At 36.2% G+C, this 72,089-nt stretch overlaps 1 protein-coding gene across 1 annotated transcript; it reads right to left on the bottom strand.

Annotated features, from left to right (window-relative positions):
- Positions 1-13,630: 13,630 nt before the first annotated feature.
- On the bottom strand, positions 13,631-41,515 carry LOC128224148 (RYamide receptor-like). The gene is made up of 2 exons (XM_052933858.1): positions 40,458-41,515; positions 13,631-15,084 (listed from the first exon to the last, which is right to left on the bottom strand). The coding sequence occupies exons 1-2, from the start codon at positions 41,187-41,189 to the stop codon at positions 14,665-14,667; spliced, it is 1,152 nt and encodes a 383-aa protein (XP_052789818.1). The 5' UTR covers positions 41,190-41,515; the 3' UTR covers positions 13,631-14,664.
- Between the last annotated feature and the right edge of the window lie 30,574 nt (positions 41,516-72,089).

Genomic DNA, 72,089 nt, shown 5'->3' with positions numbered 1-72,089 from the left:
CGACCAGTTACATGTATGTATAAATTATTATTTTATTACACAACACGCTCCTTTCGGTTTCTTCGGAAATATAAAAAAAAGAGTAAACTATTCGAACTATTAAAGGCATATGCTACAGACCAGCCACGGTTTTCCTAAAACAACATAGGTAAACGTTGTGCACCGCATCATAATGCTTTAACCTGACGAGGAAGGTAATAACGAGAACGGTTAGTCCGAGGTTTATTTGTCGTAAAGCTTAAAAAAGAAAGAAATGCACATTTACCAGAAAGCCCGATAACCTATTAAATATATTCTATAAGGGCGCATAATCCCCAATGCCCGAAGCTCAATATGCTGTAATAATCCAATTAAAATGGTGTTTAAGCATATCAAATGACTAAATAAGTCAAGTACATAGAGGTATTTATCTATTGATAGTATCAATAGTTTCATAGATCTATAAACAGGACTTAAGGAACCAAATTATACTCAGTTCACATGAAAAAGCATAGTACACTAGTACACCACTGTAATCCACCTAAATAAAAGGGTACTAACAACATCTAGGACGAAACAGCAAAATATGAATCGCGAACGAAAGGTCGAGGATACGAATATTGCATTCTGGTTACGAAACTGACGAGGACGAAACTATTTCCTTACAAGTAGCAGACTTATAACAAGTACTGAAAATTTAAGTGTAGACTCTTGAAGAAGCATATAAATTTACATCATATTCATATATAAGGGACTACAAAACATAGAAATTCTCACATCTATGGCCTTTTGAAAGCGAACAATCGGAAATTTACCTTCACAAAGAGCGAAAGACCTCGGACAAAAGATTAAACCGCCCCAATACTATTTCGAAACAATGCTAAACTGTTCCCCCTTTAGCTTTATTTCATTCCTCATCAACTTGATTAAGTGTGCATTGTCACACCCTATAGAGGTCCCATCGAAACGAGTTACACGGGATCTCGATGAACTTCAACGAATAGTGCTGTCTTTAAAAGGGAGCTCTATTCGTTAAAAACATTTGAAAGCCCACATACAGCTTATTTGATAGTTGTCACATATGGCTGGGACGTACATAATTTAGCAAGGACGTGTTTATACAGCATTAAGTGTGAAATAATGGCCGGAACCGTTGACAGTGTTCGTGTTATTATCATATATTTTTTGGATCAAAGGGCTTAGGGGACCAAACGCGGCCTTAGGAACCCAGTCCAAAAACAATTGAGTGCGCTATAATTAAATCTATCTAGTTCCTTATGTAGAGCTTTCTTTACAGGCGCTTCAGGTGAACATTTTTACCAGTTATTGAGCAGAACCCGATTTCAAAATCAGCTCACGATGACCTTTGACTCAGTGACCCATTTTCAATTAGGACCAAGTGTCATTGAAATCAATACATTATTTCCAGTGAATATACGACGATTTCAAAGGTAGGTCAATGTGACCTTGACCATTGACCTAGCAACGCTATTCTAGCAACTAATATGGTACTGTATGATGGTGGTCACGCTTCATTGAATTATACTCAGTAGTTTCTTGCGACTTGCGGGTTGCGATACCAATAATTTGTTAAAGAAAGGACTGAAGGACGGACGGACGGACGGATGAACCACGGATGAAATGCGATAGTTTAAATTACAAATTTGAAACTGCAAACGGCAACAAACAATGCTGATCTAAGTGGGTTTAAAACCCGATCCAATATTTAGGCTTTTCATTTATAGATATGTCAGATTGAGCTTACACATGTAGCAAAGATTCCCTGTTCCTGAAATGAATATGTTACAGAAAGGCCTACATTGTGCACTTTGTGACAGAAGAAAAACACGGGGAGCTCTATTCGAGGGAAGCTCTATATGGAGTGACAGTGCATACAAGTCAAAGTATTCAGTGAACTTTGAATTCTGCCCAAATAGCGTTGTGGACAAGGATCCCAAGTGTTCCTTTCTAGTACATTAGAAATAAAAACCAAACACCATTTGTGCCGGTGTTTTGCATGAACGGTGTCATGCAAACAAAGTGTTTTCGACTCTTCTTTCCGAATTAATTGCAAATTAATAACACACTGTTCGCGGACGTGTGTATATATGTTTTGTTTTCAATTATTTCGCAAATAATACAAGAAAAAACTAAGACAAATGAACTTACTTCTTCTGAATATTCCTTGTCCGCCATCATGAGATGAGGCATGCATCTCAAACGTAATAAGTCAAAAGTCATAAGTCATAAGTCGAAAGTCAAAAGTCAAAAGTCAAAAGTCAAAGTACCCGTAAGTCGAAACTCAAAAGTGGCCCTCCAAGGCTTCCATAGTGATTGGCTGTTTTTGTAGAGCAATAGCCTATATGACACAGCATTTTTCAAATCTCATACTCATGAGAGATACTGTTTAAAAACAACGATTCAGTTTGAATATTACCGTGTATAGAATGCTACTATTTTAACTAGGATTCTATTAAGCATCTCCAGCAAAACTATTAATTACCAATGCACTTTTTGTTCTCTCTGCTCTCTTGAAGGGAGTAAATTATGATTACGGCTAATGTTGCGTTCTAATCTTCCGACGCGTTTTCGATATTGCAAATGTTCTGAGGTGATAACCCGAATGAAATTTGTTTGCAATGAAAATTGAAAGAATAATGTCGGAGGAAAATAGGAAAAGATATTAACAATCTGTTTTGCCTGCAGTGGCGGACAGGATCGTTACGATTTTTTGGGGAATTTGACACCAGAATTTATGCAGTAGAGTTTTACGAAAGCTTTATTTTCCGCGGACTTACCAAAAAACGTGCTGCAGTTAGCAGACGACACAAGCTTGTCGACTTGCAAGTTGGACATCTTGTACTGTTGCTTATTGCTGCATATCTCATTATCACTCATTTTTAAATGGGCGTGCGTACTTTTGTTCCAGTTATTAAATTTTGTGGAATGTTCAATTAAGAAAAATCAAGAAAATTTGAGTTGCAAATTATTCTGAACGTACGAATGACACATCTGTGTGTTGTAACTCGTGTTTTAGTGACCGTTCCAATGCGTTTATCCAATCATTTATGAATTAAGTATTATAATGCTTGTGTGGTCAGTTTGTGATGTTTGTTCCCTCATTCCTTACTGGCGAGTTAAATTTGGCGATCTACAGAATGTGAAGCGGGCGAAGGGAGGCCGCAGGCCGAGGAAAATCACATGTTCTGCGATGGTAAATTGTCGCTGCTTTGTGAATATTTCATAATAGGAAATACAATCTATTCTTGGTTGTACAAAAAGAGAAAAACACCGAATGATGAACTTTGAGAGTACTTTTCTTTAAAATATTTGATTTCTCGACTGCTGGTTGTCCCTGCAGTTCACATTGTATAATTGTGTTAATGTTACCGCGTTGTAAAGACGGTCATAACGGCTTTTATAGCATTATTTACATAATGGGTAACTCTATCCCTAAAGACTGAATATTAAGCAGTCAATAAGTCCAACCTCTATATGCTTATTAGTATTTGAATAGGAAGCGTAATTACAGAGAAAATAACGCAGTAATTGGATACCTTAGGGGCGCTTTCCAGGTCCAAGATCTTGTTTCAGCAAAGCGGACTAATATAATTTATGTACGGAAACATTCTCGACAGTTGAGCGTGCTATATAAGTTTTGTTATAGAACGCAACCTTTAAGTTAAATCACTGTATTGCCATATATCTTCACGTGTGTAACGCCGCTTAGCGGCATCGCCGCATAAACGTGTTTTTTTTTCGTTTATGAGGTGATTTTCAACGCATAAACGTTTATGCGGCGACGCTCAACGCATACAGCAGAAATTGCTTATATGGGGTGCAACTGTGCCTTTTTGCCACATAAAGAGGATTAATCTAACCATTTATTATAAAGCTAAAAATATTTCAACAAAAACGATGGTGATGTCGGTGATGACGTTGATGATGATGATGATGATGATGATGATGATGATGATGATGATGATGATGATGATGATGATGATGACAATGATGATGATGATGATCAAGATGATGATGATGATGATAATAATTATGATAGTTATGATGATGCTGGCGTTGTGGAGATGATGGTGGTGGTTGTGATTGTGGAGATGATGATGGTGGTTGTGATGATGATGATGATGATGATGATGGTGGTGGTGGTTGTGATTGTGGAGATGATGGTGGTGGTTGTGATTGTGGAGATGATGATGGTGGTTGTGATGATGATGATGATGATGATGATGATGATGATGATGGTGATGATGATGGTGGTAGTGGTTGTGATTGTGGTGATGATGATAGTGGTTGTGATGATGTTGTTGATTATGGTGATGGTAAAGATTAGGGCGTTGCATATTACTGTCATTTTAAAGAAAATATGGGAAAAGTTGGCATGCCAAAATGGAAGTTGAAAATACACCCTTAGAGTGTTCAAATGACTAGTGCATTAAAACACAATCAATGAAAGAAAGAAGTCCATGATTATTAGTTTGAAATGACGTTGAAAGTATGTAGTTAGCGGCCTAGTGGCCTGGCGGCCTAAAATGATATCCTATTTTCTTATAAAACAAAGAAATATTAACTGAGTATTAAGCGCACACTATCACTCTGAGGCGATTATCAACATTTTTTTTTAAAAAGTCGCACAAGCAGTCAACTTTTCAAAGCATGTGAACATGCCTCTTCTTCTATTTTATCTTATATATTTTCTGTGTTTATGCCCAAATTATCACTCTTAAGCAATTATAAACCTTTTTAAAAAAAATGTCGATCGAGCACTTCAGCGGCCTAGCGGCGTGAAGTTAGCGGCCTGGCGGCCTAGCAGCCTAAAATGGTATGTATACATGCGTTTTCTTCCAAAACAATGATAAATCTATGGTTTAACAATTTTGCTAAATACAAAAATAAATGCTGATATTCGCTATAATGGATTTTTTAGGCAGCTTGGTCGAGTTTTGGGCGAAATGCAGACATTCGTTAAAGGATGGTGATTTGTGATAGAAACCATAACTTTGTCATTTTTTAGAGAAGGAAAGGCATGTATAAATGGTTTATATTAGAAACCAATTTTAGGCCGCTGGGCCGCTAGGCCGCTGAACTGCTTGATCGACTATTTTGAAAAAAAAGTTAGTTTCTTAAGAGTGATTATTTGTGCATAAAACAGTACATATATCATTGTTTTCGAAGAACAGGCATGTTTAATGCTTTAAAACAGCTGACTTCTTTATCGACATTTTTGAATTTATTTTTGATAATAGCTTCAATGTGTGAATTTGTGCATAAAACAGTTATTATGTCATTGTTTTAAGAGAGAAAGCATGTATACATTCTTTGAAATAGGATTCAATTTATGCCGCTAGGCTGCCAACTTCACGCCGCTAGGCCGTTAGGCCGCTAACTTCAAGTTGCTAGGCCGCTAACTTCACGCCGCTAGGCCGATAACTTCACGCCGCTAGGCCAATAACTTCACGTCGCTAGGCCGCTAGGACGCATGGCCGCTTACTTCACGTACATGTTGAAAGTGCGCATTGTCAAGGGTACAAGCCCGTCAGTCTGACAGAAGGCAAGAATATATGTTACGTCATAGGACGATTCAGTTTTCTGAATGTCCCTAATGACGGTGTTGTGCTTTGTCGTAACATTTATTCCATCCTTTAGTCGGGTTAAACGTCTTCGCAGAAAGATCAATTGGTTTGGTTCACATTTAAACCGATCTTACTAAATCTTTGTCAAAAATTACGTCTCTAAAAGTCTAGTTCAAAGCTTGGTTAAGTGGACATAAAAAACTAAGACCGATCTTGATGAAACTTTATCAACCACTATTGTACTAGTATATGTTTTAATTGCTTTTAATGCGGCGAAAGTGTGCCTTTTTGCTCCATAAAAAATGCCTTTTTATGCGTTGAAAATCACCGCATAAACGAAAAAAATCACGTTTATGCGGCGATGCCGCTATGCGGCGTTACACACGTGTCTGGTAGTTCACATATTCGTTTTACTTTACATTTTAAGAATAACGAACCTTTAAAACGGAACTGATAAAATTATTCCATTACTGGTTAAAAAGGTCTCGTTTTTATACAAATGTGATATCAATGTGAGGAAATGTTTTAGTTTTTTTTTTTGTTCTAAAGTAACCCTTTAATATTATCAAAAGTTGAAGAATATTTTGTTCCACTTATTTATTACTAATTTAAAAGTATATTTGTGTTTCGAGTATTTATGTGCATATTAATTATTGCTGCAATGATAGTACTGCTTCCCTGGATGGAGAAATTGGGGTTCACGTACATTCTGATTTTTCATAAACAGTGTGTGTATACCACGTGATAAATTACGTCATAAATGATGCGTCGCAACGCAATATCTTGCTTAAAATGAAGATTTTAAACAAAGATAACTATACTATTTATTCATCATATGAAATTAAATAAAGCGCAGCCTATGCCGTTTACATTGCCCCGCATTCGGTCTTCTACCAGAGTTTGAGTAAGAGTTTAGTTTCTTAAAACACCTTGACAAACCATTTCACAAGTTCCGCCTGACTGAGCACTGTCAAAACATTATTTTGGAAACAGGTTTGAGAAACTTATAACCTAGTCAAACTCCAGTAATAAAACGAAGGCGTGGCTCTTTAAGCGGCATAGTCTGCAATTTGTTTCGTTTAAAATGGTAAAAAAAGGAAAGTTATCTTTGTTTTAAGTCATCATTCGAAGCAGAATGTTGCCTTCCGACGTAGCATTTATCACGTGATATACACACACTGATAAAGCATAAAGTTTCGTGCAATTTCGAGCCAAATTTCTGTTTCTCCTTTATTATTTTTGAAGGTGAGGCATTTTGTGCTTGTCATGTGTATTTTCAATACTTATGATTTGCCGCTACTACACCTGTTACAACGACCGAATGGGGTATTTATTTATATATTGGAGAACGCTTTAATAGCAGCATATCTCACCTGGAAAAGATAAACAATCCATTTATATTCTACAAGTCGAAAACATATTACCATGTATTGTTTGGACGTACCTGTTTAAAATTAAAAAAAATCTCGCCATCTGCGTCTGTGTTCAATATCCTCACTACTCATTGGCCATGGTCTGTTTCTGTTGGTGTCACTGAACCTTGATACACGTCTTTTACTTATTCCATACACATTTTTTAAGAATCCAACTGTCATGACTGTTAATAATTTTATGTCAAGCCGGACATTTAGCATGTTATATTTACTCTGCATTAGACCGTAGAAAGGAATAATTATTATTGAAAATAATGCAAAAGCTGTTGAAACCTGTGTAAATATTGATAACTGTTATATGTTAAGTGCTCATACTTAAACTGTTTTTAAAAAAAAATATATTCACTTATATTCTTTTGTCAAAGCCCGGAGGCCTGTATCGCAATAAACTGTTGTCTTGTCTTGACTCGCCCATGTTCTGTAAATTGCACCTTTTAATGTATGACGAAATCGAGTGTGGTAAATCGTAAGGAGTGTTAAAACTAAGATAATGACGGCTAGAAGCCTTGAACAAATGTTAATATATGCTCAAATATTGTGGTGTTTTTTTTTGTAAATCACAAAGCATTCAGCTTCAAAACCTTTAAAGATCGAAATTAGACAAAAGTCTATGATGGTATCACCATGCTTTGATTCACTGTCATATGTTACACTGTTTAGTCACTTCCCCATTGGTTTGATTTAGTTTAAACTTATTTAATTTTACAACGATTGTGAAACAAGCTATTACAACTTATATTAATCACTCTCGTTGGCACGTTTGATTTGCCCTTACAGCTTCGCCCGCTACACTACTTGATAATTAGTTGGACCGGTAAATGCATGGGTACATCTACATATTATAAGCGCATCTTACATTAGGCCACAACAAATTGATAATTTGTTCGTCGGATTTGCCGCACCTAAAATTCGGAAAACGAAAAAAACAAAAAACTTTTTTTTGCGCCCGCACAAACTTTTTGGCCGCGCATATGAAAGCAAATACAATTAATTTTTCCACTTTTGAACACTATTTTAAAAGTATTAATAATCCAAGTGACCATTTTTTCAATCCAGATGAGGATATTTTGTATTTTAACGAAAGCTTTGAAAACAATGAATTTCAAGTTATGTTTTCAGAATTAGATTCAAACATTTCAAAAGAAGACATTTTAAAAGCCATCAAGCACTTGAAATCTGGCAAAAGCCCAGGTCCAGATAATATGCTAAATGAATTTCTGATATATGGGAAAAATGAAATGCTAAATAGTTAACATGCAATTTTTAACAAAGCATTAAATTTAGGCATTTTCCCGGATAATTGGTCGGAGTACTTCATTGTGCCATTGCATAAAAAAGGCAGTATTAATAATACTAACAATTATAGAGGTATAACCTTATTAAGTACTCTAGGTAAACTGTTTACACATATTCTAAGCAATAGACTAGATAAATGGGCAGAGCATTATTTTGTATATTTGAGGCTCAAGCTGGATTTAGAAAAAAGATGGGCACTATTGCCAATGTTTTTGTACTACATGAACTCATTTCCCATATGATTAATAATAATAAAAAGTTATATTGCGGTTTTATAGATTTTAGCAAAGCTTTTGATTATGTGGTTAGACCAAACTTTTGGCAGAAATTAATAAGGCTTGGCGTTAGAGGTAATTTTTTAAATGTTATAAGAAGTATGTATGATTGTATCAAATCAAGATTTAAAGTAAGCAATACTCTTAGCGATGATTTCTCTTGTATGTTAGGAATGCGGCAGGGTGAATGTTTATCGCCACTGCTTTTTTCATTACATCTAAATGACTTAGAAGAAATGCTTTTACTCAATGGTTATGAAGGGATTGAAATGTATATGTTCAAAATATGCTTGCTATTATATGCAGATGACATTGTTCTATTTTCTCAAACACCAGATGGCTTGCAAAAAGGATTTGATATTTACTGGAGTATTGCAATACATGGAAAATGAAAGTAAATGTAGGAAAACCAAAGGTTATGGTTTTTAGAAAATCAGGATTAATACCCAGGAACCTAAATTTTGAATATAATGGTGAAATCATAGAAATTGTTAATACATTCAACTATTTAGGTATCGTTTTCACAGCCGGTGGCTCATCTAATTAGACCCAGATAACACTTGCAGGTCAGTCAAGGAAGGCAATTTTTAAAATTAATAAATATTTGTACAATTTTACAAATATAAGTGTAAAACATAGATTAGAATTATTTGATAAGCTAGTATTACCTATTTTAAATTATGGATGTGAGGTTTGGGGTTTTCCACGGCAACTGATATTGAGCGTGTTCATACACAGTACTGTAAAAATATTTTAGGCGTCAAAAGATCAACCCAAAATAATTTTGTATACGGAGAGCTTGGTAGAGTTCCTCTAATTCTTGGTAGATGTTTTAGAATTATCAAGTATTGGTTTAAATTAATAGAATCTCAGGATCATAAGTATGTGAACATTGTATATAAAATATTAACAAATGACATAGAACTGTTTCCAAATAAGAAAAATTGGGCAAGCCTTTTACGTGACTTGTTATCATCTTTAGGATTTTATGATGTTTGGTTTTTTCAAGGTGTCGGAAATAAACAACTGTTTTTAAGCTTAGTTAAGCAAAGGCTAAATGATAACTTTATACAAAAATGGAGTTCTGACTTGATATTTTCCACAAGAGCGTTATTTTATCGTGAAATAAGCTTCAGTATTGATTTTAAAACTTATTTAAATATAGTTATCATTCCCAAGACGAGAATAGCATTAAGTAGATTACGCACATCTTCTCATCATCTTGCAATAGAAACAGGTAGATGGCATAGGCCAACTAGTATTCCATACAATGTCAAATTTTGCTTATAAAGCTTTTCTACGTAAAGTGTTATGTGCATAGTTTATACAAGCAGGGAATATATTTCATGTTTAAAAACAAGAACAAATTTCAATACCTAGTTGTACATTCAGAAGGTGTATTTTAAATCTTTTAATTTATTATATAAATACTCTTCATTTTGTTATTAGCCCCTTTTTATTTAATTTGACTGTGTTTGCAAAAATAGACATAATGACTAACTGTTATACTCACAATGCTTTTATTCACTTGGTGATGTTTTTTTTTCTTCTTTGGATTCAAGCCTTTTTTGTACACTTGCATCTAAAAAAATAGAAATTGACAGTTTTGGTAAATTAATTTATTGTCATGTTATATGCATTTTAATTGTTTAATTGATCAAAGTCTTAGTTTAAAATGTACTGTTAATACGTCACTTAGTACTGGTACAGCATTTATTCGGATTAAGGCTCTCAGCATTGGATTCGAACACTCTTTACAAATGATTAGGTTCTTTAATAAATAATTACATGCAAAGTTTATACTCACATTAGTGACTTATTTCCATAATATGTAATCGCAGCCACGCATAGACTACTGCAAAGGTGTAAAAATATAACTGTAGTTTGTCGTAAGCTGATAAACGTGACCGTGACTCATCGTTAGCTCTTCTTGTTTAACCCTTTGCAAACCTGTTAATCGATTATTTTTATCAAGCACCTTACATGGCAAACACACAAACTAATTGATATTGACAAATTTCTAACAGCGCACATCATATTTTCATTTTGTTGTTTTTTTACGGTATGTTAATATTGTGTGTAAATATTATGTATATGTATATATATTTTTGAATGTCACCATGTCAAAATTCCTAGACACACTTTCGTTTTCGACCAGTGGCGAGGTCAGCTCCTGCATGGTTAGATATGTAAACAGATTAACATATCAAATTTATAATCAGATGCAAACGATATTTTTTTTATAATAATTTAACTGTTATAGTTCTAAGCATGCACTCATCATAAAATCATGCCATACTGAAATCTCTTTTAAGTGATTTTGTTATAATTTCAAGTCTGACGCATATAGTACTATAATAATAAGATTGAATTGGCGATGTTAGACAACTTACTATTTATAAAGTAACATTGTTTTCTTTAGAGGATTGTTTAAATATTATTTTTTGTTGTTTTTCGTGTGCCTTCTCCAAAGCATGTATGTGTATATAACATTGTAAATATTTGTTAATATTGTGTTTGTCCTCATGGGCCGCATGGCTTTTTGGATATGAAATAAACCATCTTCTTCTTCTTCATATTATTATTTTTTGTTTACTGCTGAATTTCCTCTATTTTCTGAACTTCTTTTACATAGAATTTAAACCTGCAACGTCGACTTCGCCATTTTTTGAAGGTATTTCCAAGCTTTACATTCTTCGCGAGCAAAATTTCCTCGTGTCATGACAAAATCAGGTCCGGGTAACCGCAAAACAGCCTGACAGTCTTTTTTGTTGGGAATATTTTGCAAGACGGACCGTTGTTATTTATTTCGACCTTTATTTCCGGTATTAATTTTCAGGTTACTTTCAGTTTTAAAATACACGTTGAAATGAAAATCAGTGTCATAGTCAATGGATTATAGTCTTCAGTAAACAACAACAGTTTCACGGCGTCGAAGGCAATACTTATTTATGTGTGTTTTAAGTAATTCATTATTTTGTACTCAAAATTTAGTGTTAAATAATAACTAAATTGGATTTTGAGGGCAAAACTTATATCAAAATACACGGATACACGACTTACAACAATTGAACATAAATTAGTGAGTTATTTTTTAAATTCTATAATGCAGTTCCCAGTTTCCATATACTCATAATTGTTATAAACTGATAAAAATAGTAGGACTTGTAAATGTTTTAGAAATATTTATGTTTTTTTGTGATAGTAAGTTACGGAACGAATACATTAGTTTTCTTTTTGGTCTTCAAATAATTGCACGTTACTATGAGGAATGTTGTCTTTACAATGTATCCACGTTTAAATTGAAGTTCATAGTAAAGCACTGGATCTTATTGCCATTTGTTAAATATTGAGACAGATTTTCATGTGATACCATTTAAACATTTTCATTTATAACTGAGAACCTATGTTTGCAATTAAAAAGCATTTCTTGATATAATTCATGATAATTGTATGATAAATTTGGTAAGAAATAAACTTTTTTATTTATTTTTTAAAATTTTTCGCTTTTCACTCGCCTCTGAATTGCCTTAAATTAAAAAAAAAGTTTTTTTTTTTTCGCTCGCTCGCTCCTACTTTTTTTGAGCAAAATCCGTAGAACAAATGATCAATTTGTTGTGGCCTTATGGATTTTAGGACCGTTTCGCGGCAGAAGGCGGGGCTACGTAAGCGGCGTAGTCTGCGCTATGTTTCATTTAAAATGATGAAGAAATAGTGAAGTTATCTTTGTTTAAAGTCTTAATTCGAAACAAAATATTACTTTCCGACGTAGCATTTATGACGCAATTTATCACGTGGTATACACACACTGTTTATGTGACTTGTTGAATTTATATTTGTAAATGCGTTTGATATTATTTGACTATGTACTGTGATGTTACGTCTAATAAAATTATGTTCTGTTCTGTTCTGTTCTGTTAATGTTGCAATCAAACTGAAAGCTAATAATCCCGGAACTTGTTTATCCCCCCGTTCCAAAGAGTCTGGCAGTTAAAGGGTGGTTTAAAAATGAAGAATTTTCTTTTTTGAAGTTCTTCAATAAATGAAACACTGTACTGATCAAAGTATAAGCGCTTCCGGAATACTGATGCCAAATTCAATTAAGACTGCATTTGAAAACATGATGTCAAAATTGTCCCTTGTATAATGGTAAAAACGTGACAATTATACGAAATTTTATTCTTTGGTGAAAATTCTTTTACAAAGAATATTTTTATAGTACTGTAATATGTGTTACTGTAAGGTGGCTTATCTCAAACTCAGAAAGTCCTAAACAATGTCATGTGCAAAAATTCATTGTCCAAAATTGAACATTTTTTGACAAATGATTTTTTTAAAGGCGGTAAAAACAAACAGAAATAACACAACATTTTTCTCTAAAGCTTTTAATGCTGATATGAACAACTCATTTCTTGTTTAATTTTGCCTTTAAATAATGAACCAAAATTTATATTAGTGTCTTAAACCCATTCGTCCAACAGGACGATTTGACACTTAATAGTTTAGAAAGCCTCTGGAAAAAGCCGACAGATTTCAATTTAGCCATTAATTGTTTTATTAAGTCGGCCAATTAGATGTTCTCGCATGCGCACATGGTTAAATAAAGGCTTCATCGTCTAATTTCTGCTCTACCTAACAATAAACTAGGCATATGGACTGTGCCAAGCTCATCCCGAATTAATGGCTAACTAACTATTTCAAGTTGTGTTTTTTTCTGGCGCAAAATTATAGGGCTGAATTTAAAGTGTACATGCATCATTTAGAAGCCAGACATGTTGAAAATTATCGCTTTTAAAGTCTTAAAGTTGCAAAACTCCCAACCACTCTTTTGTTTCCATTTGTTTAAACCACCCATAATATTCTCGTCGTTTCCTTCTGCATGTTGACAATGTTATGGAGTGGAACTGGACTTTGTCCTGGAAATCGTGTTGTGCTTGTTGGATTGATAGTATAACTGATTCATTCATCTAAAATTAATTTAACACTCAGAGATAACACAACATGTTATTTGATACTTTTCTTTATTCTACTTGACCGTGTACCCTTGTGAGTCATTACAATCACATACTGTTTTATTAGAGCGTAGACGTTCTCTGTATACCTCTACCAATATGTTAGGAAATACAAACGAATGTAGAGAACATTAGATCAATGCTAGAACTCTATTTTATTATGCGTCGTTTTCCTTATATGTAAAAAAGGGTTAATTTACCTTTTATTGAGCACTTTGTATAGTTTTATGGACGCGTGTCATCAGCGGGCGACTTTAAATTAACTTGGTTCAGGCGGAATTTTGTTCGCGGGTATTAACATTATCAAACTGGTGGTATAGACAAGCATGGGGAAAATACATTTCCCACGAATACATACATATCATAACTATCTAATCGTAACAACAGTGTCTATAGATGTTAGCGGTAAATAACATCAACGTGTCCCGACTATTGGTTCGTAACCAATTCAGCTCGTTCGTCCTTAAAACCACTCAAAAGGCAGTAAAACCCACGCCTTACAATGTACAGTATATAACTGTTTACAATGGCGATATTCACATTCTATATTTTGTAACGCAAAACAAAATCAACATCAAATTGTACTTATCGTGTCGTCTTGTCACATGTTAACATCTTCACAATATTGAACAGAAGCACGTCGACAACACTGTTATTTTTGCTATTAACTACAGCGTATTCTTGACTTGATTATTTACTTGGAGGAAGTTATGACACACAACGACGATGTTATTTCTGAAAACACACACCTCAATGCTCACAAAGGATATGAAGAAGCGTCATCGTCACCTTTATTAATATTTACAAACACCATGTCTACTGTGATATAGTTTTCCATTTAAAACATAGAAAACGTTTCAAGTCGATCTCCCAAATTTGTCACTTTTACACTTAAATATAGTGCTTAGTCCCTCCGTTTACTGTACTAATTAAAATCTGTTTCTGAATAGTACCCGTGAAAAAAACAACACTCCTTAACATAATTGTCCCCTTTAAAAGTAAATTGAATGGTCAATGATATTAAGATATATGAAATGTCATCACGATCATTTACCGCACATAATTCGTGGTCAGCCAATATTCACATGTCATTAAAATCCCCATTGTCTCTTTGGAGGTATGAAAGTTTAACAATTTTCGTTTCATCAATACTAGCTCTTGGGCTATACCTGCTACTAGAAGCACTGTTTGTTCTGTGTGGCGCTCTGGTACGTCGGCCGTGACACACACTTCTGCCGTAACCTTTCTTACACCGTGTGCAAAAGAAAATCATCCCCTTGAATCCAGCCCTGAAACGCTTGTTCATCCAGAAGTAGACGATTGGGTTGTAGCAGGCGTAGGACATGGCAAGCCAGTGGAAGGAGGTCCAGATGAACTGGTAGTGCTCGAAGCTGTAGAGGGCGTCCGAATGGGAAAGGGCCTCCTCGACTAACTGGATGACATGTAGAGGAAGCCAACACACCGCGTATGTAATCACCATCACTATCATCATCTTCACCATCTGTAAATAAACAACAAACTCTGAAACCATCATCACCATGATCATCAAAATCATCATGCTCATCAAAATCATCATGTACCATATCCTGACAGCAGCGTAATTCAGACAATAGCTTCCTAAGTCCCATGCTCTAATAGCCCATTGACGATGGATACCTGTTAAAACATTTAAGAAAACCCGCCACTACAAACGTATGTCAAGTTTCATTTTCAATTAGTGGAAGTTAAGGTTGTGTGCAGTTTAAACGAATGTGTCTCTCGGTCAGCGTTGTTTTGGCCATAACCGTTTCCCTCTAAATAGGGTTTATGTTTGGAACGTAGATAGTTTGTCATATCAAAGCATATCGTAGGTAAAACAACAAACTCATATTTTAAATGAAAACAATACATTAAAACATCGGTATTATGAACACCGTTTTTCGGAAATGTATACATAAATTCAACAAACGCTACTCATGACCTGACAACCAGTAAAACTAGAGACATAGAGGCTACAAAATAACCAACATCGAATAACTATCAATATAATTGGCACTGGTAATTGTGGGAATAACCGCCAAACAATTACACGTTTTAAACTAAACATTATGAATAGACTTATAACAATTAGATAAAATAAACGTTTTGCTGCCAATTGAATTATTCCCTGTGTTTATTTTGGTAATTGCTTCATAGTTAAGAAATATATTTGAATGTTTGGACCAAGAAAACCGGAAGCACTATTTTGCACTAAACTTCGTATTTGAAAACGTACCATGAACGGTGAACAGTCCATTATTGTTTGGATGAAATCGTAGTCATAGTGTGCAGCACTTTGGTGTTAAATAATAATAATAATAATAATAATAATAATAATAATAATAATAATAAAACAAAAATATTAGACCCTTCTTATAAATAAATAGAAAATAGATATTTGACCAATAGCAAAATATAATCGCAGCTGTAAGCCATTATGCCATTTGTAAATTAGGTTCGTGATACGGATTGCTTTGGATCACAATTATGATGAACTCTAATCTGGCGAGTGAAAAGCTTTATAGTGGTAGCCGCTTTCTTTATCCTTGTGTTAATCCTGTAAATGATACAAGCAGAACCATTGCTTTAGTTTTCCGATTATAAATGAAACTCATCTCTTGTCGAGTGGATTATTGGCAATTAAACAAGTACGTAAATAAGTCCGTTCCGGAAACATTTCTTTAGAGTATTGGAACATAAAGGCAATTAGCCATGCTCACAATCGCCAAACATTGTACTTATAAAAACGATGTGGTAGATAATTTAAGTTGGTATTAATACTCATTTGTTGTTATGGCTCATTAAGTTCTTTGTAAAATTATAAAATGCAATTAAAAGTGTACGAGTATATTGCCTGTATTAAATGTTAACATAAACATTAATTGAAAGTTATTGATATAAGGATGAGGATATAAGCCTTCACAACCACTAGCAAACGCACTTGTTCAGTCCGACTATGTCAAATGAGGAACTAGTGACTAACGTCATGTATTCGCTGATAAAGGGAAGTCCTTGAAAATTTAAATAAATGTAGTTAAATAAAGAATAATATGGTTGAATCGCGTTTTATATTGAACCAAAACAATGGTTCAATGGTCAAGAACTAAACATAAATGCACTTCAAGTAGTTTGTTGAAAAAAAACCCACACACAAATGGAACACCATTTCATCTGTCTTTTCGAACTCTTGGGGCTTTTTAAACAGTTAATAGAACGAAACTCGATCGAACAAGTACAGTACGAACTAGACTTATTCGGAAAAGATACCTCATTTAGAAGCAGTTATACTTTTATTGTAAGGTTCCGACTTTTTATCACGGTTTAGGCAAAAACATGACCAGAAGATAGCTTTGAGCTTCTGAATGGCGAAAATAACGAGAAAACGGAACACAATATTCCCTGGCGCTATAAACCTTCAGTTTGCAACAAAAAGTATATCGCAGTAAACAACATGAAGAAATAGGAAAGCATGCCAGATTGTGACGAGGATTGATGTTCCTTAAGAGGCATTGGCATTTGGTCAACAGTAATGGATAACGTAGCTCTCGAAATAGTTTACTGCAATGCCCGTTACTCTGATTTATTTTTGGACAAATACGGATCTCAATGTAGTTAGGACGACTATTCCTAAAGGACTTCCAAGGAGCTGTAACATTTAAGGCAAATGCATTTGTTTGTCGTAAGACGTTTATCAATAAACCATTAAACCCTCAGCGAAAAGTCAACTGAAATATGCACAGAATATTCATTTATTTGGAGTTATACAGAATTCAAACATTCATCCTTGGGTTGTTATTCATTATTTTGAAAATATGTATGTAGGCAAAATAAAAGTCCATGCAATGATAGAGAAAATGTAGGGTACAGTGAAACTGTATATATTAAATTAGAGGACGAGCACTGTTTTGTTATTGAATGTACCCTATTAAATAATTTAAGAAAAGCATGCATTCATAAATTTTATTGGCAGATACCTTTTATGTGCAAATTTATTCATGAGTAGTAAATCAAATGATACCTACTGTTACTCTATTGCTACAGATTGCATCTATTTTTAATTATTGTGAAAGGTCTTCATGGGCCGTTTGACGTACTGGATTTGAAATAAATTTCTTTGTATATTGGCACAATACTTACGATGCAACCTTTTCCATTTTGCAAAAGAAATGTTCAAAATGTTTGTTTACCGACTTGTCAACAATTAATACTTTCACATATCAAGGTTATTTCATGTGTATAGTGCAACGTGGTGGCATTCTAATTAATAAACAATTGTTTTCAATGTGATACACTAGGATGATATGAAACATGATGGTTATTTCAAACGTTTTAATAAAACACATGAACGATTCAGCTGACAATAATTCCAATCTGACCATATCGCTTGACACAGGGTTTGATTTTTCATTTTAACATAAAATACTATTTTATTGGTTTTATCATTGAAACAACAGGAACATGTTCAGTAGCTAACATTTACTGTGAAGAGAAAAAATAGGTCAACGGCCAAAGCCAAATAAACAAGAGATACTCAAACAAACAAGCAGAGTCACTTAAAGTGACACTCTTATTAAAAATCAATACATACACAGGTTTGATAAAACAACATAAATTTTGAGTGATAAACCTTCAACTTCTTACTAAAAAGTTCATTTAGGGAAAATATTAATTACTAATAACAATATTATAACCGTGTAATTAATAGCTGAAAATGAAAAAAAATATTAAATGATTCGTAAATGCTAAAAGATTTAATGCGATCTACTATCTTTTCATAAGGTAGAAATACCGTGTTTTCTGCATATTTCTTTCAAATTAAACTCGGTATCCTTTTTCGGACTTTTTTTCATCTTTTTGGTATATTAAAACAATTGTATTTAATGTGTTAAATCTTATGAACACTTGTGGACTTCCGAGAACTGTGCATTTGTTATTTCATGGCCTACATAATTATGTAACATGAGTTGACTGTGCGTTATCAAAGTTGTAAATTTGTCGTCATGCTGATGAGATGTCGGCTAATTTATCAGAAATAAGTAATCAAGACCAGTGACTGTGATGGTTGTAACCTGACTGCGAACATTAAGTGAACGTTTTGTCGCCCATGAGGGAGCATCCCCTGCTTGATATCCCTGTGCGTTAACTTGTAAGTCAGGAAAACCATTATTACTTGTTAGACAAGAAGTAATTGCCGGTCTTACTTCCGGCGGAAAAAGAATGAATTGATTAATAGGTTCTGATGTTCTATTAAATTTTGGTCCAACTACATATATTAACAGAATGGAAATTAATCAAACCACTCCTATCGTGAAATATGTAAAAATATACCATAAATGGTTCGTGAAATATGGTATTATCCACCATGAAATGCTAGTGAAATATAAAATAATCTACCATAAATGGTTTGTGAAATAAAATATAATCTACCATAAATGGTTCGGATAAAGCAGCAGTATAAAACTATGAACGAATCAAAACCATGTCCAATCATAAAGAATCCTTATTTTTTAAATAATCATACACATGCATGGATGAATCCAAAGCAGAAATCTTATATCTATATAAATAGTTAAATTGCTAAGGTTTGTATTATATATGTTATGGTAAACGTTTTCTATGTGTGTATCAGACATACAAATGATATCTTTGCTATTAAATTAGACCACCATTGTCCCTGGAGGTTCTTTGTATTTAAAATCAGTTTTGTTTTTAAGTCGGTGAATGCTTAGATAAGCGGGGTTGGTATAAGTACATTATTTATTGGGTGTATGTGTGTGCGTGGGGGGTAGTGGAAAATCATTGTACAGATATAATAAGTATGGGTTCAGTATTTGTTTTAGTTATTGTCCTTTGTTAATTTTGTTAATTTTCATATGTATTTTTTGTCTGGATCTTACTTGAAAAGTCTTTGAAATAGACTCCACACTTTATATGAAAATAGATCAAATTGAGGAGCAGTGCACAGCATAGGAAACATAAATCTGGCTGCTGTAAATGTTTAGTTTTTGACCTTTGTTAATTAATGATAGGATACTTCATCCGCATGACAGAACCTTGTCCACAATAAAAATGTCCCAGGAATGAATTGATCTTTAAAGGTTTCAGTTGAAAACAACAAAAAATATATTTTAATCCATTTAAATAAAGCAAATAAATACTATAAGAAAATCATGCGAGTGTGAACATGTCATTTGACGTTAAAGTTTGAAAAGACCGTTACTCAGCTTCGCTTTAAGTAACGCAAATTTGCTTTGTAGCAGGTGGATTACAGCATGTTTTGGTGATTTTAAACGATGTGCACATATATATTACCTACCTGAATGTGCACATATATATTACCTACCTGAATGTGCACATATATATTACCTACCTGAATGTGCACATATATATTACCTACCTGAATGTGCACATATATATTACCTACCTGAATGTGCACATATATATTACCTACCTGAATGTGCACATATATATTACCTACCTGAATGTGCACATATATGTTACCTACCTGAATGTGCACATATATATTACCTACCTGAATGTGCACATATATATTACCTACCTGAATGTGCACATATATGTTACCTACCTGAATGTGCACATATATATTACCTACCTGAATGTGCACATATATATTACCTACCTGAATGTGCACATATATATTACCTACCTGAATGTGCACATATATGTTACCTACCTGAATGTGCACATATATGTTACCTACCTGAATGTGCACATATATATTACCTACCTGAATGTGCACATATATATTACCCACCTGAATGTGCACATATATATTACCCACCTGAATGTGCACATATATATTACCTACCTGAATGTGCACATATATATTACCTACCTGAATGTGCACATAAATATTACCTACCTGAATGTGCACATATATGTTACCTACCTGAATGTGCACATATATATTACCATCCTGAATGTGCACATAAATATTACCTACCTGAATGTGCACATATATATTACCTACCTGAATGTGCACATATATATTACCTACCTGAATGTGCACATATATATTACCATCCTGAATGTGCACATAAATATTACCTACCTGAATGTGCACATATATATTACCTACCTGAATGTGCACATATATATTACCTACCTGAATGTGCACATAAATATTACCTACCTGAATGTGCACATAAATATTACCCACCTGAATGTGCACATATATATTACCTACCTGAATGTGCACATATATATTACCATCCTGAATGTGCACATAAATATTACCTACCTGAATTGAAGCACCAAAATGTTGTCGAATTTCCCAGAAAAAAAGTGAGATTTTATGTGGAATCAGTGATATTTTGAACTTGTACTTTGCTGGCGAACTCATACACTGAGCATTTTGCATGAAAGAAGACTGGATATTTTCACTGGAGTACAGGATGTTAGATATTTTTTTCTGTTGATTTAGAATTATATGGCTTAGATTATTTATATACATGTATGTTCTTTTTCCCTATATTTGCATAATTCGTCTCGCACGAACGTTGTTGTCATTCAATTTGTGGACGAGGTATTTTCTGGCACTGTGATCTGGGAGTCGTTTGTGCCTTCTTCACCATTCGTTTTTTTCATCGTGGAACTGAGTTTGTTGAGGCCGCCATGATTTATTTTTGAAACATCGTTTCTGATGTTTGTTGACGTTTTTTGACAGCGCGTATGATAAAAATTCTGTTCTGTAAAGCAGTCATCTAATTTGCATAGTTATTACACTAGTTTTATATGAAAAATATTGCATGACAATATATAACTCCTGTGTTTTAAATAGTAAAATTGTGTTTTTCCTCTTCACTAAGTGTCGTCGTTATACATCTTATTTCGTTTTTATTCTATCTTTGACAAACTGATGACGCCGATCGTTTTTTGCTATAATGCCCAGTAATTTATTTAATGTTAGATTTTAGCAAGCAGCTTGGATTTTTTTTTATCTTAATGTAAGATTTATTCTGATATTTGTCTTAAATTTAATTCTTAGAAAGGCTTTGAACATAATAATAAATGAGGTTTAACCCGTTCAACAATTTAAATTAAATCTGCACTCTCACAGAGTGACAACTTTTTCCTTTTTCTTGTCTTGGAATGAGCCAATTTTTGCGTAAACGTCTGGAAACCCATTGTATTAGACTGCAGATGAGATCGTAGATTTCAATATTAACGTTCGAAAAAATTATGTTTTATAGTTAAAAGCGTTACTAACGCTTTTAAAAAAGAAGAAGTTTCGTTATGCAAGTTTCCCCAAAAAATTGAGATGTGTTAATAAATCAAAGAACAGTAATACATGTCAATTGGTTAGAATGCAGCGTTAAGGTTTTTACTCGTTAATGGAATGTTCACTTTACTTATGCTACATGTACAACACATGTGAGCAAACTGTTAATTCAGTTGTTTTTTTACTGATCAAAACCACAATTTCGCTCGATCCTGTCTTCAGTAGAATCGACAATCATTATTTACGAAAAGTTATTTCTTAAAAATCATCCCTCTGATTGATGGCTAAACTCGGACACTCTCGACAGCGTTCGATTACAGCTAATGACTAACATAATTTGGGCGGAAATGTTTTTCAAAAATATACTGGTGCTACACCGATGAAATTTGTCCTATTCTAGACACTTATTGTATACGTTCTGTGTCCTTGTCAAGTGTGTACGTTCAGTGTTCTTGTTTTGCCTTTGCGTGTATAACATTGTTCCATGCGTTTCCAGAAAATATGCAACGCTGAGCACATATAAATTAATGACAAACAATGATGTAAATACTACAATAAAAATACAGGGCCAACCCCAGTAGCCAATATTGGACAATTTCAAGGCTGAATGCGACCTCCTTGGAACCGTCATTCGACATACGTGTTTGCAGGATGTGTGTGGTGGTTCGGGGGCGGGCGGTGATACCCTCACTTTGAGATATCGGAGTCTCCTCCTCACACGCGTGCAAACATCCAAGAGACAGGAGTAACACTTATAGAGTAAATCTCATGGGAGCCAACTTAAACATATAAAGGGAAAAGATCATATCACCTCAAATATGCCTGCATCTAGCTATCAGTGCAAAGTCCTACCATGTAAAGCTACTTCATACCTCGTGTGCAAATCCTTGCAAATCAATATGTTGTTTTACACAGGTCAATATTTCAAACTATGAATGTCGAAAAGTATAAACTTAACGGTCAACCACAAACCAGTTGTTTTAACGACTCCTGCAATGTATTTATATCGCTAACGAATACGTTTTGTTTGTTTAAGAAAGCCAGACGCTGCTTGGTTTTTTGGTTTGCCTGATTGGGCAAATATCGTTTATTCATTTATAATATTTGCTTGATCGAAGTAAACGACATTCATTAACAGCAAACAACCCTATTAGCCTCGCTATATGTTTAAATAATCAGTCAACGAATTATCTTTCGTTTATTATTCGTATACAGCAAACAGCCCCGCTGTATGATTACATAATCAGTCGACGAATTATCTTAGGATCAAAGCGTTAATGTTCAATGAGAAGCCCTGATCCTGGGTAAATCTCGTTGGCTGATTTATATCATAATGAACTCATTTTCATCGAACTTAACTGTGTCAATGTGTAACTCCAGGGACCTATTAAATATGAAATAACGTTTCTCACGTATCTCAGCACAGTGGTTGCCCATGTTCTCTAACCGAAACTCACACCAACAATTAACACTGTATTCCCTCGATGTCAATATGCATCTCCTGAGATTATTTTTCAGGATTAAGTGTCTGACCATCATGATGGCATCAATCAAACTTGATACAGGCGGTATGGTGATACTTTCGAATTCAATTTTTTCGCACTAAGTGCAAGTGCTTCCAAAATCCCTTCTTAACGATGGGGAATATTAGGCTCCATTCAATTTGTATCGATATTCGCTGATAAAATATAACCCGTCTAATAATTTGCCAAAAATATGTAAGCGTTTTGTTAAAGATGAAAAATCCGACTTAACGCTAACAGAAAATAATATCCATCATTCCTTCCGGACTGAAATGCATTATAGCTGACAAAGGCTGGTAACATCCATCGTTCCTTCCGGACTGAAATGCATTATAGCTGACAAAGGCTGGTAAGTCTATAAATCATGTTTAAATTGACAGAAGAAAACGCGCATTAGGGGACAAGAATTTCAATAGAGAATAACAAGTAATTTGATAGGGTAAGTTTATCTTGCAAAGCAGATGATATACCTCACATGCACACCATTAGTCTGTTATTCTAAATATTATGTAGCATTCATACTTTCTCATATTATAGAAACATTTCCAAATGCTAGTTCTATGTGTGTTATGGAATTTGCATCACATTGATGAATATAGTTTTCATAGTTATTTCCTTAAAAGTAAACGCCTGCTAATGTCATTAGTAAAAAATCCATTCACTAAACGCTGTGACATTCTAGGGGCAATGTTAGCGGCGCACTCTTATAAGCGTGTAGCGGGTAAAAGGACACACACAATTTTGTGGTTGATAACTGCCATGTTCTTATTACTTTGCCTTTTTCTTAAAGTTCTATTAGTTCGTATCTGTACATTTTCTCTGTAATACACTTGAAGCTACATGGACAAGCCCAGAAACGGGAATGGTTAGCAGAGACACACTGATAAGTTCTTCCATACGTAACAAGAGACACACTGATAAGTTCTTCCATACGTAACAAGAGACACACTGATAAGTTCTTCCATACGTAACAAGAGACACACTGATAAGTTCTTCCATACGTAACAAGAGACACACTGATAAATTCTTCAATACGTAACAAGAGATACACTGATAAGTTCTTCCATACGTAACAAGAGACACACTGATGAGTTCTTCCATACGTAACAAGAGACACACTGATAAGTTCTTCCATACGTAACAAGAGACACACTGATAAGTTCTTCCATACGTAACAAGAGACACACTGATAAGTTCTTCCATACGTAACAAGAGACACACTGATAAGTTCTTCCATACGTAACAAGAGACACACTGATAAGTTCTTCCATACGTAACAAGAGACACGCTGATAAGTTCTTCCATACGTAACAAGAGACACACATCGTGTGTCATACGACTGTTATGAAAGTTGAAGACAAGTTTTACAAACGTTCATCATTTATGACAGAATGTTTTACAGAAGACAATAATTCAATATAATATACAGTGTGTCACTTTTGGGTGTCAGAACTACTTAATCAAAAGCTGAAACAATCAAAGAAGACATGTTCATTTTTTTGATTTTATCTATATTAAACGATTTAGTTTTAACAGTTTTGTCATAACGTCATTAGACTCGTATTTTAAACATGTGTATTATGTGTTTGGTTGTTTAAATTACAGCATGTTCAAACGAAAGAGTACATTGCAAATAAAATGTCCGTTTCCATAAACTGTAGCACACCAGTTGTAGCATCATTTAGGTATTCGCCATGGCTACTGTCCGTTCTTAAATCATTGCAGTTTGTAACAAACTATTCTTTGACTGACGGCTTAACGTGGACAATACAAATTCATTGCTGCTAATTGCAAACAGTAAGACAAAAATGTAAGTCAATGTCAGAGGGAAATCATAGAATGCCGGTTTGGATTGCGCGGTATTGTACACAGATGGACTTTGTGAATTATTATGAATTCATACACGAAACGTAAAGACATGAGTCTAACTTTATCTTCACGTATTTGCGAAAATATTCAATTATTATATTAAATGCGCACCATATACTGAAATCAGCGTCGTGTACCATATACTGAAAGCAGCGTCCGTCAGACTAAAGCTTACGAAGTGCTATGCTGTAATAACTTATCAAACGGCGGATACCTTTAAAATCAATTGCCTTTACTGAAACCATTGCAACTTTACATTTCAGACAAGTTAACACTAGAAACGTATGTCATGTTTCATTTACAATCAGTGGAAGTTATGGTTTTGTGCAATTTTAACGTTTGTTGAAAACAATATACACTGTATCATTGTATGACACGAATCAATGGGAACCATTGGCCAATGCAAGTAGTCTTCAACTGTTCCAAGATCTTGTTCAACAAACATTACTCCCAATAACAACCTGTAGAACTAAAGACATAGACAATACAAAATTACCGACATTATTAGATAAAATATACGTTTCGCTGCTCATTAAATGTTTACCCTGTTTCCTTGGGTAATTGCTTCTTATTTAAGAAAGATATTTGAATGTTTGGACCAAGAACACCGAAGGCACTACTTTGCACTAAATTTCGTATTTGAAAACGTTTATTATTGTTTGGATGGAACAAACGCGTAATCATAGTGTTTAGCGCTTTGGTGTTTGAATAATAATAATAATAATAATAATAATAATAATAATAATAATAAACCCAAAGCCAAATAAAATTTCAGCTGTAAGCCATAAGGCCACTTGTAAATTAGGTTCGTGGTACGGATTGCTTTACACCACAATTATATTATGATTCACTCTAATTTAGCTAGTAAATGGTAGCCGCTTTATTGACCATTGTGCTAATTCCTGTTAATGAAACAAGCAGAACCATTGTTTTATTCCGATAAGGGGATTGTTGTTCACAAATAGGCTTTGGCATTTGGTCGACACTTATGGATAGAGTAGCTCTAGAAATAGTTTACTGTAATGTCCGTTGCTCTGATTTATTTAAGACAAAAACGAATCTCAATGTAGTGAGTAAGACTATTCCTAAAGGACTTCAAAGAAGCTGTAACGTTTTAGGCAAATGCATCTGTTAATCGTAAGAAGTTTATCAATAAACTCTTTTAACATTCAGCACTTGAATTGCTGCAGATTGCATTTAAAATAGACTTTAGTCATTTCATTGTTTAAGATTTAGCTTAGTTGTGTCTTGATATAAAATAAAGATACCGTTCTCATGGTTTTATTGTAAATTGATACTTTATGTCGTATGTTTATTAAACTAAGTCTTATAAAACATTAATTCGGATAAAACAGTGTGCAATCTATATGTATGTTCCATTGTATGTAATTGCAATTTTTGTGTTATGTTCTCATGGGCCGTATGGCTAACCGGATTTGAAATAAATCTAAATGTTTGTTCTTTTTTAGGAACACTACTAATAAAATATAGTTCAAACTTGTTATTTTACCAGCTTGTCAACAATTAATCGTATAATTATATACGTTGTGTGGCCATGTTAATTGCGTCCATTCTGTGTCCACGTTCTGCCTTTTCGTGTATACCATTTTTTCTATTTGAAAATCTATGCAAATCAAAGTGTAGTTTTACACAAGTCATAACAGTAATTTATGAATGCCGAAAAGTATAAACATAACGGTTAAAGCCAGTTGCTTATGTTTTAACATTTCACAGAAGGGTAATTGATTGTTTCAATCTTATTTCTTATTGTGACTGTGTTATTATCTCATGCAGTATATATCTTATCTTCACCATTTTAACGATTCCTGAAATACATTTATATCACTTAAGAACACATTTGATTTGTTTAAGAAGGCCCGAATTGACTTGGTTGGCTTGATTGTGCAAATATCGTTTATTCATTTGTAATATTTAGGTTAACGGCATTTGTTAATAGCAAACAGCCCTAGTAGCCTTGCAGTATATTTAAATAATCAGTCAACGAATTATCTTTCGTTTATTATTCGTTTACAGCAAATATTCCTATCAGCCTAGCTGTATGTTTAACGTTATATGTTCACTGAGAGGCCCTAATCCTGGGTAAATCTCGTTGGCTGATTTATATCATAAAAAGAGACACAAACTCATTCTGATCGAGCTAAACTGTGTCATTGTGTAACTCCAGGGACCTATTAAATATGAAATAACTTTTCTCACGTATCTCAGCACAGTGGTTGCCCATGTTCTCTAACCGAAACTCACACCAACAATTAACACTGTATTCCTTCGATGCCAACATGCGTCTCCTGTGATTCTATTTCAGGATTAAGTGTCTGACCATCATGATGGCATCACTCCAAACGTGATACAGGCGGTATGGGGATAGTTTAACGAATTCAGACTTTTCGCACTAAGTGCAAGTGCTTCCAAAAAACCCTTCTTGATGGAGTGGAATAAAAGGCTCCAATCAATTTGTATCGATATTGGCTGATATGAAAATTATCCGTCTCATTTTTTGCCAACAAGTATGTAAACGTTTTGCTCTAGAAAAGAAATCGGACAAAACACTAACAAAACATTACTTACATCATTCCTTCCGGACTAAAATGCATTAAAGATGACAAAGGCTGGAGAGTCTATAAATCATGTTTAAATTGACAGAAGAAAACGTGCATTAGTGGACAAAAATTGCATTAGAGAATAAAAGTTATTTGTTTGGGAAAGTTTATCTTGCAATGCAAATGATACGCCTCCCATCCACATCATTAGTCTGTTATTCAATACATAATGTAGCATTCATTCTTTCCCTTAATACAGAAACATTTCCCAGTGCCATTTTTGTGTAAATGAAATTTGCATCACATCCATGCATAATTCGAGAATTGTTCATTTTTTTATTAAAAGTGAACGCTTAATAATGTCATTAGTAGTCCATCAATCCATAAACGCAGAGACATTTTGAGTGTAATGTTTGCTGCGCAGATCCTTATAAGCGTGTAGCTTGTAAACGATCACACACAGTATTTGGTTGATAATTGACATGTTCTTATTACTTTGCCTTTTACTAAAAGTTCTGTGCGTGCAGTTTTTTACCTTTTCTCGGTAATAAACTTGAAACTACAGGGACAGGCTCGGAAACGGAAGTTTAACAGAGACACATTGACGAGGTCTTCCATACTTAACAAGAGACACGCAACGTGTGACAAAGGACTGGTATGAGAAGCGAAGATAATTTTTACAAACGTTCATCACTAATGACAGGATGTTTTACAGAACACAGTTATTCAATTCCATAGAAAGCGTGTCACTTTCTGATATCAAAAATTACATAAACAAAAGCAATAACAATCGAAGTAGACATTTTGCAATTAAGTTTTTATATTTTTTTATATTTAACGAATTAGTTTAAACAATATTGACATATCGCTTGTGACTCGTATCTTAAATGTGTAGATGGTTGTTTTAAAGTATGTTCTAACACAATGCAAATAAAATGGTTTGACGTGACACACCAGTTGTAGCACCAAATAGGCATAAACCATAGATACTGTTCTTAAATCATTGCACTGTGTTGCCAACCATTCTCCGACTGACGGCTTAACGTGACTCGTTTGCTGCTAATGACAAACAGTTAGGACGTCACACAATATCAGATGGAAATCTTAGGATACAGTTCGGATGGCAGAGTATTGGACACAGATGGACTGCGTTCTTTACGTGTTATTAAAGTTATTAAACTTTTTAAAACCTCATTTGCGTAGATTATGCCATGTCAACTGAAGATTCTAAATCATGCATCGTTGTTAAAGTTTTAAAACTAGAATTATTCTGAAAACGTTTCATTAAGATGCAGTTTTATTCAATAAGGGATTGTTTTACAAATTCATTTTTGTATTTTATTTCTAGCCAAAACACTGCTTTAATCTTGTTTTTCACTATTCTACGTTTACCTACAGACAATCTATTCAAGCATAGCTATTGCAGGCGCTTGTAAAAGTACGCCCTGTTTTGGCAAAATGTCACTTAACAGTCAGCTATATATTGATATATTTTTATGTATAGTTGTCCATTTAGTTTCCATGGTTATACTTTTATTGAGATTCAAAAAAGATGCATTTACATTCCAAGGGCGAGCATTCAAACACATTTTGAAAAAAGTCTGCAGTAAGCAAGACCAGGTTTACTATTTGTCTCTGAGAATTATATGTTTAGCTCGCCTATCAAACCTGGTTCCATATTGTATGCTCTAATTCAAAATAATATTATTTTTATCTGTTACACCGACAGGATTGATCGATAAACTTTTGAAACAAAACCATGCGTTTGTTAAAAAGCAGTGCGCACAATACAAGGTTTGATCAACTGCCAAATATGTGTGCACACTGCGATGAAGAGTACAGATATAGAAACATCATTCAGACACTTTCTGTGATTATGTATGATAGCACAAAAGCAAAAACATTATTTCAGGCGAACAAATGATGTCATCGTGTAAGATGTCACAACAGCAAAACATCTTCTGTGATCCAGTCTGATTGCGCACGAGCCAAACACATCCTATGTTGTTGTAAGAATCGCACAGCAGCCAACACGTTCTAATATCTTGTACGATGACACTACAGCAAAACATCTTCTGAAATCGTTACTATTGTAGAGCAATCACTTTTTGCGTATGATGGCATAACAGCCAAGCCTATGATATGGTATGATGGCAGTCAAACATGCTCTGTGATCATGTAGTCGCGCACAGCAGTCGATCACATTATGCTATATTGCATGATAGAACAGAAGCCTAACACATTTTGTTATACATGTATTGTAAAGGGGCATAGCAAGCAATACTCTTGTCTGATCCTGTGTGATTGAACGGCACCTTCTGTGGTCGTGTATAATGGCACAATATCATCAAACACGTAATTTGGTATGAGCAGTCAAACACCACTGTGATATTGTACGATTGCGCAGCAGCCGATCAGCTATGTAGTCGGGTATTTTGTCACTGCAACCGAACCCTTTGGGAAAAGGTATGTTGTCGCTGTAGCCAAACACCTTTATGACCGGGTATGTTGTCACTGCAACCGAACCCTTTGTGGCCGGGTATGGTATCGCTGCAGCCGAACACTTTTGTGGCCGGGTATGGTGTCGCTGCAGCCGAACACCTTTGTGGCCGGGTATAGTGTCGCTGCAGCCGAACACCTTTGTGGCCGGGTATAGTGTCGCTGCAGCCGAACACCTTTGTGGCCGGGTATAGTGTCGCTGCAGCCGAACACCTTTGTGGCCGGGTATAGTGTCGCTGCAGCCGAACACCTTTGTGGCCGGGTATAGTGTCGCGGGAACACCTGTGTGGCCGGGTATAGTGTCGCTGCAGCCGAACACCTGTGTGGCCGGGTATAGTGTCGCTGCAGCCGAACACCTTTGTGGCCGGGTATAGTGTCGCTGCAGCCGAACACCTTTGTGGCCGGGTATAGTGTCGCTGCAGCCGAACACCTTTGTGGCCGGGGATAGTGTCGCTGCAGCCGAACACCTTTGTGGCCGGGTATAGTGTCGCTGCAGCCGAACACCTTTGTGGCCGGGTATAGTGTCGCTGCAGCCGAACACCTTTGTGGCCGGGTATAGTGTCGCTGCAGCCGAACACCTTTGTGGCCGGGTATAGTGTCGCTGCAGCCGAACACCTTTGTGGCCGGGTATAGTGTCGCTGCAGCCGAACACCTTTGTGGCCGGGTATAGTGTCGCTGCAGCCGAACACCTTTGTGGCCGGGTATAGTGTCGCTGCAGCCGAACACCTTTGTGGCCGGGTATAGTGTCGCTGCAGCCGAACACCTTTGTGGCCGGGTATAGTGTCGCTGCAGCCGAACACCTTTGTGGCCGGGTATGGTGTCGCTGCAGCCGAACACCTTTGCGGCCGGGTATAGTGTCGCTGCAGCCGAACACCTTTGCGGCCGGGTATAGTGTCGCTGCAGCCGAACACCTTTGTGGCCGGGTATAGTGTCGCTGCAGCCGAACACCTTTGTGATCGAACACCTTTGTGATCGGGTATAGTGTCGCTGCAGCCGAACACCTTTGTGGCCGGGTATAGTGTCGCTGCAGCCGAACACCTTTGTGGCCGGGTATAGTGTCGCTGCAGCCGAACACCTTTATGGCCGGGTATAGTGTCGCTGCAGCCGAACACCTTTGTGGCCGCGTATAGTGTCGCTGCAGCCGAACACCTTTGTGGCCGGATATAGTGTCGCTGCAGCCGAACACCTTTGTGGCCGGGTATAGTGTCGCTGCAGCCGAACACCTTTGTGGCCGGGTATAGTGTCGCTGCAGCCGAACACCTTTGTGGCCGGGTATAGTGTCGCTGCAGCCGAACACCTTTGTGGCCGGGTATAGTGTCGCTGCAGCCGAACACCTTTGTGGCCGCGTATAGTGTCGCTGCAGCCGAACACCTTTGTGGCCGGGTATAGTGTCGCTGCAGCCGAACACCTTTGTGGCCGGGTATAGTGTCGCTGCAGCCGAACACCTTTGTGGCCGGGTATAGTGTCGCTGCAGCCGAACACCTTTGTGGCCGGGTATAGTGTCGCTGCATCCGAACACCTTTGTGGCCGGGTATAGTGTCGCTGCAGCCGAACACCTTTGTGGCCGGGTATAGTGTCGCTGCAGCCGAACACCTCTGTGGCCGGGTATAGTGTCGCTGCAGCCGAACACCTCTGTGGCCGGGTATAGTGTCGCTGCAGTCGAACACCTCTGTGGCCGGGTATAGTGTCGCTGCAGCCGAACACCTTTGTGGCCGGGTATAGTGTCGCTGCAGCCGAACACCTTTGTTGCCGGGTATAGTGTCGCTGCAGCCGAACACCTTTGTAACCGGGTATAGTGTCGCTGCAGCCGAACACCTTTGTAACCAAGTATAGTGTCGCTGCAGCCGAACACCTTTGTGACCGGTATCCGAACACCTTTGTGGCCGGGTATAGTGTCGCTGCAGCCGAACACCTTTGTGGCCGGGTATAGTGTCGCTGCAGCCGAACACCTTTGTGGCCGGGTATAGTGTCGCTGCAGCCGAACACCTTTGTGGCCGGGTATAGTGTCGCTGCAGCCGAACACCTTTGTGGCCGGGTATAGTGTAGCTGCAGCCGAACACCTTTGTAACCAGGTATAGTGTCGCTGCAGCCGAACACCTTTGTGGCCGGTAATAGTGTCGCTGCAGCCGAACACCTTTGTAACCAAGTATAGTGTCGCTGCAGCCGAACACCTTTGTAACCAAGTATAGTGTCGCTGCAGCCGAACACCTTTGTGGCCGGGTATAGTGTCGCTGCAGCCGAACACCTTTGTGGCCGGGAATAGTGTCGCTGCAGCCGAACACCTTTGTGGCCGGGTATAGTGTCGCTGCAGCCGAACACCTTTGTGGCCGGGGATAGTGTCGCTGCAGCCGAACACCTTTGTGGCCGGGTATAGTGTCGCTGCAGCCGAACACCTTTGTGGCCGGGTATAGTGTCGCTGCAGCCGAACACCTTTGTAACCGGGTATAGTGTCGCTGCAGCCGAACACCTTTGTGGCCGGGTATAGTGTCGCTGCAGCCGAACACCTTTGTGGCCGGGTATAGTGTCGCTGCAGCCGAACACCTTTGTGGCCGGGTATAGTGTCGCTGCAGCCGAACACCTTTGTGGCCGGGTATAGTGTCGCTGCAGCCGAACACCTTTGTGGCCGGGTATAGTGTCGCGGGAACACCTGTGTGGCCGGGTATAGTGTCGCTGCAGCCGAACACCTGTGTGGCCGGGTATAGTGTCGCTGCAGCCGAACACCTTTGTGGCCGGGTATAGTGTCGCTGCAGCCGAACACCTTTGTGGCCGGGTATAGTGTCGCTGCAGCCGAACACCTTTGTGGCCGGGGATAGTGTCGCTGCAGCCGAACACCTTTGTGGCCGGGTATAGTGTCGCTGCAGCCGAACACCTTTGTGGCCGGGTATAGTGTCGCTGCAGCCGAACACCTTTGTGGCCGGGTATAGTGTCGCTGCAGCCGAACACCTTTGTGGCCGGGTATAGTGTCGCTGCAGCCGAACACCTTTGTGGCCGGGTATAGTGTCGCTGCAGCCGAACACCTTTGTGGCCGGGTATAGTGTCGCTGCAGCCGAACACCTTTGTGGCCGGGTATAGTGTCGCTGCAGCCGAACACCTTTGTGGCCGGGTATGGTGTCGCTGCAGCCGAACACCTTTGTGGCCGGGTATGGTGTCGCTGCAGCCGAACACCTTTGCGGCCGGGTATAGTGTCGCTGCAGCCGAACACCTTTGCGGCCGGGTATAGTGTCGCTGCAGCCGAACACCTTTGTGGCCGGGTATAGTGTCGCTGCAGCCGAACACCTTTGTGATCGAACACCTTTGTGATCGGGTATAGTGTCGCTGCAGCCGAACACCTTTGTGGCCGGGTATAGTGTCGCTGCAGCCGAACACCTTTGTGGCCGGGTATAGTGTCGCTGCAGCCGAACACCTTTATGGCCGGGTATAGTGTCGCTGCAGCCGAACACCTTTGTGGCCGCGTATAGTGTCGCTGCAGCCGAACACCTTTGTGGCCGGATATAGTGTCGCTGCAGCCGAACACCTTTGTGGCCGGGTATAGTGTCGCTGCAGCCGAACACCTTTGTGGCCGGGTATAGTGTCGCTGCAGCCGAACACCTTTGTGGCCGGGTATAGTGTCGCTGCAGCCGAACACCTTTGTGGCCGGGTATAGTGTCGCTGCAGCCGAACACCTTTGTGGCCGCGTATAGTGTCGCTGCAGCCGAACACCTTTGTGGCCGGGTATAGTGTCGCTGCAGCCGAACACCTTTGTGGCCGGGTATAGTGTCGCTGCAGCCGAACACCTTTGTGGCCGGGTATAGTGTCGCTGCAGCCGAACACCTTTGTGGCCGGGTATAGTGTCGCTGCATCCGAACACCTTTGTGGCCGGGTATAGTGTCGCTGCAGCCGAACACCTTTGTGGCCGGGTATAGTGTCGCTGCAGCCGAACACCTCTGTGGCCGGGTATAGTGTCGCTGCAGCCGAACACCTCTGTGGCCGGGTATAGTGTCGCTGCAGTCGAACACCTCTGTGGCCGGGTATAGTGTCGCTGCAGCCGAACACCTTTGTGGCCGGGTATAGTGTCGCTGCAGCCGAACACCTTTGTTGCCGGGTATAGTGTCGCTGCAGCCGAACACCTTTGTAACCGGGTATAGTGTCGCTGCAGCCGAACACCTTTGTAACCAAGTATAGTGTCGCTGCAGCCGAACACCTTTGTGACCGGTATCCGAACACCTTTGTGGCCGGGTATAGTGTCGCTGCAGCCGAACACCTTTGTGGCCGGGTATAGTGTCGCTGCAGCCGAACACCTTTGTGGCCGGGTATAGTGTCGCTGCAGCCGAACACCTTTGTGGCCGGGTATAGTGTCGCTGCAGCCGAACACCTTTGTGGCCGGGTATAGTGTAGCTGCAGCCGAACACCTTTGTAACCAGGTATAGTGTCGCTGCAGCCGAACACCTTTGTGGCCGGTAATAGTGTCGCTGCAGCCGAACACCTTTGTAACCAAGTATAGTGTCGCTGCAGCCGAACACCTTTGTAACCAAGTATAGTGTCGCTGCAGCCGAACACCTTTGTGGCCGGGTATAGTGTCGCTGCAGCCGAACACCTTTGTGGCCGGGAATAGTGTCGCTGCAGCCGAACACCTTTGTGGCCGGGTATAGTGTCGCTGCAGCCGAACACCTTTGTGGCCGGGGATAGTGTCGCTGCAGCCGAACACCTTTGTGGCCGGGTATAGTGTCGCTGCAGCCGAACACCTTTGTGGCCGGGTATAGTGTCGCTGCAGCCGAACACCTTTGTAACCGGGTATAGTGTCGCTGCAGCCGAACACCTTTGTGGCCGGGTATAGTGTCGCTGCAGCCGAACACCTTTGTGGCCGGGTATAGTGTCGCTGCAGCCGAACACCTTTGTGGCCGGGTATAGTGTCGCTGCAGCCGAACACCTTTGTGGCCGGGAATAGTGTAGCTGCAGCCGAACACCTTTGTAACCAGGTATAGTGTCGCTGCAGCCGAACACCTTTGTGGCCGGTAATAGTGTCGCTGCAGCCGAACACCTTTGTAACCAAGTATAGTGTCGCTGCAGCCGAACACCTTTGTAACCAAGTATAGTGTCGCTGCAGCCGAACACCTTTGTGGCCGGGTATAGTGTCGCTGCAGCCGAACACCTTTGTGGCCGGGAATAGTGTCGCTGCAGCCGAACACCTTTGTGGCCGGGTATAGTGTCGCTGCAGCCGAACACCTTTGTGGCCGGGGATAGTGTCGCTGCAGCCGAACACCTTTGTGGCCGGGTATAGTGTCGCTGCAGCCGAACACCTTTGTGGCCGGGTATAGTGTCGCTGCAGCCGAACACCTTTGTGGCCGGGTATAGTGTCGCTGCAGCCGAACACCTTTGTGGCCGGGTATAGTGTCGCTGCAGCCGAACACCTTTGTGGCCGGGTATAGTGTAGCTGCAGCCGAACACCTTTGTAACCAGGTATAGTGTCGCTGCAGCCGAACACCTTTGTGGCCGGTAATAGTGTCGCTGCAGCCGAACACCTTTGTAACCTAGTATAGTGTCGCTGCAGCCGAACACCTTTGTAACCAAGTATAGTGTCGCTGCAGCCGAACACCTTTGTGGCCGGGTATAGTGTCGCTGCAGCCGAACACCTTTGTGGCCGGGAATAGTGTCGCTGCAGCCGAACACCTTTGTGGCCGGGTATAGTGTCGCTGCAGCCGAACACCTTTGTGGCCGGGGATAGTGTCGCTGCAGCCGAACACCTTTGTGGCCGGGTATAGTGTCGCTGCAGCCGAACACCTTTGTGGCCGGGTATAGTGTCGCTGCAGCCGAACACCTTTGTAACCGGGTATAGTGTCGCTGCAGCCGAACACCTTTGTGGCCGGGTATAGTGTCGCTGCAGCCGAACACCTTTGTGGCCGGGTATAGTGTCGCTGCAGCCGAACACCTTTGTGGCCGGGTATAGTGTCGCTGCAGCCGAACACCTTTGTGGCCGGGTATAGTGTAGCTGCAGCCGAACACCTTTGTAACCAGGTATAGTGTCGCTGCAGCCGAACACCTTTGTGGCCGGTAATAGTGTCGCTGCAGCCGAACACCTTTGTAACCAAGTATAGTGTCGCTGCAGCCGAACACCTTTGTAACCAAGTATAGTGTCGCTGCAGCCGAACACCTTTGTGGCCGGGTATAGTGTCGCTGCAGCCGAACACCTTTGTGGCCGGGGATAGTGTCGCTGCAGCCGAACACCTTTGTGGCCGGGTATAGTGTCGCTGCAGCCGAACACCTTTGTGGCCGGGTATAGTGTCGCTGCAGCCGAACACCTTTGTAACCGGGTATAGTGTCGCTGCAGCCGAACACCTTTGTGGCCGGGTATAGTGTCGCTGCAGCCGAACACCTTTGTGGCCGGGTATAGTGTCGCTGCAGCCGAACACCTTTGTGGCCTGGTATAGTGTCGCTGCAGCCGAACACCTTTGTGGCCGGGTATAGTGTCGCTGCAGCCGAACACCTTTGTAACCGGGTATAGTGTCGCTGCAGCCGAACACCTTTGTGGCCGGGTATAGTGTCGCTGCAGCCGAACACCTTTGTGGCCGGGTATAGTGTCGCTGCAGCCGAACACCTTTGTGGCCGGGTATAGTGTCGCTGCAGCCGAACACCTTTGTGGCCGGGTATAGTGTCGCTGCAGCAATATTCTTCTGTATGATTGCGCGAAAGGATCTCTGTGATAGGGTATGGTGTCACAGTATAAGTGGTATTAAATGATGAAACAGCAGACCCTGTTTGATCGTGCATAAAGGAACAATAAACGAATACCCCCTTTGAATTTGTATAGTGGCGCCAAGAACAAAATACACAAACGTTGAAGACTTTATATGCAAACTTTCTTCGAATGATATATGTTTCGTTGATATAAACAAGTCATTAACATTTTTATTTATTTCAAAGTTTAGCTTACTAGTTATTAGTAGTCATATTTGTATCAATTATTTATTAGTATAAACATCTTCAAGAAATATTAATTACCGTCATTGCTATATCACAGTGTGAGTGTGTTTTTAAACAATACGGTATAAACACAGTTGATGTAAAATATCAAAGGAATTGTAAATACGGAAATACAGTGTGAGAGCATTCTGTTTGTTGTTTTATATTTCTATTAGACTTAAACGCTTATTACCAAGGGACCTATTTGCTATAAAAACTATTCTCATAAATCCTAGTACTGTGTTTATAAATTCCTTTTTCCATGCCCCAACCGGAAACCATACATGTGTGTTCTCATTCTTAACAGGGTCTACCGAGATTCTATGTAAGGAAACATCATGATGGCATGAATCCGAACGTGACACGGGCAGCCTGGGAATACTGTTATTGAGTCCAGATATTTAGTTATTAGAGGCTAGTAATTCGGAAAACAACTACTTAATGGTTTGTCATAAAAGCCGCCATCAATATGTTCCCATGTTTCACTGATAAAACGAATCTGTCTTACAACACGCTATGAACAATATCTGAGTGTCTTGCTTAAACTCCCAGGTCCACACGAAAATTAAAAAGAAATGTATGGGAAATACCAACGAATTCGCTAAATGGATCACTGACATGCTATATGCTAATGAGGAAGATAAGTGGGCGGAGCATAGCACATTGCAAACTGTACCTGAGCAGTTTCCGGATTACACTGGAGAAATAACAAGAGAAATACTGAACATTTTTAAATCAAGTTTCACATGAAGAAAATTGGGCGCCTGATTCTAAAATAAATGTGATGCAAGTCTTTTTGAATGAAAAAATAGCAATGTTGTTAAGTGTAAAATCACAGATAGGTACTCGCTCATGTTTTTGTACAATTCTTTTTTGTGTGTATTACGGAATAATTACTTACATATTTAATGTTGCGTAATTGGTTGATTGACATTATCACGTCATGTTATCAATATATTGTAAAGAAGTCAAAATATCGATGCGAAAATCCTTATGGCCTATAGAGGTTTAAGTTTTGATTTTTTAACGCTTTCTTGACTTTACCAGCATTGGTTCACAATCCACTGAAACCAAAATACTGTTTTTACTATATTTTTTATTGCGATTCCTATCAACAGTAAACTAATGATAAAATAAGTGTTTCCAGATGAATTACCGGGAATACTATTCCTGGTTCAAAAACATAAGCGACCACTGTGTCTATAATTATTGCCTTATTACCACAACCAGTTGAATATAATTTAGCTTTCAAGTGAAATATTTTCCGGAAAAAACAACATGTTTATCTTTATGATGTATGATCTTTTTTAATATATTTAAACCAAAAGATTCTTAGTTTTGCAAATCATTAGTATATAAAGCAAATTGAATTTTAGGTATTCAGATAGTCATGTGAAATGCAAATTTCAAATGTCGTGCGATATATTGAAATTGTACTTTCCGTTTTGTTGCATTTTGTAATTGCGATAAATGCATGTTTTTATTATTCTAGTGGTTAAAAATGTTTCAAAAGGTTAAGAGAAGTAATTTTGATATATATATATATATATACGAAGACATAAGTTTACATAACTAAAACACAAGTGGACTTTAAGAATGAAAAACTCGACCACATACGTATTTTTTACCGGAATACGTACTACTAAACTAATACGTTTCACAATTTTAACTTCACAAATACTCTAACTTTTAAAAGCTATCGTTATAGTGAAAACAGATGATATATATTTAAATAATATGTTATTTTTTTATGTTGTAAATTCGTTTAAATTCCCTGCTTTCAAAATACCGTAGCATTTCCAAGTTCTTAAATTAAATAAAGTTTTACAGCAGTGTATTTGTTAAAGGAGAGCTTTGAACGAATGTCTGCTCAATTAAACGTGCATTATTAATGAGTTGCCCACTCGACGTAATGTGCCGTGTATGGTTTTGCATGCCGCGATCGTCCACATAGACAGTACTTCTAGAGTCAAACATCTCAAGTATTCTCTGTGTATAGATCACTTCTTTGATAAAACACAAGTAGATGTGTATATAATGGGAATGTCTCCGGGAGCCAGTTGAAGTACGACCACTATATTGACAATAAACTTCAGTCTAGATATGTTTTGCACTTTAATTTTAATCATGTATTTTTAGCTAATTGAAATTAGCTACTTAAGCCTGTTTAGATTTGTAAGAAGGGGACCAATTTCTCTATATAGGATACTCCATTAGTTAGTATCTTTGTGCTATTTTAGAACTTTTTATGACATCGTATCTCCCTTATTCCTAATAGACAGCACAAATGCGGTACCATAATCTTGTACTGTGGTTTCAATTAAGTGTAATGGCGCTATATATGACATTTGATTGATGATTGTTTACAGCACGCTATTTTTAAGAAATGTACTACTGTTTGTATATCCAAACAGCTATATTATTCTCTGATGTCACGATTGCAATGATTGTGTTTCAGTTCTAGGTGCTTGTGATAAGTTGCTTGCTGTGTATTTTTTGCTTGGAAACGCGCATCCGAGTATGGGAATTTTCGATGCATTTAGACACAATATTAGTTAATATCATATATTTCTGAGTTTTTTTGTGAAAAGAAAGATATTGTTAAAATACTATTAAAAATGATACTACAATTAATCCTTTATTTGCCTTCACATATAACAAAATAAGCGATATCATGTTTGATTGCAGTTGAAAAATAAAAAAATAAATATCTAAAATGTAGTTGCAGCCTTTTCTTTTACATATTAGGCGCCAGCAGGTAATACCTTTTGCAATGATATAGGCATTAAATAGAGAAGCCAGGCATCAACATTTATCATTATCACGAATGACGAATGGCTCGATGACATAACATGGTTCAGTACATACCTAAAGTTTATTGCTATGAAGCCTCTTAATACGCAATGTTAAAAGTTTTTGTAATTGTATTATCTGCATTTCGATAAAGATGTTTGTTTTCACAAAGGTGTGTATATTGTAAATCAAAATAATAGTGAAGAATTATATCCAAGAAAAGCCTGCATTTAAATCTACATAAAACCAAATGAATGCGTTTTCATCAACAATATAAATATAGAGTAATCCTATTATGTGAAAGAGCAAATTAATCAACATCTCCGAGTAGTTATCAGGACAAATACCAGAATAGGCTAAAGAAAAAATCACATTGAGGAAAATTGACATGAACTGCAAAGCTGATTTGTCTAAAGAACATCAATTTTGTGATTACCTTTCTTTTTGAGGACGCAATTCTTTCATCTCTTCGTCTCTCCGCTTCCCCCGGAGTTCGCTTGATCCAGATGATGTATCCAATGCGAGAATATGTTACAATAAGTACGGCTAAAGGTACAAAGTACTGTATGCACATGATTGCTGTCGAGTACATTTGCTGTAGCACCGGGTCGCCAATTTCTTCCAAGCATAAACCCTTCTGACAGTCCTCTGTCGAGTTTGTATAGGGGTTCCGGACGATCTGTGATTTTATAGCAGTGGGTATAGGAACAGCAAGTGCCAGTACCCATACAATGGTTATGGTCACAAGCGCCTTCCTGGTGGTCATCTTTGGTCGAAGTGGATGGATGATGGCCACGTAGCGGTCAATGCTCATGGCCACGAGGGTGAAGGCACTGAGAAACACGGTGACCGCCTGCATGTACAGCACGAATGGACACATGAAATCCCCAAACGGCCAGTACGGTACTAGCACATTTATGACGAATGTGAACGGGATACATAAAAATCCTTTGGCTATATCCCCGATCGCGAGATTCAACAGGAAGTAGTTGGTCACTGTTCTCATCCGCTCTTGTCCCAGGACAACGCAACATACTAGAAAATTACCGCCGACAGCCACAATAAAAAGAACGGAATATAGCACCAGCCAGAATATATTTACTGCGTTGAACTGTGTCACACAAGGATTTATTGAAATGTTGTAATCTTCTTTCGAATAATCCTCCATACCTATAATTGTGCATTGAAACAAACGCAGTTGCTTAATATCATGAAGTCATTATCAGTTTCATGATTATTTGATTGCTGAAAATCTCTGAAATAATTCTTTATCCTGCATTATTTTCTGTCGCAATATATTTCCAGCTATTACAAACCCACAGTTTATTATTGCCTGTTTTGTTGTTTTCGCTCTTCTAATCAATTAGGGAAATATTCTGTATCGCACTTCTTATTGAATCGTAGAGTAGTGTATTACAAGTTCTAAGTGATGCAATACGAAATATATCATAAAACCTTAATTTTATCAAAACATTCCCAAAACTGTCTTCTAAATTGTTTTAATGTAAGTGAATTAATACTCAGCACAACTTCACTATGAGTGCGCGAATCTATCTAAACTTTAAGATAAGCCTTCACGTCTCTGGTGACGTCTTAGAAAGTTTGCCAATGTCAAATAGGTTTATAGGCGGACACTGATGTGGATTTTTCTTTTTCCAATACCAATACTCAGCAGTAAGGCATCGCTGCTTTTACTGGTATCACAAATCTTGTAATGAAAATATTGCGGCAATTATTAATAAGCATGTAGTAGATAACATCTCATAAAAATAATACGGAATGAGTGTCATAATTATCTTCTGTATAACAAAAGGCAATGTAATTGTTATTAGTTTATAAAAGTTTTTTTGTATTGATTCTGATGCTTTGAGTTACTTAGATAAGATTAAAAGCTGCGATGGTAAAATTGTGTATTCCATTACCACATTTACTAAACATACCGAAAATACATTACATATCATATTACGGTGGTTTGTAATCTTGTTCTTTATTTAAACTGTTATCGGAAGTGAAATGACCGATTTTTCAATCTTTTAAAGTAAAAACATCTTGTTGGCAATATTCGTATAGAAAGGCTATCTATAGACTTTAAACCCTTTCAAATGATACCGAACTTACATTAGGTCACCAGGCGCCAAAATTTCAGGTAAGTGTACATCGGAAACCTCAACCAGCTTAGAAAGGGGTAGACAACGAAAGATATCTGCCCGATTCAGTAAGAACTTAATCACACCAAACATGCAGTCAAAACTGTTTATAATGCATCAAAAACAATACTATTTATTTGCAATGCGGCAAACATTATTAGAAATTAACTGTAAGGTGAGATCATCAAGCGCGAAAATATTGTTTTCGTGTTTTACTTGCTGCTGTATACGGTGGATGATTTCTGCAACATCGTATTTTGGTCGAGAAAATATGATAATAAAAAGTTAGCGGATATACGGATATACAAAAAAACGAAAATCGTCCATTTTCGGGGCGAAATTACAACAACACGCCAACTGACGGGGCGAAAATACAATGTATTATTATTTAATATTTTTGACCCGCCACATTGCCTATTTTTCCTCGTTAATCGGCGTAACACTTTCACATATTTTAAATATAAAATGGCAAAGTCAGCCATAAGTATACGCGTTGTATATTTTTATTAGTATTTGCACAGCCATGTTGCGTTCTTTCATACCAAGTTTATCACCGGAGCTAACGAAATGGCAAGGCTAACATATAATATGTTCGCGCGCAAAATGTCCTTGATGCTGTGTCTTATTACTGCATATATAGTACAGTACATTACTGTATTTGTAGGCATACTTAATTGCATACTTTATTGTTAGTATTCATCTGCATGGTGACCTACATTTATAAAACTAAATTACTTTTTCCGTTGCCGATAAATTTAGCTCTTTTTTCTAACCATACGATTTTACTCTTTTTGGAATACTTTAAAGGGAAATGTGATAACACAATTTGAAATTATTAACTCGCGACACAAACTTACAACAGGAGAGTGAATATTAATGACAAAACAATTATAGTTATCATTCTATTTTTGTGATCTCTCGTGTGAACGTTCTGCACGTGGTTTCTTTTGAAATTAGTGCATAGAGAATGTGTCTCTGTCCGGTCATATGGAATGAGGGTATAAAACACTCGTATAAAATGGGCGCAAGTAGCCCTTTAATGAAGTCTAAAATAGCTCTGCTTCTAAGTAAGTCTTTGGCAGAGATATTTGATACAGTATTGTATAGTTGTTCCAGTCTTAACGGAAATAGACTGCATTCAAAAGCTAAATGAGTTTACTCACATGTAGAAAATAAACTTCATTTCTTTATATTTTGTCTATGTCCTAGAAAACACAAACTCTAAAAGATATGTGCATCAATGCTGACAGAACATCGTAGAAAAACATTGTAAATATGTTTAAACACAAACTCTAAAAGATGTGTCTAAACATATTAACAATGTTTTTCTACGACGTTCTGTCATCATTAATGCAGTTGCTTCATATATATTTTTCTGTTTTGTATAAAATGTACGTGTGAATTTGTTTTTGTACTTGTCGCCTTTTCAATTTGTGTACATCTCATTCTTTGTGTATTTTTCATGGCCAAAGGCTTATGTATTGTCGATATTGCCAATAAAACTTGAAACTTGAAACTATATCAAAAAGGTGCTGTTAAACGAGACATTGGTGTATTTCTTTAACACAATGATTCTTGTCTTAAGATATACATCAGTATAAACGTAGTGTGTCATATTACTACATATTTTTTATAAAATGAATACAATAAAAAAAACTCGGCATTCAATCAGCAGCTTGGCAATCAATAGAGTGTGCCAATTAAGTTTGTGCTTATGATGCGCTAACAAATTGATGTAACATCTTTCCTTCGTACAAACTTGTTTGGTATTCGAGAGAAGTACGTGATGATCTATTTATTCCTGGTCAATATTATGTTCGAAACAAGTGTAATCATAGATGGGAATGTGATCAAATCATGTCTTCTGTCAATTTTAACGGCATTCTTGATGCAGAAAACTCGCAAAAAGTTATATTTCTTACGCTAATGATACCAATTATTTCTCGGGAAAAAGTTCGATTTGTTAGGCAGAGCAATTGTTTATCCGGTGCATACTTCGATGAATATATGCCTTTTAAGGAGATACACACCAGATGGTCGATTGGCAAATACAATATAATATATATATATACAAAATAAGCCTAAAAATGTCAATACGAGCTAATAGGTTGCCGATAATATATCATCTTACATGGTCTAATTAATAACGCAACAATCATGTTACTGTTTCATCTGTGTTTCCCTGATTAAAATAGCGTGAAATGTTGTCCCTCTATATATAATTTCTGATTATGAGTACAGAATATTTTACCGACGCTCTTTTTTAAATTGTTGGGGTTTACGTGGTAGACAACTCTAGGAAATTGGGAAAATGCGCGTAAGATGCGAAAGATGCATGTATCGTAAGCGATATGATACTTAAGTACGTAAGATTCAATGCAATGTACACAACGATGTCAATTTTATGTAAGGTTTTGACAGTTTTCTTTTCTTATTGCAATTGTATCATCAGTCACCATTCCCCTTTAAACAAGATCAAGAATGTTCTTTTGGGACGCGTCTCCTCCTGTAGGTTCACTTCATTTATTTCAAATTATCGCGTTCAGCTAAGCATGTTAATTATCATTGTGGCAACTAACTGAATTATTCCTATGTATTTGATAAATACTATTTTTTTTATTTATTGTTATGTAAATCATATATATACTTTTTACTAAATATACTATAGACTATATTTGATGTAATTCACATTATGCACTTTCAAGTAGTGTAAATCATATATATGATTTACACTACTTGAAAGTGCATAATGTGAATTACATCAAATATAGTCTATAGTATATAAAGTAAAAATTCCCCCTTCTTTTACAATAACTGGCTAGTGTTGTTTTGGCTGCAAATTATGCTGTGCAACATAGCTCAAAACGAGGTGATGATATGAATGCCACAATAATGTAATATTGTGCTCAATAATGTTGTTGCATATATGTGCTTTTAACTGTTTCCATCTTTCAATACAATTTTCGTGCTTTGAAATGGATTTTAGGATATATTTCCTCTATTGTTGTACAATAGATAAGTCCAATCAATTTATGTTTTCGTTTTACTATTTTACTAGTTCCCGAGTTGGTTTGGGTTTTCCATAGTTATATTTAGTCAGTTTAGAGGTAAATCTCAGAACGAGGCTGATCATCCTACGGAAAGACCTTCCATTGGCGCAAAACACTGTTTTACTAGGTATCCATCTAATTTCAAATTGTTTACAAAAGCCAGCGGAATTGAATTATTCGATTTTGTTGTTTGTCTGTTTATAATGTATTGCTTTTTTCTTCCTGAAAATGGCGAATTTCAAAGGGGAAAATAAGGGTCCGCCGCGCGTACTGGCTACGACAAAATAGGGTTTAAATGCCCCGGCTATTACTTTAGCGAATAATAATAGTAGTTTACTACATCTTCTAAAATAAGTATTTCGGAAAATCGAATATTCGATCGAAAAAAATACCGAATATTCGAATATCTATTTTGCCATTCGTTTGCATCCCTAATATTTACTTAAACTTAAGCTATTTAGAGAAATGCATTGTTAGTACAACACAAATTCTATGCTTGCGCTCATCCTCGATATAGGGCAAATAAAACCGATTCGGAAGTGCATTCTCATCGTTACCTTATTTATTTAAATAAACACATGAGAGTGGATCACAGCATGGTATATACCATCGCAAACCAATGCTTACTACCCATCGTTATAGGTATTGAAGTTGAATGGTTTGTAATTTCAAGAACATACCGAATCTACTTGATCTACTTGATCTACATTTTTGTTAACATTTTCACCGCATTGATTTGTTCTAGTACATAGGATATTGTCATTTTACCGAAAACACAGTGATAACGTTCAACCAATTTTCTTACGAGGAACGTAACGTTTTCTATCGTTGTTTTATGTTTAGTACACAAGTGGATATGAGTAACGTTTTCTATCGTTGTTTTATGTTTAGTACACAAGTGGATATGTCTCCCCTTCTATGGTGTCGGGGGTCATGAAGAACTAGAAATCAGTGTTATCTTGCGTGCAAATTAGTCCATTGGCAAAAGAATATATGTGAACTTAATTTAATGGTGTTTGACCTATTGCCACTCTTGTAATATTTCCTCCTCCCTCTTCTCTGTGGCATACATGTTAGTCAGTGTGTCTTAACATTTTCCATCGTAGCTTACACTGAAACATGGTTGACTCTTATCATTGAATCATCTGAGTTGGTATGTCCTGCCAATGGAACTTCCTTTAAGAGTGACAACTAGCATAGATGTAGCATTGTTTTCACTGTAAAGACTTACATTTGTGTATTAAAACGAAGATATTTCTTATTCAGTCTAGAATTGTGACTGAACTATTGAGTGCATTTTACAAACCACCAGATTTCAATTTATATGTTCTTGGATGTTTCAACCGCTCAATACCATTTGCGGTTGAAACTGGTGTATATTGAATAGTCATCACAGTATATTCAATCGTTATACGAAAATCCATCATCTTGACAATAGATTGAATCCTTATTTCAAAAACTTAACTTGCAACAAACGCTACTCATTTTGCCGAATCGTCTTATCAGCTTATTTAAGTTTCATCACGAGATGTTGTTAAGAATATGGTGTTGGATATTCATTTCTGTATCAGTTATCATACATTCGTCATCGTTGCCTTATCTATTGTATCAAACGACAGTCGAATGATTAGATTATTCAAACGAAATGTTTGGAAAGTTTTACAAGCGGACTATGTTGAACTCCGAACTCGCATTTACAAAACATCGACATTCGAAAGGATGAAGATGCCGTTTACGGCACGTTTTTGATTCATGTTCGTTATTTTATTCGATTCGGACGCCACTCACCAACAAGAGGATACCAGAGCGAAAATAAGGATATCTATCTCTTTTTGTCTTTTTGATCTGGCGGTATGTACTACGCGATAAAACGAAGTTAATAAACAACAACTAAACAATAACGCACCGTTAACAACTTTTTTCAAAGCACGTCTTTTTCCACCTTCCTTAAATTAACCATAACACAGAAATCAACCACTAACAGTCTTGAATAGATCTTTTCCAGAATTATTATTCACTTAGGTGCCCACCAAAATCCTGGTGCATTATTGATAATTTATTCGCTTCTTAACGAGCTTATGCGCATATTCCTTTGTACCTTGATGAAGATTTAAAGAAAGGCCCCGTCGTGCACAGAAATAGAACAACATTGATTTGGGTTTAATTAGTAGTTGTAAAATTGACAGGAGACATGATTAAATCACAGTTCCACCATCTATGATGACGCTTGTTTCGAGCATAACATTGACCAGGAATAAATAGATCATCAATACCTGCTCTCGAATACCAAACAATCATTTTGTATGAAGGAAAGATGTTACGTCAATTTTTAAGTGCATCATAAGAACAAACTAAATTAGTATACTCTATTGATGGTCTAGCTGCTGATTGAATGCCGAAGTTATTATATTGTATTTAGTTCTTAAAAAGTCTGTAGTGAATTGACACACTACGTTTATACAAATATATATACGAAATAATTATGTACTTATTAAAAGAAAAAACTGAACCAGAGTGTTATAGAAATGCCATCCGAAAAAAAGTTTAAATACAGGAGCACGCTTTTTCAGAGTTTATTATTCACCAAGTCGCCCACAAAACCTGGTGCACTTAATGATAATTCATTCTTTTTCTTAATGAGCTTATTTTCCTATGCATGTGCAACTCAATGAAGATACAATGTAAAGGTCCCGTCACTCACAGGAAGTAGAACAGCACTGCTTTGGCGTTAATTAGTAATTCTTAAATATTGACAGGAGACATGATTAGATCACGGTACCGTCTATGATGACACTTGTTTTGAACATAACATTGACCAGGAATAAAAAGATCATCACGTACTGTTCTCCTCTCGAATACCAAACAATCAGTTTGTATGAAGGATATATGTTACATCAATTTGTTAGCGCATCATAAGAACAAATTAAATTAGTAAACTCTATTGATGGTCTAGCTAGCTGTAATTATTTCATAAAAAAGTCTGTAGTAAAATGACACACTATGTTTATACTGATATATGTACTTATCTAAAGAAAAAACTGAACCAAGGTGTTATAGAAATGCCATCCGAAAGAAGTTAAACTACATGAACACTCTTTTTCAGAGTAAATTATAAACCTTGTCCTAGCCCACAAAATCTTGGTGGACTTAATGACAATTCATTCCTCTCTTAATGAGCTTGTTCGCCTTTTCCTGTGTACCTTGATGAAGATTTAAAGTAAAGGTCCCGTCATTCACAGGAAATAGAACAGCGTTAATTAGTAGTTGAAGTATGGCTATAATGAAGTTAATATATTAACGGAAATGAGGTGAAAGACGCATTAAACGTTATTACCTTTTTTTTTTAAAGAAAATCACATTCCTTTATAGTGGTGTTATATGTTTTCAGATCATTATCATCAATAATTCAGTAGACAGCAAAAATGGCTGAATATATCATGTGAACGATTTTTATAAAATGAGTGCCCATTAATGTGACTCATTGTTATCCACCCTTGAGTAATGGCGTCATGTTGGGATTCATGATGCCTTTTTTACATTTCCTTTAAAACCGATCGATTCAAAAAACGATTGTTCAAAGCGCTTCTTAATCAAACATATTATTTCGCCACCCGCCCCCACAATACATGAAACACTGAGAACTTAAAGAAGGTGAGCCAGTAATTCTACCTTCGGCTTTGGATATGAAAATTCCACTCTCGGTGTCGAGACACGTTCAAGAATAGTTGACAAAGCTTCGTTTCTTGACGTTTATGTTACTAAATTCGATAGGTATGGAAGATGCACTGTGGTCAAGTTTCGTTATAAACACAAAAAGACGAGACAAGCCCATAATTAAAAAATAAAAGTTCAAGCTCCTTTTAACATAAAAACTATATAAACTTATGATGGGATAACCTTCTCAGAGCGGACACTGAAGTATGAAAATACACTCAATATCTCAAACAAAACATGTGATTACGAATAAAAAATATTGACATTTAGCGGATAGTCAAACAAGAATACGAGGTAAGAATTATTTGTTACAGTATTTTAAAATTTTATGAGTCTCAACGGGAAAAAATGATAGCAAATGAATTTACTCAAATGTAGAAAAAACCCCAAAACATTTCTTTTCTGTGAAACTATATCACGGCAGTTTGTTATCATAAGTACATTCATACAAATGGCATTTCTACAGAAAGCTGTTGCGTTGTTTGCGTTGTAACTATTTTCCTTTCAAACTCCGAAAAAATACAACACAGTTGCGATTTGCGAGTGACGCATATTTTGTGATGACACGAAACAGAGTACAAAATGACATACACAGCTTGAAAATTGATAACATAAGCAATACCGATTCACGAAAAAAGCTGTAAAGCAACAAGAATAAGCTAACGAACGTCGTCAACTCGAAGAGGCAAAACTGAGAAAACCCCTTCTTTTGGGAGAAAACCTAGAAAACTCTACCCGTTTTTCACCACAAATACAGAACTGTCGAGTACCACTTTATGTTGGGCCTCAACTCCAGTGAGCTCTTAAAAACAATGCATTGAACAACTAACAAATACTTTATATATAAAAAAATCGATTTGTATAACTGGCATATATGTGTAATAAGTAAAACGTCATATTAAATAATCATTTCAAAGCATTGAATGTAAATTGGAAATTCGATATCACCACGACGAGAGGCTCACTATTACTGATTTGAAACTTATCCGTATTCCAATAATATCACAATTCTCTCCGTCCGTAAGAACAAAAACACTCTGCTATACGATGCAACGCAGACTATTTCAATTATACACACAGAAGCCAGTTAAAATGCAGCATTACATTTCACTTCAGACCATTTATGAAATAAACAGAATATTAAAAAACTTCAATCTGCTGTTTGACCCTTTCATTACCGGTTGAGTGTACTTTAAAGTTTGTTCTTTCGATGCGGTAACAAATTGATGTTTGGCTGTCGAGAGCAGTACGTGATCATTCATGCATTGTCAGCATAAATGGAACTGTTATCAAATCAAAGTCCCTGTCTTATCATTGTGCTATTTTCAAACGTTGTCTCCTGGCTGTTAAAACGGCATTACTTAGCCAGAAAACAAGCAAATAAAGTTAGTATTTTCTTTGCATTAATAATGCAAATCATATCCCGGGATAAAATTTGTTCCGTGAAATAATGTAAAACAACACTTACACGAACTGGTCTTCCACTACTGGTTTTCCTCCAAATGGTCTTCAACCACTGGTATTCCACCCCCTGGTCTTCCATCAACTGGTCTTCCACCCACTTCTAGTTTCTGGTCTTCAACCCACTGGTCTCCCATCGGTTGTCTTCCACCACTGGTTTTCCACCCACTGGTGTTCCACAGACTGGTCTTCCACAGGTCTTCCACAGGTCTTCCAACAACTCTTCCATCCGCTGGTCTTCTACCGATCTTCCACTTACTGATCTTCCAGCCACTGTATTTCAAGGTTCTGGTCTTCCACCCACTGGTTTTCCAGATACAAGTCTTCCACCCGCTGGTCTTCCACCCACTTGTCTTACACCTATGGTCTTCCAGCCACTGGTCTTCAACCCACTTGTCTTTAACCCACTGGTAGTCCACACACTGGTATTCCACAAACTGATCTTACACCGATCATCTAACCTTTCCGGCCACTAGTCTTCCAACCACTGGTCTTCCACTAACTGGCCTTCAACCCACCGGTCTTCCACCCGCTTGTCTTCCGCCTACTAGTCTTCCATGTACATTTCTCCCGCCTACTGGTCTACACTGATTTTCAATTTACTGGATTTCCACCGGTCTGTACCCACTGATCTTTCACCCTACGGTCTTTCACCCGCTCCTCCATCTACTGGTCTTCCAGTGTTCAGCCCACTGGTCTTTCACAAAAAATATTTTTTCATCCTTTAGGTTCATTTGTTACCCTGATAAAATTACAGATCCACAACATCAACCAGCTTCAACATTTTGCTCTAAAAGTCAGTTTGCACACGGTGACTACTACACAACGGAAATACGGATCTGGCAGAAGTCACCATCAAATCTCACTTGAAAACGATTTCCGAATATACTTTTTCCAGAGTAAATTATCCATTCAATCGCGAACAAAATGCGGGTGCACTTAATCGCAATTAATTCGTTATTTAGCTTGTGGGTGTTTTTTTCTGTGTACCTCGATGAAGATCGAATTAAAAGTCCCGTCAATTAGCAGAACATAAAACAAAAGTACTTTGCGGTTATTGGTCATTCATACATAACAGGGTCGTTTGATTTAAACAAATTATAGGTAATTTTCCAAAACACTTCAGATATTGCCGTTATAAACATTGCTGAACATCCACACTTAAAAATGCAACGATCATGCTGTGCCATCAATCTTTTAGTGAAACTGTTACAGCAGTTGAAGTACTCCCACTTGCGCTAAATTATAGAAGAATGTTGTGAAGAATAAATGTTTCCTTCCGCTTCCAAGGTCTCAATATGCAACAATAAGAGCATTTTGTTAAGAACGAACGCTTTGGTTAAAAACGTAGATACTAGTGTTATAACTGTATAAGGTCCTCACTATTTCTTTGCAGTTCAAGGACTATTCACGACTGTTATGAATGTAATATATAAAAGAAATGCTAATTTTTATTCATTTTGTTTCAGCATGCGTTATTGAAAGATGCACTAGTACATATAAACATTCTTTAAATATTTAGGGTTTGTTTGCCATGTTTACTTCAAGCAATCTTGAGTGGTTATAACAGAAAAAAACAAGTGTCTGGCTTGTTCTGTATGATATCAGCCTTTATATGACCATATAATTATGGTATTGATGTTGTTATGATTGCATGGTTGTTATTGTAATGTGGTTGTTTTTGTCTTGACGTCGGTCATGATATTGGTATTGTATTGAGTGGTTATAGTCGTGTTGTTGTTATGGTCTTCTAATTGTTATGATCCTACTATTGTTATGGCGTTGAGGTTGTTATGGTCTTGTGGTTGTTATGGTCTTGGGCTTATTATGGTCGCATGGTTGTTATGGTCTTGAGGTTTTTATGGTCTTGTGGTTGTTATGGTCTTGTGGTTGTTACGGTCGTGTGGTTGTTATGGCATTGAGGTTGTTATGGTCTTGAGGTTGTTATGGTCTTGTGGTTGTTATGGCTTTGTGGTTGTTATGGCCTTGAGGTTGTTATGGTCTTGTGGTTGTTATGGCTTTGTGGTTGTTATGGCATTGAGGTTGTTATAGTCTTGTGGTTGTTACGGTCGTGTGGTTGTTATGGCCTTGAGGTTGTTATGGATGTGGTTGTTATGGTCTTGAGGTTGTTATGGCATTGAGGTTGTTATGGTCTTGTGGTTGTTACAGTCGTGTGGTTGTTATGGTATTGAGGTTGTTATGGCCTTGTGGTTGTTATGGTCTTGTGGTTGTTACGGTCGTGTGGTTGTTATGGCCTTGAGGTTGTTATGGACTTGTGGTTGTTATGGTCTTGAGGTTGTTATGGCCTTGAGGATGTTATGGTCTCGTGGTTGTTACGATCGTGTGTTTGTTTTGGTATTGTGGTTGTTATGGTGTTGAGGTTGTAACGGTCGTGTGGTTGTTACGGTCGTGTGGTTGTTATGGTCATGTGGTTGTTATGGTCTTGAAGTTGTTACGGTCGTCTGGTTGTTACGGTCGTGTGGTTGTTATGGTCTTGAGGTTGTTATGGCCTTGAGGTTGTTATGGCCTTTAGGTTGTTATGGCCTTGAGGTTGTTATGGCCTTGAGGTTGTTATGACCTTGAGGTTGTTATGGTCGTGATATGGGTATTGTCTTGAGATTGTTATGGTCATGTGGTTGTTTTGATTTTGTGATTGTTATGGTCCTAATATTGTTATACTCTTGAAGTTGTTATGGTATTGTGCTTGGTACGGTCTTGCAGTTGTTATGGTCCTGTGATTGTTATCGTCTTGAAGTTGTAGTGGTCCCACGATCCTAAAAGGTACTGAATGGGTGCGGATATACCTTAAGAATTCCCCACTAGAATAAGTTTGTAGATGATTCGAAGTATGCATCAATTTCGCAGAGTTAATTATTACAATGTTTTATTTACGGAGATAGCCGGCACTTGCAACAATCATTATACTGCTTAATGTATCTTCTTACATAGGCAAAGTGAACTAATTTTCTTTGGTGGAAAACTAGATGTTGATAGATTTCATTTCATTTTATTTGTGCAATATATATATACATATATATTATATACAAGTCATTATTTAAGGATAATAATAAAAACAATTTACAACCAAAGTTTAACGTCTATAAAATATATTGTTATTTAAGATTGTTTGAATAAAAATATCACACAAAAATATAACAAAAAGAAAATATTTTCACAGTGCTTTAATGATTTATAGTTATAATGGAACAAACATTACGATTAAGACATATTCATTTTCACAGAAAAGCCCATAAAGTTTTACAACTTATTTCAAAACGGGTCTTTTTAAATACAAATGGTCAAAGGTCAAAATATTGGCTCCATTTAAATGTAACAGTTATCGAAGATATAAAGAAAATTGGTAGGCTAGCTTATATTTTCTAATAAAATATGAAATCAGAGAATTCGTTGTTTTCCATGTACAGTTTTACTCCATTCCTAAATGCTTACATGTTTCTGTATTGTGTATACGGAGCCTCATTTTGTTCCAGTCAAAATTAGCTTGATATTAAAAATTAGAATTAGTTAAACTATTTCCCTGAGGCAAAAACAACTTACAACCTGAGCGCCTAGTGTTATGCAAATGCATGTCAGACATCTTGATGAAATTACCATGGATATAGGATAGACTTTAAGTTTAAAAACGATAACGAGAATTTTGTAGGTACAAGAACTTGAACCAACACTTAATTTTCCTTACTATATCGTTTACAATTCAATTGAATTAGCAGAAAGATCATTGTCCAATATAACTCCAATGTAATTCTCAGATGATTGTGAAACTATAATAAGAACATTGCATTTGATAGAAAAAAATGAATTAAAATGGTTTACGGTTTGATCCAAAAAGAATACATTCAGTTTAACCAAAGTGTAATGAAAGCTCATTGTCTACAAACCATTCCTGACAACATTCAGGTTTTTTCCAAGAGTTTCTGCAATAAATTTGTATTCTTATGTGAAAACGTATAGCACTGTCATCTGCGTAAAATATAAATTAATATGTTGCAATAATGCTTATCCTCATGTCATTGATATAGCATAAAACAAAAGTGGCCGAAGGATATGACGCTGGAATACAATACGAGAAATATTCTTAAAATAAGACACGGTATTGTTGACATTAATACATTGTCGTCTTTATTAAGTAAGATTAAACCACTTCACTAGTCCCACGCCAAAATATTTTAATGTGTAACACAATATGACATGATTAATTGTGTCTAATGCCTTGTGAGGTCTAGCAAGAACATGCCTGTATGAAAACATTTTGAGCTTTGTATTTGGATATAATCACTCAAGTATATTAGGCATGTATAAGTGGAGTAGGTTCCTCTTAACCTATTTGAAATGTAAAAAAATCATTTCAACAACCAACGACTCTAGTTGGTTATACACTCTCTTTTTTCAAGTATCTTTGAAACAATAGACAAAATGCAAATAGGTATACAGATGGCATCTGTAAGTTTTCAATGATCTTAGCGTAAAACATGTGTTTATCATTTTACCTTTTTGAGACGTTCTAGTACAAAATATTGGGAGATGATTACTAGGATCCACTGGCAATGTACCACATTGTAACACATATTTTTTGTTGTTACATAAAATATTATTTAACAAAGGTGAGCTTTTACTTGTTATCATAGTAAGATTGACAACGATCCGATTTAAGTTAAAAATATCTAGTTTCTGAAAACTAAAACAGATTTCTTTTCAAAAAGACAAAAATGTATAATTCTAGGATTGGATAAAACAGACGCAAATAATTATGAAATGCCATTTTGTTTAGGTGGTCTATACCACGAACTTATTAAAATAGGTTGAGTCTTTGGTAAGACTTTTTCTGCCAAGACCTTTTCCATTTCTAAACCATTTCTCTCCCTGAAAGTAAATTGTTCATAGATGAAGAGACACACACACACCGCCGCCAACTAGATTCCTGTCTTTCTGATGATGTTGTATCCCTCAATGCTTATTTCTGTTTATCAGATTTATCAAGCCACGGTTCCTGCGAATGCTATGGCTTCAAATAGATACAATTATGCAAAATGTTTGATCTCAGATATTTTGGTAATAATGATCTAACATTAACGTGTATAAAATGTATTCCTTTCTGTTTAAGTAGTTAAAACATATCTCTAAAATGTTAGTTGTCTGCTTCGTTCATTCGAATGACATTTTTCTACAACAAGCTGTTTCGATGTTTGCATAAGATACGTAAAGATGCCGGTTTAAATGTAGCATTTCACTTCCCTCTAGATTATTTATAAAATAAATCAGAATATTGAAATCTTCGCAAACCTTCTGATTTTCATAAATGTTAGAGTGTACTTTCTAGTTTGTTCTTTCGATGCGTTAACAAATTGATGGACCATCTTCTCCAGACAAATTGATTATTTGGTATTGGAGAGCAGTACGTGATGATTTATTCATTGTCATCATAAATGGCACTGTTATCAAATCATAGCTCCTGTCTAGTTGTTATTAGATAGATGGCGCCGTGATCATAGAACAAAACAGACTGACCATATTTACAAGCTAAACATAGACCAATGTGGTCGAATGTCATACAAATTGCGACAAGTACAAAATATGTCTACATGTTAATACATATATGGAGTTTTATACATTACAGGCAACATATAACACACACTAACATTATTAATTGATTATTACACATTTCAAATTTATTGTTTTCGAAAATTAATGTCCATTTTATATGCTTCAAGGAAACCGCTGTATACATTAACATATCTTGATTACTGTGATAAAATGTTATTTGTTTTTAATTCAAACTTACATATTTTTTTTAAATAAGTAGATACGACAAGGACCTGCTGCCAAGTATAATTAAGATAACTTAAAGTAAAATCTCAATGAAAAAAATGGGCGGGGTGAGCGTAGCAAAAAGGTTCTTGTTAATCCTTAAGATAATACTTCTGGGGTCGTATTCAATAAGTAGCTTAGATTGAACTTAAATTTAAATTAGAATAAAAAAACTTTCTAATCTTAAATTTCAGTTCGATCTAAGATGCTTATTGAATAAAACTCCAGGTCATCTAACTGAATTAGAATTCAACCTTATTGGCTGACACATTGTCAATCCAACAGTGCGAGGGTATCGGATGAATGGAAGAAGGCGGACCTTTAAACACCCACGAGGGTTGAAATTGTTAATGATTAATTAAGCCTAATACTTAATGACCGACTATCGGCAATTTCATTGGCTGAACATTTAGGTTGTATTCTAATATAAGCTAGTATTTAATATTTTAGTTCTTGGTGGATAAGAAGCCTAAGCGAGCGGAGCGCAAAGAAAATTACTAAACTTCATTTCCCAATATTTGCTAGTGGAAAACAAACTTGATATACAGTATACAATAAACATTTTATAAAATACAAATGGCATACAAAATACCAAACAAAAAGCATAGGATACAATTAATATTTATGTATGAGATGCAGTATCCAATACCAAATCCAACAACTAATTCGAGCGCGGCAGCCCTGTGTACACTTGCTTTATTGGCGCCGCATTGAAGTGCGCGCCTATTATGGAATGGGAATATATGTTAGTCAGTGGTGGGAGCGGTTTTTACTTTGATTGACAGTTGGGTTTTTTATTATTATTTTATTATGATTAAAAAATGCAAATAGATGGCGATTGCATGGGTGTTAAAAATGCTATTTATGGTTGAATAGATTGTCTTTAATTTATCTTCAAAACATTATTTCGGAAGAACGACAAATAAGTTTCATACCTGTTCCCGATTCGTTTACGTTTTCCGATTGGTTACCTGTAATCATGTGCCGGAAATGTAAAATGTGTGGACCGGTAATTATGTGAATGTGAATAATTATGTTTTATTTTGTTTTCTTTAATTTAATCGATATCGGAATAAAATACTCACCTAACTTTATTTGTTAATGTGTTGAAGGTGACATTAGTAAAATTTCATTACGATTGCCCCCGAGTTGTTTTATTTTTAGAACACTACACAGCGCGCACAAAACGATTGGTCGAATAAATCATGTGATAAGATGTTTTCGCGGGAACTTCATAAATCTTACACTTTCATTAATTCAGTTTAAATAATAATGGCCTTTAAGGATTATTGTTTTCATATAGATTTCCTGCTATATATATTGTTGGTATTTATGTTTGCAACCTTCAGACGAAATGATAATGTTTATTAAAGTAATTAATTGTTAAATGGTTATTTCATATCACCCCTTCATGATGAATCCCCAATTTAAAGAGGAAACTTATTTTCCCCTTCAAGTTGTCATTCCAGCACATGATGACGTGCCCCCCCCCCCAACTACTGTTTGGAATTTCATTAAACATCATTCAATGGTAAAATACAACGAGAGGAAGTGCAGTGCACAATAACTATAGCTTTATTTCAGCTAATCACAGTATTTTTGCGGCCGCTTTTTCTTGACCAGAGCATTTCTTTAAAACCACTTATGGTTTTGCAATAAAACTTGTATATGGATAGGTGGCAATGACAAAAAGTACAATGCACAAGCACCCTAATTCTGGTATGTTCATTAATGCACCACCCCTAATGAAATCTTCAACTTGAAACTCTTCAAATTTAATGCTTTTGATTATGTTGTTAAGCAGAATACTACAAATATTTTCAGAATTTCATGGATGCGGTTCGATGCACCATAATATGCTTGTTGGCCTTGACATTCCTTGTTTTCAACGTATAACAAATGCATAAGCTATTAAACGGCGCCTTTTGATGCTTTGCATCAATGGTCTTTCTTGTAGAGTTTAACATCGCGTGGATGAGTTTTTCATGGAACATACTGTGTCATCTAGAGATTCAGGGAAAGAGACTTAATTTTGTATCCGGTTTCCGTTTGTAATCGATCTGCTAAACGAACGGAGATACGCAAACGCCGAGCTCTATATCGACAACTTTAATGTGTTTGCCCGAACCAAGGAAACGGTATTGTTCTACCATCAGTTTTCAATTATGGTCTTAAGGAACTCCTATAAAGCGTTTTGTTATTATACTCTTAAATTCGCAATTCTAGTGCATAATCCATAATTTCAAATTTAGATAACAACCTTCTCGCCTGTCATGCGTTTATACCAAGAAAATCAGGAAGGACGCCATTCGTCACGTGGCATTTTTTTAAATGTATAAATTCACTTCCACAGCTAACTCGCTACGACATTTTCCAATTGAAAGCAACATATGTTTTTTCAAGAATATTCGTCACAGGGGTTTGAGGATAGATAAGTAATGGTTCTCTTATAAAAAGCCTCAAATCATATCTGTATGAACCCTGATTTATGTGTCATCCAATACAAAAAGAACGATTTGAGTTTTGTTGCAATGGAACCATTAAGGACCTAAATCGCTCACCTAATCCCAAATCACTTTGGGAATTTTCGCTTGAAAACATCCGTACAGTTTTACAATTCAACGGTTACATTGTGAAGTGCTTATTACACACATGAATACAAGATTTATCCCGGATTTTGAGAAATTGTTGAATCTCAAACTATCCTGATAGTTACATTTTAAGTGCATTATTTTTGTCCAAAACATTTAAAACTAAATTAAAGTAATACTTTACGATATCACAAGAGTAATGTCATGTGGCACGTAAATGCTGATTTATTGAAATAAATGTGAACATTTGAAAATAACTGTAATCCCATTGGACACAATATAATTTCGAACGCTAATTGGTTTCTTCCAGAAACAGTTATTACGCGCCTTCCGATAAAGGCAATAAGTAACCAACTAGCTCCCCTCCTATTTATGTATATACACTTGCCAAGCCTTGCTACTTTGCTCTTTTGGTTTGTTAATGAACCAATCGACATTCGCTGTCGTAAACTAGCCTTAAGTGCTTCATCCATTGGTTTGTTAATGAACCAACTGACATTCGCTGTCGTAAACTAGCCGTAAGTGCTTCATCCTTTGGTTAATTAATAAACCAACCGACATTCGCTGTCGTAAACTAACCGTAAGTGCTTCATCATATATTTTGTTAAAGAACCAATCGACATTCGCTGTCGTAAACTAGCCGTAAGTGCTTTATCTTTTGGTTTGCCAAACATCGACATTGGCTTTTACAAACTAGATGTACGTGCTTCATCCTTCAGTTTGTTAATGAACCAACCGACATTCGCTGTCGTAAACAAGCCGAACATACTTCTTCCTTTGGTTTGAATATGAACCGTTATACATCTCATGTTGTAAACAAGCTGAACGTGCCCCTTTATTCGGTCTGTTAATGAACAAATCAATATTTGCTATTGTAAACAAGCCGTACATGATTCATCCTTCGGTTTGTTAATGAACCAATCGACGTTTACTGTTGTAAACTAACCGTACGTTTTCCTTCCTTTGGTTTGTAAGTGAATCAATCGAGATTTACTCTTGTATTTTAGCTGTATGTGCTTCTGCCTTCTGTTTGATAATGAACCAATCGTCATTCAATTGTGGACAATAATTGTACAAATGTGAACGAGAAATGTGTTTGACTCACGTTTCTCGTCGTTAGTGTAATAAATGAGGTCATGTTACTTTAAAGAGAATCCAAATATACATTTCCAATTATATAATCCAATAGGTCACCGATAAATTCCTTGCGTATTTAACGGCCAATTATTCCTTTCCGTGTTGTACTTTAATTAGTTTTTAAGTATGGTATGTTCCTCCAGGGCGATATATCAACATAAGTTACGGTCCCACAGGGCTTATAGAAATAGTAAAACTGCTGACACTGGTATTGCAGTGATTTGCTCCAGTCGTGCGTTGCAAATGTATATAACACCTAATCATTGTTTGAATAAAACGTTCAAAGATACTTGTTGTAATGGTAGGAATTAAAAAGGTTCCGACAACGTTTAATGATAGAAGCATACCATTAATGTGTTTTCTTCCGCCTGTCCTAGCAAGATGCAGTCAGCCAGTCTAGTGGAGACAAGGGTACAGACGACAATTTAATCATGTTTCCTTATGTGTCAACAATCGAACTATAAATATAAAATTATTTTGGCTGCAAGCTCCAAGTAGTGCCCATCTCGTTTAATTCCCTAAATTTTAATGTCTGATACGCTTTATTTCAGTTTCTTCCGTATCATAATTATATAGAGTATTTGCAAACAATGAAAATACATAGTTTGGATTCTATTTGATAGTTTTGGCAATGATCACAAATAGGCTGTAAATGGTGAGGCTATTCCCGACGGCCATCAATTTGGTGAAATTGTAAAAGCTGGAATTCTCCCGCCAGTGTTTAATGGTTGAAGAATACCGGTAATTTGTTTCCTTCCGCCTGCTTTAGCAAGATGCTGGCGCACAACATTGAAGCAAAGAGAGCATTCTGGTGAGATCGAAGACTTCCTTGGACGATTTAACAACACAGAAATGGAAGTTATATTATCCTAGCGATCCTCTGCAATTCCAGGAATATTTTGTTTATTAGCAGATTAGCAAAACATAACATTGATACAACTTTGAATGAGTAGTGTTATGAATTAAATAGAAAAAATGACGTAATTCTCTAGACTATTTTTTTTAATTACGTGTTTCTTAAAGAAATATAGTTCGACATTCACGAAAATATTTCAGGATTGGTGATATTTTGATTTTTTTCAAGCCAATCCTTTGAGTGGTTGTAACAAGAAGAACCAGTCTCTGGCTAGTTTTGAATAGAATCATTAGTAACAGGGTTTTTTTTCAATAAGGTGACCAAATTGCCTTTCCATTGATTAAAAACATTTTTGCAGATTAAGTATATGAGCAATAAAGTGTACTTCTTTCATGACCAATGCGTTTTTAGAACTACTTTTAAAATCAATTTTAGGTTACTACCCGTTGACCAACAAGGAGTACCTCACTTTTGAACAAAATAAATTCTAATTTAAAAACGAGGTTGCATTTGTTAAAATAAAGGAAATGAACATAACCTACCGATCATTAATATATATATAATATATTTTGAAAACTGATTATATAATACAATCTCCCGGGATAATTCACATAACAATTATCTGATAACTAAACGGAATTACTCCACCACTAAATGACAACAACGAAGCGTGGTCTTTATCTGGAAAACGACACGTTTCAAAGCGAGTAAGACTTTTATATGACAATGATGGTGATCGAATACTCATGCATCATGATGCCATGAATCATGAATCAAACACTTACACTTAATATAATGTTTCAAATCCAATGTTAGTCCACATTTGTTATACTTTTGCCAGTCCGAATATTCATTCAGTAAATTTCGACCAGTGGTCAGTGTATTCATATTCTGTTCAATTTAAAAAACAATCATGCATTAACGTATTTATCTAGAACACAAATGCATTAATAGATATCAATCGATGAATATTTATGAAATGTTTGCACTGAAACACGAATTAGTAATACACTTTAACATAATTTTATTTAAAAACTATATCTCCAAAAGCCCGCGTAGGAAGGATAGTCTACGTCGTCCTCGATCAAAACTTTGCGTGAGTGGCGTCCCATGGCCAGCAAAGGTTTTTTTGTCAAAAATGGGGTAGTTAAACAAAGAATATAATATTGATTTCATTATAGTATCGTATTCATTTCACTCATGGTTATAGAACAAATACATTTGCACTCGACACTCGTGGAGATATGCTTTTTATAACACCTGTGAATAAATAAGATATTACATCGAAATCAACAAATATGCTCAATATGAAACGAAAATGCAGTGAAATACGCATTCATGTGTTTTTGCTTGCATTTTTTATATTTTTTTTGCTTCGAAATGAAATCTCATTCCATGTTTTATATGTTGCTATAATTATTCATATATAAATACTTCTTTAGACAGCAAAAGGGCTGGACATATCACGAGACCATTCTCTATAAACATAGCGCCATCTAATGTTATATATCGTGTCACCAAAACATCATGAGTTTTGACGTTTTTCGTCCATGTGACGATTAACTTTCGACAATTTCTTACACACTCATTGCGATATTTTATTAAGTATCACTTGAAAAGAAGATTATTCGATCGGTTATTTCATTATATTATGTTAGTAAGGCTAGCATATATGTAACCTTGAAGAAAACTAAATTGAAATAGGTGAGAACATATGTCTTCCTTCGGCTGTGGTGGATTAATGATTTCATTCTCGGCGTCTAGACACGTCTAGTTAATTCAACAAAGCCTTGTTTTCTTTTTTGAGACCGCTGAATATGGCAGATTTATTTTGGTCAAGATTCGTTATAAAAACAAAGAGTTTGGAAATTGACCATCATATTATTTACCATATCCCGGTATCTGCCCTACGTGTATTCGATACAGGGGTTTCATTGTCATCACTTAGGTGGGACTTAGATGGGCCTAAGATCGCATGGCGTTCAACATTCATTGTTTGCAAACACGTTTTCAGTCAACAAATTGTTGTAAACGCCCCATGTATTACCGTATTGCTGTGTACTTGTCATAGCTTCTATGAATCAAACGCCGCTCCAATTTTATACTTTCCCGTTCATAGTTATAATGGACAAGAAATTAAAGAAAACTAAAACCACGTATGCAATGAATTGTTCAGGGTTTATGTAAATTGAACTTTCTTATGCGCTCTTAATTGCTTTGATGCGGTTTTAAACTGGTGGTGTCGCAGCAGTATTTGAGACGAATTGATTGTTGGGGATTCGTGCGCTGCGAGTAATGATTTATTCATTCCCATGATAGATTACATTGTGATCAAATCATGCATATTGTCTATCATGACAGAATTTCTGCGTCAGGAAACGAGCAAAAAAGGTTAAATACTCCTTCGCATTACTTTAATGAAGACTTTCATTCCAGAGGATGTCAGTTCGTTTTGCAAAACAAAATGGAACTATGCTAAACACATATTTCATTGGACTACTGATGACCGAATGCGCCTATCATTTCAGAGGAAGTTAAAAAAAGTGATGCGTTTTGAATGTGTTCTAAAGCAAACATATCCGTTCTTTGCCAAAACACATCCGTATTATTCCAAAACACGAGACGTTTTACCGACGTTTATTCGCTAGATTTAAAACGGCGGAGTTTTCATTTTTAACCTATTTCAATTATAGAAATGCCAAGTATACAAAGGAGCTCTTATAAAACTTCAAAACACACAAATAGTACACAGTATGCCGTTGGAAAAATGTCTTTCACCGTAGATTTATGATGAAAGTGTATAATACGCATCAATGCAAAACACTTTTTACTAAAGTTGCTATTTGATTTGTGATCATTTGTAGCAAACAGCAGTTATTTTAAATCATGTATAAATGATATATAGAGGTTTATGTTTAACCTAAACTGATTGACGAAATATTAATGTTGTTAAATTGGCGGCCAAATCAAGGGAGACAATCCTCATCTGGTTGTGTACAGAAATAGAAAATAGGTATTTTCGACAATTTGACGCATACCTCCTCTTTGACCGTGTTTTGGTTATACAATATATCCATTGTTGTGTTCATATGCAATGTTATTCCTAGTGGTTACTGTGACTTGGTGCATTGAATGACCTCGATCAGAAAAAAACATACCTTCCCAATCCACTTTTCCATGCATTTATTTTATAATCTTTTATACACCCTGACATAAAACTTGCATACATATACATTCATAAAATACGAAATAAAATTCAATTTCACAATGCTCTTTTTATGCTTATTCTGAAAAAACAACAATTGGGTTTACGAAATATGTTCTAATTGCAGTTGTCAGAGTCGGTCAAGCTAGAAATGTTGTCGGCATCAATGGTTAAGTCTCCGCCGAAACTGTTTGCAGTAAACAATAAAGATCAAATTGTAAACCTGGCCATTGTTGCTGACTGCACTTTCATTACGTTGGGTTGTGATGGAATGTCTTCTTATTTTGGGTAGCTTTCTACTACATTACGGATTTGTAATACCCATGACTTTACTCGGCTTGGTGCAAAATGAAGCTCTTCAGCATTCATTCGATGGTTTAAAATCAATTTGGTAAATTCCATTTTTGAAAAAGCTGCAACTGGTAATGGAAAAAAACTGACTGAAAGGACAGGACTGACAAGCTTGACTTGATAGAGAAGGGTTAAGTTTACTATAACCAGGTCATAAAAGTTGAATGATTGATGATGAAGTATGTTTTAAAGCATATTCTTGGAAATGTCACTAAAAAGGAGAAAAAAGTTTCTATTGTAGTTTAATGGGTTATCTGTTTGAATTTGTTAATACCCAGTGGAGTAAGGATATATGGTGTATTGTATAGTAATGATATAATTTGGCATTTTTAACTTAAAATGAGACATTGGATCAGTTACTGGGTGCTATTTCTTTAGAATCGAACACCTAAGTATGTCTCATTTAGTTAATTTTAAGCTGAATTAATTTATGCTCATATTCATCGAGATCCAGTTAGGTAAATAACTTTTCCTTAAAGGGGCTTTACACCGTATGATGAACTAGCGGGATAAAAAGAAAATTATCGTAAAATGAAATAAACATGGTATCGATGTGTACAATGCATTGAAACTAACTAACTGAAGTATCACATCATTTACAATGAATTCATTTTTCGCAGTGTTTTCGTATTTTTCCATTAAAAAAGATAACTAGGTATGTATACCTAGTAGAATTCATTCTTATGCGTGATTGGCTAGTCGATGTTATCACGTGATATTACCAAGTTAGGTATATAGCTTAAACATTCCAAGTGTTTAGGGTAAACCTTTGTAACACTGTGTATCGAACCCGGTCTCCGACTCGATTTATTTTTTCAAATATATATATATATATCAAAAGGTAAAACATTTTATTAGATAATTGTCCTGAGATTCGTTACAGAAAAAAAAGATGTTGGTGCTAATCTGGTGTTTAGTCCCTTTAAATATATAATACAGTAAAGTTCTGTTTTAAAACTATATAATTACAACTTTGAGCAGGTGCGAGGAAATGCTTAAATCCTAATGGTTAAGAAAACCCATGTGACATTCATTCATTTCTCCATGAAGCATTCGTGTGTGCAAATCAGCTTATTAATATTCATAACCGTGCTACTTTCTATTTACAACCTATGACGTCACGTCGTAGTAGGTAGTTGATTACATGTGTATTTTCCTTCTTAAAAATATTTGGGTTTAAATTGAAGAAATAATTGAACAATAAACCTTTTATCAATATTGATCTTGTATTATTTTTTATTATAAATGACAATTAATTGGTTGCGGAGAACTGGAGGCTGAAAATTCCTCTGCAGCACAGAGTAAACATGGCAGATGAATTGTCAGATTTCGACTTGTTTTTAAAAAGATCTTTTTGGTAGTCTTAAGTCTCTTGTGCCGGAATTGAGTGAGGAAACTGCTACTGCTGCTGCTGTGATTGAAATGAAGAACTGATGAACAGTTCATTGATGATTTGCCTTAAAGTTACAAATAAAAATGAAAATGAAAGTTAAGATCTAGGTCAACAGCTTAATGACATGCCGACAATTCATGAATATAAACAACAGCGCAGTAGGTTTAATGGTAAAAATATTGTCTTAGGCAAGGAATATTGGAAGATAAATTTCAGAGTTTAGACAGGTCACCTTTACGTAAATATCTTATCTGAAAAGTGCTGTTAATCCGCTTCGAAATGTGAAAATGAGGAGTCGGCAGCCTGGTCTCATTGTTATTAAATTTAGCTCCACGTGTCTCCAAGGCGATACATACGCGTGGGAAGGCTACAAACTACTTGGAATTATCGTACATAAAATGGTTAAGTCTGCAAATATAAATAATTTCATGTCTATGTATAAGGTGTCTCATCCATTTCAATAACTGGAACTATCAAGTTAAATAACACTGGTCTTACATTTAATGCAAAGTATGGTCCTTTATTTTTGACTTTGAAATTCTGGTTAAGTTAAGCAATTGATTTCATACCAGTTAACTTCCAGACTTTGTTTAATTGACAATAATGGAACATGCATCACTGCCACACCTATATCACCACTTTAAGTAGAATTGTGTTGTCTTATAGTTTTATAATGGGGTCATAAAGGATGTAACATGCTTTTTCCAGCAGTTTTATGCTCAAGTAACATTATCATTCTTCTACCACTATGCTTGTCTTTTAATGTGCCATCTTTAGATAAATACATTGTGCTACCAGTGAGTACTTATAGTTTTGTTTTGTTTTAATTACAATTCATTCTGGTGTAATTTTTTACTGTTCCTTTCAATATATCCTCGTACAACTTAATAACTAATAAATATTCTATAAATAGTCTATTTCTATTCTGTCAACAATTTCCCATCCCTCGATGTCTCCTACATGATTGCCAACATTTTCATTCCAGACATTTCACTGTCCTTTAAAAACAACGTTCTTTCAAATAGCAACGCTTATGTTAGCATAAAACATTTGCTTAATATCATATATCAGTAAATGATTGAGCCGTATATAATTAATATTAGCTATGTGTTCCTTCACGTCCCTGTCTGGAAGAATTTTGTTACGGTAGCATAATATTATAATATTTATATCAAGAATAACAGAAACAACCCCAGTAGCCGAAAGTTTAAACATAAACACCGTTTAGTTACACAGGGCAAACGCCAAAGACATATAACACAAAAAACAAACAATCACAAACCAGAAACCTGGAACGACAACACAAACAACACTGTACATAATTATATGCTATATAAAAAACTAGTTGAGTTTATCAAGGATTGTTCACTTGATTTTACAGTGTATTCTCTTATTTATATACAACCAATAAAGTAAGTTCAGTACCAAAATGTACACTCGTGTTGGTCTTTATTAATTAAAAACAGGTTGTTATGGTCCCAATATTTTTATGGCCTTGACGTTGTTAAGGTCGTGTGGTTGTTATGGTCCTGGTATTGTTATGGTCTTGACGTTGTTATGATCGCATGGTTGCCATGACGTGTGATTGTTATTGTCCTGACATTATTGTGGTCGTTATATTGTCTTGAGATTGTTATGGTCGTGTGGTTATTTTAATCTTGTGTTTGTTATGGTCCTAATATTGTTATGGTGTTGAAGTTGTTATGGTCTTGTGGTTGTTATGGTCCTGGGATTGTTATGGTATTGTAGTTTTAATAGTATTGAAGTTGGTGTGGTATTGTGGTTGGTACGGTCTTGCAGTTGTTATGCTATTGAGGTTTTTATAGTCGTCGCGTGGTTGTCTTTATCACTGCACGTAGAAAGTGACTGAGTAAAGCCACGCGCCTAAAAGGTATTGAATGGGTGCGTTTAAACCTTAAGAATATCCCACTATATTGTAATGTTGATGAATCGAAGTATGCATTAATTTCGCGGAGTGAATAATTACAGTGTTTTATTAACGGAGACAGCCGGCATTGGCAACAATCATTATATTACTTAATGTATCTTCTCACATAGGCAAAATGAACTCAATTTCTTTGGTGTAAATCTAGATGTTGGAAGATTTTATTATTTAAGAGAGAAGTAAAATATTTTTTTTACAATTAAAGTTTAACATCTATAAAATGTATAGTTACTTAAGATTAATTTAATAAAAATATTTCAAGAATATCACATAAGGAAGATACATGTATTTTCACAGAGCTATAATGATTTGCATTTATAATGAAACAAACATTAAGAGTAAAACATATTTTCAGGATATTCACAGGAAAGCCCACAAAGTTTTACAACTTATTTCCAAACGGGTCCTTTTAAATAAAAATGGTCAAAGGTCAAAGTATTGACTCCATTTAAATATAGCAGTTATCACAGATACAAGAATATTTGGGTAGGCTAGGTTATATTTTCTGATAAGATATGAAGTCTGAGCATTCTTTGCTTCCCATGTTAAGTCTGAGGTATACAGTTTTACTTCATTCTTAAATGCATAAATGTTGTGTGTTTTTTTATACCAAGCCGAATTTGGTCCAATCAAGAACATCCAGATATTATAAAGTAGAATTAGTAAAAAATATTTCCCTGAGGCACATAAAAGCAACAATCTGAGCCCCTAGTGGTATGCAAATGCATGTCAGACATCTTGGTGAATTTACTATGCATATAGTATGGACTATTTTTTGTTCACAATTTTATACACATGGTTAAGTCTTAGTTGCCTTATTTTCTTTTCAATATCTAACCATCGAATTGTATTAGAATCTGATTATTCTAATTGAGATCTACCTTCATACCTATGTATAAGTATAATAAATTTATAACGAGCGGTTTATTTAGTAAGTACATTATACCAGGATGAGCAACCATAGCCAAAATGACACCTAAAAGGCGAATTACATAACATTTTGCGAAGCTTTTAATTTAAAAATGTTTTTGTCTGTACAAGAAGTATAACGCAACAAGGTATTTAATCTGAGACCAAAGTTTCTTCAGGTGTAATTATTTTCTTCCATCTTATCTTCTAAAATTTGAGACCTAGCTTTTTTATCCATCTATGGACTAGATTTCTGTAAAAAATAGTTTGTAGCAGCCAATATCGTGAAGACTTTCGTACTTAACAAGATAAAATCCATTTTCTTAATAACCTCTTAAATGTAAGAGTCCAACCAAGGCTCACTTCTCTGTTTCAGACGAACTTCCTTCTCAGGGGCGACTGAGGTTATAACTGATAAAAACATTTCTTCAAAAATAAAACCATGAATACTATACAGAGCAGGCAGTAAAATACTAGACCAATCACATTGTTTCGACTAATAAAATCATCTTTGCTGTAAGTTTTCAATGATCTTGGCGTAAAAATGTGTTTATTATATGTACCTTTTTGAGACGTTCTAGTACAAAATATTGGGAGATGATCACTAAGATCAACTGGCAATGAACCACATTGTAACACCTATTCTTTGTTGTTACATAAAATATAAATTAACAAAGATGATGTTTGACTAGTTATCCTAGTAGGATTGACAATGATCCGCTTTAAGTAAAAAATATCTAAAATCTGAAAACTAAAACAGATTTCTTTTCAAAAATACAAGAATGTATAACTATAGGATTGGATAAAACAGACGCAAATAATTATGAAATGCCATTTTGTTTAGGTGTTCTATACCATGAACTTATCAAAATAGGTTGAGTCTTTGGTAAGACTATTTTGCCATGACAGCTTCAACATTTTCCATTTCTAAACCACTTCTCTCCCTGAAAGTAAATTGTTCATAGATAGAGACACACACACACCGCCGCCAACTAGATTCCTGTCTTTCTGATGATGTCGTATCCCTCAATGCTTATTTCTGTTTAACGATTTATCGAGCCACGGTTCCTGCGAATGCTATGGCTTCAAATCTATACAATTATGCAAAATATTTGATCTCAAATATTTGGTAATAATGATCTAACATTAACGTGTATAAAATGTATTCCTTTCTGTTTAAGTAGTTTAAACATATCTCTAAAATGTTAGTTGTCTGCTTCGTTCATTCGAATGACATTTTTCTACAACAAGTTGTTTCGATGTTTGCATAAGATACGTAAAGATGCCGGTTTAAATGCAGCATTTCACTTCCTTCTAGATTATTTATAAAATAAAAACAGAATATTGAAATCTTCGCAAACCTTCTGATTTTCATAAATGATAGAGTGTACTTTGTAGTTTGTTTTTTCGATGCTTTAATAAATTGATGTATCATCTTTTCTCCAGACAAATTGATTATTTGGTATTTGAGAGCAGTGCGTGATGATTTATTCATTGTCATCATAAATGGCACTGTTATCAAATCATAGCTTCTGTCTAGTTGTTATTAGATAGATGGCGCCGTGATCATAGAACAAAACAGAACTGACCATTTTTACAAGCAAAACATAGACCAATGTGGTCGAATGTCATACAAAATTGCGACAAGTACAAAAAAAATGTCTACATGTTTTTACATATATGGAGTGTTATACATAACAGACAATATATAACACACCTAACATTATTAATTGATAACTGCATATTTCAAATTTATTGTTTTTGAAAATTAATGTCCATTTTATATGCTTCAATGAAACCGTTGTATACATTTACATATCTTGATTACTGAGATAAAATTTTATTTATTTTTAATTCAGACTGTCATTTTTTTTAAATGAGCAGATACGACAAGTACCTGCTGCAAAGTATTATTTAGATAACTAGAAGTAAAATCTCTATTGAATAAAAATGGACGGGTTGAGCATAGCAAAAAGGTTCTTGTTAATCCTTAAGATAATACTTCTGGGGTCGTATTCAATAAGTAACTTAGATTGAACTTAAATTTAAGATTAGAAACAAAACACTTTCTAATCTTAAATTTCAGTTCGATCTAAGATGCTTATTGAATAAAACTCCAGATCATCTAACTGAGTTAGAATACAACCTACCTGGCTGACACATTGTCAATGACACAGGACGAGGGTATCGGATGAGTGGAAGTAGGTGGACCTTAAACACCGACGAGGATTGAAATTCTTAATGATTAATTAAGCCTAATACTTAATGACCGACTATCTGCAATTTCATTGGCTCGACATATAGGTTGTATTCTAAGATAAGTTAGTGTTTAATGTTAGTTCTTGGTGAATAAGAATCCTATGGGGCGGAGCGCAAAGAAAATGAAATATTTGCTGGTGGAAATAAACTTGATATAATCGCACAAAAGACAAATGGCATACAAAATACCAAACAAAAAGCATAGGATAAAATTAATATTAATGTATGAGATGCAGTATCCAATACCTAACCAGCGCGGCAGCCCTGTGTACACGTGCTTTATAGAGTTTAATATCGCGTGTATCAGTTTGTCATGGAACATATTGTGCCATCTAGGGACTAGGGTAAAGAGACTTAATTTTGTATCCGGTTTCCTTTTGCAAACGATCCGCTAAACGAACGGAGATACGCAAACGCCGAGCTCTATATCGACAACTTTAATGTGTTTGCCAGGACCAAGGAAACGGTATTGTTCTACTATCAGTATTCAATTATGGAACTCCTATAATTACTTTCAGCAGTATAAGAAACAATAGCGTTGTGTTATTATGCATAATAAAATAATTTCAAATTCAGATAACAACCTTGTCGCCTGAAAAGGTACTATCGAATATATTTAGGAATTGTGCAACATATATCAAAGAAATCTGGAAGGACGCCATTTGTCACTTGGCAGGTATATCACACATCGGATTCTCGGCATTGTCTTAAATGTATACATACATTTCCACAGCTAACTCGCTACTTCATGATATGTTGGCATTCAACTGAAAGCAACATATGCATTTTCAAGAATATTGGTCACAGTTGTCTGAGGATATGTGAGTAATGATACTTCTGTAAAAAGCTTTAATCATATCTGCATGAACCCTGATTTATGTGTCATCCAATACATGAAACACGATTTGAGTTTTATTGCAATGGTACCATTAAGGACCTAAATCGTTCACCTAATTTCAAATAACTTTGGGCTTCTTTCGCTTGAAAACATCCGACATAGCTTTCAACATTAGTACAATGCGACGGTTGCAGTGTAAAGTGTTTACTACACACTTGAATCGAGGACTTATCAAGAATGTTGAGAAATTGTTGAATCTCAAAATATTCTGAAAGTTACATTCATAGTGTAAATTGTTGTCCAACACATTTAAAACTAAATAAAAATAATAGTTTACGCTATCACAAGAGTAATTTCATGCGGCACGTAAATGCTGATTTATTGAA

Source organism: Mya arenaria, chromosome 2 (assembly GCF_026914265.1).
Source record: "Mya arenaria isolate MELC-2E11 chromosome 2, ASM2691426v1".
Lineage (NCBI taxonomy): Eukaryota > Metazoa > Mollusca > Bivalvia > Myida > Myidae > Mya > Mya arenaria.
This window is presented reverse-complemented; position numbering and strand designations above follow the sequence as displayed.

Excerpts from the sequence above, each read along its gene's own strand:
- LOC128224148 (XM_052933858.1), bottom strand. The coding sequence starts at position 41,189 with ATGGAGGATTATTCGAAAGAAGATTACAACATTTCAATAAATCCTTGT. Across the intron at positions 15,085-40,457 it reads TTGCGTCCTCAAAAAGAAAG|ATGGTGAAGATGATGATAGT; the intron begins GTAATCACAAAA and ends GTTTATTTACAG.